General features: G+C 41.0%; 3 protein-coding genes and 1 non-coding gene across 4 annotated transcripts; all 4 read left to right on the top strand.

Moving 5' to 3' along the window:
• Window positions 1-825: 825 nt before the first annotated feature.
• Window positions 826-25,323, top strand: pinx1 (PIN2 (TERF1) interacting telomerase inhibitor 1). Its single transcript, XM_073493165.1, has 7 exons — window positions 826-899; window positions 1,460-1,569; window positions 1,687-1,779; window positions 2,500-2,587; window positions 3,306-3,395; window positions 9,261-9,343; window positions 23,368-25,323. The coding sequence occupies exons 1-7, from the start codon at window positions 881-883 to the stop codon at window positions 24,184-24,186; spliced, it is 1,302 nt and encodes a 433-aa protein (XP_073349266.1). The 5' UTR covers window positions 826-880; the 3' UTR covers window positions 24,187-25,323.
• Window positions 25,324-27,695: 2,372 nt separating this feature from the next.
• Window positions 27,696-30,935, top strand: sox7 (SRY-box transcription factor 7). Its single transcript, XM_073492767.1, has 2 exons — window positions 27,696-28,132; window positions 29,203-30,935. The coding sequence occupies exons 1-2, from the start codon at window positions 27,901-27,903 to the stop codon at window positions 30,189-30,191; spliced, it is 1,221 nt and encodes a 406-aa protein (XP_073348868.1). The 5' UTR covers window positions 27,696-27,900; the 3' UTR covers window positions 30,192-30,935.
• An 8,571-nt stretch (window positions 30,936-39,506) lies between these two features.
• On the top strand, window positions 39,507-39,589 carry trnal-cag (transfer RNA leucine (anticodon CAG)). Its single transcript has one exon. It is a non-coding gene; the product is annotated as a tRNA-Leu (tRNA).
• Window positions 39,590-46,729: 7,140 nt separating this feature from the next.
• On the top strand, window positions 46,730-51,467 carry LOC141017736 (uncharacterized). The gene is made up of 4 exons (XM_073492467.1): window positions 46,730-47,233; window positions 49,940-50,105; window positions 50,301-51,281; window positions 51,445-51,467. Exons 1-4 carry the CDS (start codon window positions 46,730-46,732, stop codon window positions 51,465-51,467), a joined length of 1,674 nt encoding a protein of 557 aa, XP_073348568.1.
• The last annotated feature ends 9,481 nt before the right edge of the window (window positions 51,468-60,948 follow it).

The raw sequence follows: 60,948 nt of genomic DNA, 5'->3' as shown, positions 1-60,948 counted from the left end.
ACTATGACACTGTGGTACTGGCCGCAGGTTATGTAGCCAGAACATGTTGTGCAATGCTCTGTTTGAGTTGGGCACAACATAGTTTGGTTTTGGGTGGAGCTTGACTAATATATTAGTGGGCTGATATCAGCAGATACAAGCAGATTCCAGACACACAGCCTATAGGCTATTGGTTTTGGCATACGGATGTCACGGTATGCAAAATAAATGGCAGAAATTACATGAATCAGTCTCCATCTTTTAAATATGGATTCTTGTTATATGGATAATATAAATTTGTGGTATGTATATTTTTAGTTATTATCTTGTCTTATTAATTGTCATGGTTGAATTTTAGTTGAATACAAAAAATATGTATTTTTTTTAAATATATGATATACAATTATTCATAGGTCATGTTATTGTTCACCTATGGAAAATCCTTCCTCAGTACATCTTAGTCACGACTCTAATACATGGTTTAAGAGTCTATGTATTAATACAATAATTAATATTGCTGACATTTTTGGTACCAGCCCTTTTTTCTTTAGTTGTATATCAGTATTAGACACAGAAACCCAATTACAGTCGGGCAGTTGCTAAGTAGTTTTAGGTTCACTGGAGCTGGCTAACACAGCAGCACACGTTGCATGTTTTTATGCTGTGAATGTGTGGCTGTGGCGCCCTCTGTTGGCGAAGAGAGTCCCTTGCAGTGATAAGAATAAAAATAACGATAATATTCATGGTTAAAAGTAGTTTTTTATCCGTGTGTAAATTCTACACACAATGAATTTCTTATAGTGATATGTTCACGCAAATAACCAACGTGGCAACGCATTGTCTTCAGGCATTTTTTTAGGAACCCTACTCGACTGTCGTCAAGCTGTTTAAGGACCCCAGGATGTCCATGCTTGCCGAGCGTATGTACAAGCCTTCTAAAGTTTTTTATGAATATTTCTATTTTTCTTTCAATGTAACAATGTGTGTTTCTATGTGTTGTGTTCGCGAAAAACACCCCTACCACCTCTCAAGAGGCTTTCCTCCGAAAATATTCAGTAGTTTGTGTTTTTTTCAAGTATTCGGGTAGCTAGCATTAGCATTAGCAACAGCAGTCTGTGTAAACACGTGTTGTCTCTTCTAACTTTGTACCTCCACTGCAGTCACTTGTTATTAGCTCATTACAGCTAACTTTATTGTCATTAATGGTTGGATATTGCTTTATTTACATGCATTGAATCTGCGGAAACTGTGACATGGTTGTCTTAACGAATGGTTGTAGTGTATTGCTCCTTTTCCCGTAATGTTGACAGCTGTCAGTCAATGTGTTTGCACGTACAAGACATCATTTTAGAGGGAATTATTACAGCGCATGTAAACGCAGTATCTATCTTATCTTGACTGGCGTGGCTTGACCTAATAGTTTACGTAATGTCTTTTGTCCGATGGCTGTTATGTAATGATGTTGATGCTCTGTGTCCAGCCCGGAGGAAACAGAAGTGGTCTGTCGACCCCAGGAACAGCGCCTGGAGTAAAGATGACTCCAAATTTGGCCAGAAGATGCTGGAGCGAATGGGCTGGTCCAAGGGCAAGGTGAGTGTTGAGACGGATCTCTACTGTTTCAGGTTTCTGTAGACATTGGCAGTGTACTGTATGGGTGGGTTGTTGAATATCAGTCTCACGTGATCTCTTTTCTGTTTTCATGTAAAGGGCCTGGGCAGAACTGAGCAAGGCTCCACTGATCACATCAAAGTGAAGGTTAAGAACGACAACTTTGGTCTGGGAACCACTGCCAGCCATGAGGTACACACATGTAACACTTGACTGAAATCATTTCTTGCCCTGCTCATTGATCAGTATTTCTTTTCTTATTTTATTACACCCTAAAACCAAATACGTCTGCTTTTGAGTGTGAAGTTGAAGAGAATATATAATCAGCACATTATTCTCAAGTTTATTTGTAGGTTTAAATGCATGGGCACAGTGCATGCTTATGTTATGGGAGGGGGTGTTTTTAATCAACATATCATTTCTCATGAGCAATATTGCAGCCTCTTGAAGTACATTTATTTCAGTACAGATTGTAATGACAGTTTTGCTGCAGAAATACTAAGACATGTACATTAATACCTGATTTCAGAGCACCATAGTAATATTATGCTAATATTGCAGTCATTTTCCCCAAAACGTATGTCATGTTTCAAATTAATCACTATCAAAAATAATTACAGGTCACTTAATTCCCCTGCAGATATTTGCAGTTCTGCTTGTGTTAGCTACTGTTGCTCTCTGTTAGCGGAGAGGAGAGAGGCACTTAGATGCAGCACCCAAGAACATGCACAAAGTCCAGTCCAGCAGCATTAAACACATTAAACAAATCGTCTACAGGCAACCGAGAGAGACAGGGAAGGTCTAATTTTTCGTCATGTTACAGTCCACTCACATATGGCTATTTATGTTTCATAAATGTAAAATGCTACAAATTGTTACATAGAGCCTCTTCAAGATCTGCTGTGTTCACAGGACAACTGGATCGCACACCAAGATGATTTCAATGAGCTTCTTGCTCAACTGAACAACCACCATGGCCAAAACAACAACAAAAACACTGGTATGTAAAAACAGCATAATACTGTACTGCATAATACTGTATAGTGTACTGCTCAAAACTGTGTGTTTTTCTTAACAAATCAATTATTCCTTTGTCTTAATTATTTCAGTAGAAAACCAAAAACAGTCCTTCCCACCACAGCTGACAGTGTTTTCAAGCACTTAATCATCCTTGGTTGTGTAAAAAGAAAAGTAACTGTTACTATTCAGTATTTATTTGTCTTTAATTTGATGTGTTGTAATAAAGAAATAGTCAATTACATTTTTTTTTTTTTAGTAAAGAAAACCAAGTGACAGTATACATTTATTGCTTTTGGTAGAAAGCAATTCTGTAAACTTTAATTGTTGCAGTTGTGTAATTTTATTAGACAATCTATCAATCAATCTATCTAGACTTGGCACATCCTATTCACTTACTTTTGCGAGGAAACTGTGATTCTGTATCAAAAGACACATGACTTCAAAAATTAGTGTGGTTTGTTATGATTGTTGTTGTATTACTTGGACACTGGAGGGCGCTGCACTGCAACATTTAGGAGAGAAAAACCTTTGGATACTGTCACTGTCATACAATGAACATCTTCATTATCACTGTTCTTGGACACAAAGCAAGCATAGAATACTGTTATTTCCAGGTTGTCAAAGAGGTGTAATGCTGCATAACTTATTAAAATTGTATCTACATGTGACATTTATGTTTATTTCTTACATTTCCTTAGAACCTCCACCAGAGGAGAAGAAAGGATTCAGCTTGGAAGAGAAATCCAAGAGTTCCAGAAAGAGGGTCCATTACATGAAGTTCACTAAAGGTGGGTTTTACAGACAGACCGCAGAGGGATAAACAGGAAGATGTTCTCTGTGTGCACAGTTGTTTCCTTTCTCATTCTCATCAGTCATTACATTGACTACCTGTAAAACTGTCTCTGTAGTATCAGCCAGACTGCATCAACTGTTCATCACGTTGTAAGCATTTTCTCCACTGAAAATGGATCTGCATTTTTCTGTTTCAGGACAACCATATACTGATTTAAGCTCAGCTCAGTTTTTTTTCCAGCAGCAACTCAAGTGTGCAGACAGACAGACGGCCTCCTTTAGTCTGGGTTGAGCCTTGATCATTTGGCTCAGACCACAGATGCTGATCACAGATCTGTGGGCCTGTGCCGGGTCAGTTGGCCCGGTCAGTGCTAGGGGAGGTTATTAATAACTCTTCCTTCTACTTTCATTACTCCTTTACACGTCAGGAAGTCAAGATTTGCTGGTCAAGGCCGGTACACTGATAGGCACGAGGAGGAATTTTAGTGTTCAGGACCACTGGAGACCAAAATGAATAACCACTAGCCCATATTTTACTGCTGAGTTGCTTTACTTGGAGCATAGTTCAGTGATTACAGGCTCAGTTTCTTAATAAGATTGTCACAGTTTGCAGGAAGTCTCTTTGTAAGAAAGTAGTGCACGCTAATCAAATATTAACATATGGTAAAGTGCTTGTCCTATAATCGTTTTTGGTATAGAGTTCAATTGTACCTCATCAGGTCAGCATACATGGGAAAACAAAATATCTCAACTCTTGCCTCACCTGGAAGAGCCTTTTCTATTTTACGTCATTCAATAGCAACTTCCTGTTTCCTGTTTGGGGCATCTGGCATGTCCATTTACTGCACCCCCCCACCCCCACCCCAAGCAACAACACCTCCCAGGGGCTGTGTGGCCCATCAGATGACCCTGCCAGATAAACGTGGCCTTAGTCTCTCCCCCAGACCCTTTCACCCTGTTTTCGTGATCTTAATTTGGCAGGAGCCAGAAAAAGACCTCGTCCCTGATGGATGAGATGCACCAGACAAGATTGCACATACGTATTCCTTCCTGCCCTCACTCTTTATACTCACTTCACTGAAGTCCTGCAACTTAATTTTAACTTTGCACCGGATCCAGGGATTTTTTTCTCACTTTTTTTCACATTGGAGGCGTATAACGTTAATATCTCAGGGGAAAAATCGGTTGTAATTAGGTAGCTGGTATCAATGACTGACTACAAAAGGGGGACTTCCTTGGTGAAGGTATGGGCTCCACTAGTGCCATTCTACTTCCAACTGGGTTCATAGTTGTTTTGTTTTTTTAAATTCCTCTAAATGACAGCATATGACCTTACCTTGAGGAGAATGCAAGCGTCAGAGTATATGTCTGTTATTACTGAATTTCGGCCATACAGAACAAGTACTGGTCGTTTGTTTCAATCAGCCAAATATAGCCAACTCTTGAACAGCATTAAAAGAAAAAAACAACACAAACGCTACGATCTGCTTTGATGTGTCCTACATGCTCTCTCACAAATAGTGCAGAACATCTTGTCGATTCCTTCCCCCTTTTTATGGCCCACTGGTGTGCACGGTGCACCTGTGGAGCGGGGCTGTGTGCACAAGATGACTGGGTCAAGTGTTAGATTTGAGATCAGTGAAAAGTTGAGTATTATTTGAACCTTAATGCACATCTAAAAACTTGTAGAAAAATACAGCTCAAGAGAGTACTGCATGCCCAGTGCGCTGTGTGATTGGCTGCCTACTTCAACTTCTTCCGCTTTTCTTGTTTGAAACATCTTTATTGTGTATTTTGGCCGTTGTCGCATCTCTAATTTCTCGAGAATCTGGAGCCTGATGCTTGGTTGTTGGGTCTTGCTGGCCTCAGCTGTAGTACTTGTTCAACACTTGTTTGTTTTTTTTTGTTTTTTTTTATAAAACTAGCCCAGGGATGTCTGCTTAGCCTTCGACATTTCGGAGTTGTGTTAACTGCTGCTGAGCCAAAGCGTGGGGCTGTTGCTGGAGTATACGGCTTGTGAATAATGCATTGTGAGTTACAGCTAGCGGCAAGTCAGAGGAGGGACTATCTTTCCTGCAGTTTTGTCTTTTTAATGGTGCAAATGGAGAAATTCATCGGCTATTTCCAGTTTGGCTGGAGACTACAGCACATGTGAAAATTAATTAGGATTAGGATTTGAATGTTAATAATTGTTTTATATATAAACATATTTTTTGGCCAGATCTGCCACCCCTACACTAAACTGTGAGCTCATTGAATTGGTACACTTCAATTTAGGCCTCTCCATCCTTACTGGTATGTTTCCCTCTTCCCCAAAACAACCTCAATGACCTCATGAAAAGCACCACAAACAATACCCTGCTCACGAGTAATTCAAGCGGCCACATTTGTCTGTCGTTCGTCATTGGACATTTGTGTTGACGGTGAACTTGGGCCTCTTTTATTGTCCTTGCATTTGGATGCGCTGTACCCCGACAAGCCGTCATCTGATAAAGTCTGATCCTGCAGGACTTTAAGTTCTAATCCATTTGAGGAGATCCCTTCCATTACCACCACCAGCTGTTTATAAATGTCAGGCGAAACTAAACCGCAGGTAGCGAATGACAGATAAGACGTCCAGTCTCTTTCTGTATCTTTATTTTCTCAGATTGTCAGAAAAGCAGAGAGAGAAGCAGTTAAGAGGATATGTAGGTGGGAATGTTTCCACTGGAATTCAATCTTCAGACATTTTTTGTCTCTGTAGGCGTCAGACCCGTCAACCAAACCGTTTTTGGCAACGTGACACCACGTTTCTTCTTAAAGAGGCTGCAAACTGTTGTCATGCAACAGAAGGGACACTGGCAATACTCGTTTGTCTATTAGCGACTCATAACTTAAGCGGAAACCTGAGAGTTGAGTACTCCGCCTGCCTCGAGTGGTCTGACACGCATAAACTGTCAGTGCACTTTGACTTAGAAACAGTTTTGAGATAGTTTTGGAAATACTGATGGTCCTCAGCAACACCTACAGGAAATTCTTAATTATTTATTTATCTTTTATCGTTTGAATCTTCTTCCCATTGTTGACATAGCTTTAGTGTGACCAGCAGCAGCTTGTGGTCTGGATTGGCATGGGCAACCAAAGAGTTACCTGGCAAACACATAACCAGCCACGCCTGTTTGCATGCTTCCACCGACCGCTCCAGTGTCGGCTGCCCTCCCTGTGAAGCTGTTGCCAAGTTAAGGCTTGGTAATAGATTTAGTGTTGCTAAGCTCGTTACATGAGAGGTTGAAAAAGTCATGTACTACTCTCATAGTTCTGGATGTAAACGGATCATCTGCGAACAAACAGAGGTCAACAGTTTAAATACATTTCATTAAATACCTGATTGCACATCCAGTAAGATAAAAAAAAATACAGTGAGAGACTTTAAAATTATATTGTTGACTCTGTCTTTAAGACTAGTTTGGCTAGTCGTTTATTATTGATTGGTTCGTTGACCTTGAGATTATATCTGTAAAAAACATTTAGGGTTGGACTCACAGAGTAACTCATGATACGATCAAAATAGCAGGGGTCCAGACATATTTTTCACGACAATCATCTGTGATAGATCACAATGTCTTTCAAACTGAATAAGAAAAACACATCTTAAAGGGCAAAAAGCAGGAATTATGTATTTATTTACTGGATTATGGTGTCCGTGTCACCAAATTTGAAGGCATGTAGCTTAATACCTCTTTTACACTCGCACTGACTGCAACTTGTTCATGTCCATGTGTGCCATCATTGGCATGAAATGGCAATAGACTGGAAAGACGCCAAACTGCCAGAGAGCAGAATATTGCTCGAGTTAAATTGTTCAAAGGGAGGATACAACTATGCTTCACTGAAATATTTTCAATCTGTGTAAATGACTCAACAAGAAGTTATGAAGCAGTGACTCCAGTCAAACTGGCAGGTGCATCTGTCTCCAGCCCCTGCATGCTTTAATATAAGTAATGAAATCTGGCGCCAGTGTGTTGATGACGTATCGCACATTGCTTCCAAAATCTTGTGCCCTCAGTAGAATCTTAGGACCTTGGAAACATCTTGCTCTCTGTCTCAGTGCAGGTCGCCTCCTTACTCTCTCCTGCTCTTTATTGATATCCTGTTTTGGCTGCTTCCCTCACTGCCAGCACTGAGGATTGATGGCCTTTGTTTGCGGGGAAAGGCACCAAAATCTCCGCTGCTTAGGTCCGGGGGCCCACAGCATAAACCAGTAACCCAGTTTTAATTGCTGCCTCCATCTATCACCTGTCAGGGCAGCAAGGGTGGTTGATGCAGAATTTAACTACAGCTCTCCATCCGCTGCTCTGTGGGGTTGCCTTTATTGCAGTCTTTGGGCTTTTAACAAAACACATTTTTGCATTTACTGCAAAAAATCATTACCTTTTTATAAATTATAGTATATTATCAAGCTACTAAGTTGTGTTCTTTCATTCCTCTAAAAATATATAGTCTACCTCCAGTCCTGTGTTTAATTTGGTGACATTGATATGACCTGGTGCTAAGTAGGGCTGCAACTGACCATTACTTTCATTGTCGATCAATCCGTCAATTATTTTCTATGAATCGATTTAGTTGTTTGGTCTATAAAATGTTTGGCCACAACCAAAAGAGTTTTTCTGTCAAAGAGGAGTAAAGAAACCAGAAAATATTCAGATTTAAGAAGGTCGAATCAGAAATCTTTTTTCCAAATTGATTAGTTGACAGCTAATTGATTAATCATTGCAGCTCTTCACCATTAATTTAATGTAGCAGGTTTTTTTTTGTAGTAATTTGTCAGTTGATCACATTTGTGTATTTCTCTGTACAACCTCAGTGATTCCTTGGTCTGGTTCGACCAGTTATCAGTGCTGACAGTTGCTGCCGTTTCAGCCGTGTCCTTGGAAACCAGCATGTATTCACTAACAGTTTCCACTGCACATTAGCAGCGCCCATGCCCTCATCCTGCGTAATGGTATTCAGCCACCTTTTGAGAGTTTATGGGAAAAGAAGTGTTAAGCTCCTTTTTTATCAGAACACTGTTATTTGCACTTTCACCTGAAAGCCAGAGAATTTTGACAGGTACTTCCTCATCCAAACAGCAAAAAGGTCAGATTGGGCATAGTTTTACTTTTGACCTGTGTTCACTAGATGACAAACACCACAGTCCCCCCTCCCGTCCTGCTCATTTATTTTAGTTTTCAGCGTACTTTCTTGGTTTTACTTCTTAGACGTGCATGTGCAGCGACTTTCAAAGCCAAGAGAAGGGGGAGATAGAGGTTTAAAAGCAATAAATAACCAAGTGTTATCAGAGCCCCACTGAAGGAAGAGGATGCAGCTGTACGAACAGGACCCGGGCCTGAGACAGACGACTGTATGCTTCAGGAGTCTTTGAGGCCTGGCTTGAAAATGGGAATCCGGAGGCGTGGCGTGGCGGACCTCGCCGTTGGTTTATTTTTCTTTGCTGTTTTATCCCTGAAGCAAGAAGCAAGCCACGCAAACCTCTCTTTTCTTTAGTGAAGAGACCACCTCCTCCTACCTTCGACCCCACCCGACACACACATACAGACACACAAACTAATGTTTTCAACTGCTTTCAGGGTTGTCTTGATAAAACAGTTGCCCTTAAGTTGTTTGTATTAAAAGAAATTGAAATGTATTAATATGTTATGTGATGTGTTTTGTCGGTGGGAGGGTGTGTGTTGCAGGAAAATGGCACTATGAAGTGTTACAGTCAACTTTTGGCACATTTGCAAAAATAAAATTCCACAATTGTTTAAATTAGCCTCATTTCTAAAGTGAATTTGAATTTGGTGTGTGATTTTTAAAAGAAGTGATTTTTTCCCCCCTTTTAGGGAAGGATCTGTCATCTCGTACTGAAACCGACCTTAACTGTATCTTTGGGAAGAGAGCAAGATCTGCCAAAGAGCAAGAGCAGGTAAGAGACGTCACAATTTACATTACCCAGTTTGCTTCAAAGTTTAACTTGGAGAGCAAATTCAATTCAAATTCAATCAAACATATCCTTTTTATTGTTTGATTAACCTGCAAACAAAGGCAAATCCAACATTTTCTAAAATATGCAAGAACTTGTACTGACTTTAACACTTAGTGAATTAAGATTTTACTCGATTTTAACAACATAGATATAAAACACCCATCCAAAAACAAACGTTATTCATATAATTGAAGCCTGACCTGCATGTCAGAAAAAAATTAAACTTATTCATAGTTTGAAAGTGTGTTTAAGTAATCGACAAGGTGCAGAATTATTTGGGATCTTTCACAGTCAGATTTTATGATCAGACACACCTGTCTGTCTCTCCAAACCAGGAAATGTAATCACGACTAATACCTACAAAGTATTGTATTCATATGATCCAGTCAGTCAGTCTTTCCCGTTACAAAATATGTGTAGTCGAGGTGTAGGTTACTCTTTTTGCAGTGAAACAGTAGTTTCCTAAAGAGGTCAGGCCTCTGATCTTTCTTAACCCAGTCAATGTCAACTGTGCACTGGGGGAGGAGGTGGCAGCATACCTCTGTCCAGGTGGCTCCAGCTTATCTGCCTCTGTCTTGGTAATTAAGGATGACCACTGGTGCTGATACCTCCATCAGTCGCTGCAGTATCATGTGATCCTTCTGCTCCTAGCTCCTGAGCAGCCTGTGGCCCTAGATTAGTTGTGTCACAGTGTGCAGCTTTAACACCGCCAACGGGCCACTGATGGCGGCAAGAGCACCTAAATCCAGTTAAAGGATTTGCACTCTTACCCCCTACTCCTCTCTTTGCACTTCCCTCTCTTCTCTGCGTCTGTCTTGGAGCACTCACATCAGGTAGTTATAATGCCAGCGGGCATTATTAAAGGCAAATCCAAATTGGGGTGAGGTGTGCAGAAATCTGAAATGATGACGGTTGCAAAATAAAGTTCTCTTTTAGCTCTTGGCATTGGTGGCCGGTCACTTCAAACGTCACTTTGCCATTTGGCGTTATGCTGGCTCTCATGCTTTTGAAACGTAGCTTACAGGCTGAGACAGGTGCAACTTGCATTTCAGGCTCAGTGAGTTCCTTTGGCCTACTTACCAAAAACATAACCATGACTATTTTTAAATTAAACTGTGTTATGTCTCTTCCATTTGTCATAAGCTTTGAAGTTAGAAATGGCCTGCCTCGGAATTAAATAAACAGTCCTTCAGTTCTTTAACATTAAACATAAAAAATAATTTCAAATATCTGCTAATGAAACTTGTGCATTTGAACATGTTAATAAATTTACAGTTGAAAATGTTGAAAAGTCTTAGACAAAATCACAATAATCCCACCAGTGAGATTTTGTAAGAATATTTTGTAGACACTCAAAAACAGACTTTCGACTTGAATGTTCATGCAAAATCAGAAAAACCTAACTGTAGGATTATCATCAAAGACATGAGAAGTGATGCAGACACTGAACTTCCGTGTACTTTATGAAATAAAATAAATTCACTTCATTTCTCTTCAGTCTTCATTTCTTTAAGTTCTGCCGACCCCATACAGAACCTGAAGGACAATGACAAATGTCGCTTTTGGACTCAGACACACAGAAAAGCCTCTTGTTGGCTTCCTCTGTTTATCTCAAGCATTTAGCTTGAAGAAATTGGCATCTTAAAAATCCATAAATTGCACGAGAAAAAACCTCCTCTATTCCCCTGCAGATACCGAGCCATAACATCACAATGGCTTCTGCTCCCTAGCTGATTAACATTGGAAATGCAAGCAATACACACCATCATTTTCTCCCTAATCGTTTGGTTATGGGTTGTTATTTTTCAGCCAGGAGGGACACCATTGACCATATCGAAAACACTGAACACAATTACAATGGCTTCCCATGAGGCCTTGTGTTAAAGCCCAGCAACATCTGAGGTAGCTGGGAAGAGGTAAAGAGGGTGATGGACCAATCAAGCTCTAGGCATTGTGAAGGATCTCCTGTGAGTGTGTTCGTGACACTGCCAGTGACCCTCGCTGCACCCTGATCTGTGCTTACAGTCCTGTAAATACACGCCTGTTTATACATACATGAATTATCTCAATACCCCAAAGAATTGTGTTCTTAAGCAGTGACTAGATCAACATTAGGAGGTTTTTCTTAGTGGTGGAGTTGATTTGCAGGGGTTTGCACATGCTGCCACCGGTCGCATTATCACATATCTGCATCCCGACAAGGCCAGGAGACTCGACCAAATCTGGATCGGCTTCTCCAAAACTACCCTCCTTCCCGCCTCATGAATCTTCCAGCACTTCACCCACCACCCACTGCTGTCTCTTCAGTCTCCCTTCCACCAGTCCCCCACTGCTGGGGTTTTCCTTCCTCCTGCAGTGATGTGCTTCCTGCTGGCCTCTTATCGCTGCTCACAACGCTCCCTGAAACAGACACACACATACACACACTCAGCTGTCCCACATGCCTCTGTTCATCAAAGGCAGTACTTAATGTGATGAAAAGACCATACGAGCACATGGGACAGATTATTAACTCCTTCATAGTAATTGTTTGTATATAGGTAGCCACTAAGTCTCAACCATTCTAGTGTTTCATCTGAACTACTTTCCTTTAGGCGTTAACCTCATGTCCGAGCCCCAAGGGCCGTATTGTAGGGTAAACTTCCCTTTGTCTCAATTAACCTTTTAAGTTCAAACATTTTCCATTTTAATGTATGATGTATTTTGCATGAAAATGTCTTTTAAATTAAATCTAGAATGAAGGAGGAACGCTTTTAATAATTTCGGAAACCAAAACCGACAATTGCAATCGACCAGAATGCAGTAGCTGTCATTAAAAGAAACATTAAAAGTGCAGGTTTGTCTCCGCAGTCAGCTTTAAATTTTAAATGAAAGACTCGTTTGGCAGGAAAAATGCTTTATTTTCGATCTTTAGATTATAATTAAATAAGTCTAAGTGAGTGTTGATATTAAAAGCACATCAATTCATTCCGTCCTCGCAATGTATGACAGAGCGCTGACTTTAAGCACTGACATTACACCAATCATCTATTTATTTAGAACACACTTAAAGATCATTATATAACATTTCTGTATTGAAATGACCTATGTTGTATCACATAAACCCAAAAGTCATTAACAATGATCAAACCCGGAGTGATATTACATTTTATTCAAGGTAACAGTTTATTTGGTCATTGTAAAACAATACATTACCTCGTCAATGAACATTTCTGCCTAAGTTACGCAGATAGATTTTCATCCACAATAATGGTGGTTTGTGGTATGTACGTGTACATAAATTGACAGGACCAAAGATTGCAAACTCATCTTAACATAATCCAGTCATGTACAGCACCACCACTAACTATGGCCTTTTAAGGATATCGTTTATTTCACACATTTTCAACAAAAACTGAACATTTTAATATTTTTGAAAGGTAGAATTGATGGCTGAGCTGTTGTATTTCAAATTGTATTGAGTGTACAGGTGCACCTCTGTGTGTACCTTTACGCTTGTGCAATTAAACCTGTATTTACCTGTTAAATACAAACCAATATCTACAAGATAAATGGATGACCACTGTTTCATCCCCAACCTCTTTCCACCTTACCTTATAGCCACCTGAAAATGTATGCCTAAAACCATTATTTACACTCCCTGACCAGTGAGGGTTATCAAGCTATGGTGGAGCACCTGTCCATCTACATGGCTCTCTGTTATCCATCACCCATCCCACGCTTGCGAGTCCCCTCCATCTCCTGCCTCCTCTTGTGCCCCTCCACACAATTACTCACGGCATGACAAACGACAGGCTCTCTCTGCCGAGATATCAAAAAGCCCCGGCCACTTCTAAATGAAGCCACTTTGGCAGCCCTGTGCTCCCCGTGCTTATCGGCGGGCGAGCAGTGCCCCTGGCCGTCCTGCGTCCCCCTCTCCTTCCCCCTCCTTCTCCACCACCGTGCCCTCCTCAGGGGGTTTAGTTAGGGGAGCCACATGGAGGGCCAGCCCGGCTTGATTTATCTCCCTTGCCCCTCTGCCCGGCCACTCAGGCAGGCCGAAAGAGCCGACGAGGCTCCAACGGGCCTCAGCTCGAAAGCCCGGCATTAGCTGAAATAAACCATTCTGCCGCCCAGTGAAAAATGTCCTCTGATTGGCTAATTAATCAGTCAAAGGGGAGCGACGCGGCTTGTGACTTGAGGGACCCAAGCGGGCGACCGCAGAGGGCCTGCTGATAAATAGACTCCCCGCCGATTCATACATCAACAAAAGTTAGTCATTTTTTAAAGCCGCCAGCTCAGATGAAAGGTGGAAACAAGCCATGGTTTTATTTTCCACCTACATCTCCCTCTGTATTTCTTTTTTGGGGTGTGTGTTTTTGAAAAAGACAAAATTCTGATATATTTTTGGGGGGGCGATGGTTTTCTTACTTTAAAAGCTTCATATTTTTATTTTAAATGACACATTTCTTAAGTGGAAAATGCCACTTCGTCATTAGGCCACTTACTATTACTCATTGTAATAAATCTAAAAAAAAAAAAAAAGATTTTTGTTAACAATCCTCAGCATAACTTATCATATCATTTTACTTTAGCTTAATGCAGTCACTAAATTACATTTTAAGTTTACTGATTCAGCCTCTCAATCAACATAGTTAAAAAAACAAATTCCGTTTCTATATTGAATCAAGTTTGTCAGTAGATCTTACAGATACGACTGTTTCACTATTAGAAACATCAATATTGTTACATTACCGAGCTGTTCATTAGTTTTGCACTACTTAAGTGTCAGGGAAGAAAAATGGTTGAGCGCAATTTGGCACAAGGCTTGTTTTGACGTCTGAACCTTCCAGTCAGACGGTTGGTATGGCGCACCCTGCTCTCGGGTCAGCATGACCCCTGCGGCCTCTCCCACTCCCACTCCTGCTCAGGCACAAAGGGCTGAGGATCAAGCCTCATCGGGTGGCACCTGTTGCAAGTTTTTTCTGCCCACGCGTCGTCCACATGAAGGATCGCACGTCAGCGGGGCCTCCCCCGATACCACAATCTTAAGGAATATGGGACAGGGGCGGCCTGGGCTGGGGGCTCGAGCGTTTGGCAGATGCGTCGGCGAGGCGCCAGGGAGCCAATGGGCGGAGTCGAACAGTGAAACTTTGCTGACGGCGCAGAAGCAAAATGTCTTTTCGGTACAGAATTTGTCTGCACTCTAGTTCAGGTTTCACAGGTTGCTGCTGAGGCCTGTGAACAGCAAAGGGAAGTAGTGTTGAATTGTTATTCGGAAAGTGTGTCGCACTTTAGTGTAATCATTTAAGAGTAAGACATTTTTTATTTCAGTTTGACTTCAGGTACGTACGCAGACTGACGACTCCTTCACCATTTAATAACTTCCATTACTGTTATTTTAGAGCTCTATTTTTAGAGACGTTAGGTAATGAAGACTTGCTCAGATGACTGGTGCCGTATATATTAAAGCATTTGTTTGTATCAAGCACAGTTTTTTTTTGTGAGGTTTGTGGAAGATTTAGTTGCACAGTTTGGGGCAGGGGGGTTTCGAGGTTCCTTCCTGAAGACATTGACTTTTTTAAAATAAAAAGTAATGGAATATGACATGATTTTGGACCATTGGACCAAGTCCACTGGGGATTAACTACAACCATTAGATCCAGGAAAAGTCGTTTAGTCAATTTGGATGCTCTCCACATTGATTTTTTTTTATTCTTTTGACTTAGACGGTGTGTAAACGGACTTGGGTGTTGCACTTAAAATGCCCTAGAATTGTAGGGAAACCCCTGAAGCAGTTTAATTTTAATTTGATGTATTGTTATTCTTCACAGGGTTAGCGGTCTGTCCTGTCACAACAGGAACGTATCAGGATTATTCTTTACTCGCTACAGAGTTCCACTGTATTGTATAATTGACAGTATAAATAGAAATATGGCACTGGAGCACAGAATAAATTTTTTGGCTCACCTGTCTATCAACTTGCAGCACTAATCTGTTGAAAGGGGACGCCAGTGTAAACGTACGTTGTCGTAGTGCGGTTGGATCACTTTGAATGGGGCCTGTGCACTCATGCCCATGAGTGCCGGGCTCATTGTGAAGCCGAGGAGCTCTAATTCATTCTCAGATAACATCTAATTGCCTCAAGCAAAAGCTCTCCCTTTCTTGAGCATGTTTGTTGACAGGCCCTTTTGCTTCTACCCCCCGAAAATATCAAGACCCGCCAAGTCACACATGCACACACCCCTGCTGCAAAGACACACACACGCAGCACACACACACCACCTACCTCCCTGGCAGTTGTGTGGACGGCTCCCTCCTGGCCATGCCAGCTCGCTGACACTTACAGATTAGCGCAGGACAAAAAAGAAAAAGAGAGCGTCCGTCTCTTAGTTACAGGCCTAAACTAGAATACATGGGGCCGGGGTAATTACCGCCTGGTGAAGCTAACCGCCCAAAGATTTCCAGCCCTCTCGGCTGTTTACAGCCACCGACTACCGTTTAATCACTGACTCTTTAATCTAATAAATCACAGCTGGGGAAAATAATCACTGTATCTTCCCTCTCTGGGGTCGGGGTGGGGGGACCTCTATGCTCTTGAGGGGGGGGCATTGTCGGCAAGCGTTTGCAGTGTTGAACAAGCACAGGGCAGTCACGCTGCATGCATAATGTTGTCTTCATTTGTTACTTATGATAAACGTTCTCGCACCGGGCACAAAGCGCAATTTTTCAAAACCCTTTTTTTTTTTTGGTCCTAACTACACACAGAAAGTATGCCTTTAGCAAAAGTATTGCTTTGTGGAAGCTTCCATGTGTGGCATTTAATGTTTTTATGCTACATCATTTTACGGTTTCTGACTTTGTTAATTTGTGTAAATATTACTTTGCGGAGGACAAGGATAAATATCAGTATCACTTTCGAGGCAGCGACATTACTTATAAAAATATTGATGGTCAGCGGAATGGTTTGCTTATTTACCAGGGAATAAGGCATCAACCTGTTTTTATGTCCGCCCACATCAGGCTCATGAAGGATGGGCTGCTGCACTTGTGTGCTCATCAGGGAGAGACAGCTGGCTAATCAGGGCCTGATCCATAGACCCTGAGTATCGCCAAATTTATTATTGTGGCAGGACAATGAGGGCACACTCATGCAATTACAGACCCAACCAATATTGGCTTGAAATTATTGAAAGAAAAAAAAACAGCAAGTAATGCAAACAGGCAGTTTTTTAAGAAAATAAATGGGCAACTGCAGCTTTGTCAAATGCTAATTAACATGTGAGCAAGAAGGTGACTTTATACTTTTGAATGAGCTGATTGGTTGAACATAACCTGTAATAATCACCTGTTTTACTAACTTTTTTAACCTCGCAACTTTGTTTTTGAATCTTTTACACCAGTGTATGAGGTTTAGATTTTTTTATGACTAATACAGTAGACGCAGTATAACCAGACACCATTGTTCATTAGATCTCCATTACTTTTAAACCTCATCCCCACACCTTGAATGACTTATAGGTTTAGTATTAATTGGGAGGGCCGACCTTGTTACAGTCTGCTTTAAAGCTACCATTGAATAGCCATTTAATGAATGAATTGTTAGTTGACGTTCTTTTCAACAAGATGGTTAAACAAAAAGTAATTCATTACTTGTCAATTGGGTTATCCATAAAAACCTCTCAGTTAACCCCAGATTACGCCCATTTTGTCAGCAAACACACGGTTTCCTCGTTGCATCGAGGAAACAAGGCTGCTGAATGCTTTGCTGCACATTTTACAGGACCTCTGTGATGATGATAACCAGATGATGGACAATCAGGAATCACTTTATTGTTAATGCTTTGGATTAAGGCCACAACTAACCAGTGTGTTCATAATTAAGTATATCTTTGTATTCAATCAATCAGTCTACAGGTCTATGGCTAGTCAATTAAATGTCAGAAATGTTGAGCTTTCCTGTCACTTCACTTCGAGGAGCAAAGGATTTATCGTCAGATGGTGCCCACAACCTTCAGTATTGCAAGTACAAATATTAGGAAGGTCCTATGCCAGTCGGCAGAAGCTGAATAAGGACTGATCCAGGCATTAAATGGACCTCCTTGGCCATTTACTTACTTTGTTATTATAACCTATCGTGCGCTGACTCCAGTCAGTTGTCAAAAATGGTCCATACACTCTTTTAAACATTGGAACAGTTTGCTGGTACTTCATATAGTAAAGGATTGAGAATTATGAACAAATTAACAGGAACCAGCAGTTTCGGTCAAAGGAATCCACACCGACAGCCAACTGAGTGCCGTTGCGCTGTTATGTTTTGCTATATTTCAGGCACATGACCAGTTTGAATCTGGTCCAAACCAAAGTGTGGCCATATTGGCAATCACCCTCTACAGGTTGTATATAAAACGCTATATTTGTTTTAATGTACAGCCCTTCAGCTATCACAAAAAACTGGATTGTTTGACTGATTTACTTTTTAGGTAGGCTACTGTTGTGTACTCTAGTACTTAATGTACACTGTGAAGCTGATAAGTGAATGGGAAAATTTAAAAGAATAGCAAAGACTCATTTTAAAAGGCTTTGGATTGGGATAAAAAAATTTCAAAAAATTGATAGATTTTGGAATTTTATTCTCAAGAAATAAGTAGACACAAAGTAGGTTTGCTTGCTAAAGGTTTCAGATGTTGTAAAGTAATGTAATGATGTAAAGTTCAATAAATGTTTCTGCTGATCGTTTTGAGTCAAAAAAGTTTGACATGTACTCCAGTGAACCTTTCCCACCGTCCCTCTGCTGGCTTGATCGACTCTCCTCCTGAATGTGTTGGCCTCAGTATCTTGGCACGCTGGCACATGTCTTACCGTTGGCTTTCCATCGGCTACATTAGCAGGGACAGATAGAACTGGAGTGTCTTGAAGGAGGCGGCCTGTTGAATGTCTTCCCACCCTCTCCTTTTCTCTGGGACCCTCTGCGGACCCTCCCTGTGTTCCCTGCCCAGCCCCAGCCCCCGCCAGGGGAGAGAGCGGAGCAGGAAGGGCCCGATAGCCAGCCAGACCGCTCCTCTGCCGAAGGAGCCTTATCTCAGAACTGCACACAGTGCACGGAGCGCATCCTTTTCCTGGGGTTCTGGGTCCTGGAGGAGGAGGAGGGGGAGGAGTAGACATGGCTGGATATAGGTGTGTTCTCCAACCCTCCACTCCTCAACCCCTCTGTGTTTTAGCCTGGGACTGTCCTTTTCAATCGTCCTTCCCTTGTTCCAGCAATTATGTAAACTGATTTTAGAAATTTGAAATGAGATTTTTCCTTTCTTGAGCTGTAGGTTTAAAAGGCAGATCCTTTTTTAAAATGCCCTAAACATTACAGGAAATAAAGTTTGCTCTTCAGCATTTTGTTATGCATTATGTTTCAACAAAAACAATCTAAGCCACTATGGTATTTTTATCTTTTAGCAGGACAAGGTTTTATTATGCACTGTATATTGAAGGGTTTAATTGCCAGGGCTTCACCTCAAACCAGTTCAGTGAGTAAAACTTAAAACTTCTGCAGAAAAATGATCTGCATTTAGCTACCACTGACTACAACTAAAGTCTTTTCCGGTGTTCTCATAGTACTTTGAAAAACCTTTTACAATACAAATGTTGTATTTGAGGAAAAGAACTTAAGGCCTTGAAGGGTTTTGAAAATAGACAAAGGCATGAGTCATTGAAAGGGGTTTAAGTAAAAAAAAAAAATTAATAACTTTTTTTTCTTGCACAAAAATATGAACAGTTAATGTAAGTGAATAGGCCAGGATCTACTGTCTGCGTGCATCTCCTGCAATTTTTCTGCCATCACTGTTGACACATTCAAGCCTCTCTTTCTTTTTAATCGTAGTCGCTGAGCTTCTGTAAGCCCGCTCATACTCATTATAAAAACTCTCAATGTTTTAACCGTAATTAACTGTGATCCATGTCTTAAAATCTGCTGTGTTGGGTCCTTGGATTTGAGTGAAATGGACCTGGACAGTTTCTGAAAATTAATATAATTTGATCTTTAAGAAGAAGACTGCTTACTGCAGTTGTTTTTTTAAAAAAAAGGCTTGAGTAATTCTCTTGGCTGCAAGGGTTTTCACTGTGAGTCAGTGTTGTGACTATCCAATTCAGGAATGTAAACTAGCAACTAGTCTTTTATTTTTTGCTGACATTATGTAATAAATACATGACAACCCTTTCCAAATTTTAAAATGACAAAATGTTGGTGGTCATGAAGAAAAGCAAAGTCACTAACAGAAAATGTAGTGATTGTTCCCATCCTGGAAATTAGGCATGACACAATATTGATGCAGTGCTTCCATTTTGGTATAATATATTCTTTAAATTGCTTTTTGGATGGTTATATTTTGTCCCTTTTTTATTATGACGCTTGTATCTGAATACATCCAGTCTGCAGGTTGAGTCTCATGCCTGCTGTATACTACATCCTGGCACTCAAACAGAAGTGGTGACTGATAATAACAGGCCAGAGAAAATAACACACACCTGAAAATAGGGAAACAAGATCTCAAACATAACTGCCGAGTTGTTTCTTAGTAACACGTTGCCCTCAACAAAAATCTCCAGGGCTGCCAGTAATGCTGACTGGATCTGTAGGTTTACCAATACTGTACGTGCGTGTGTCCAGCACAGCACTTTCCCTCCTGTCGGATCAGGGTCTAATGGAGATCCCCAGGCAGTGAGGAATGAACCACATACCGAGTTCCAGCCACTTCCCCCCTGATGAAGAAGATGTTTCTCCCTCAGTCACTCTCCTTCTCCTTCTCCCCCCTTCGTTCATTCACACTCTCTCCCTCTCTTGAGAGTAATTTCACAGGCAGCTCTAAAGTGGCCCCCAGCCATCTTCCCAAATCCCAGTTACATGTTGTTTGGCGCTGTCAGCTCTAAGCCCCATCTCCACTCTCCCAAGCAGAGAGGATGCCATTGTGCGGTAACAGGGAGTATAGATTTTCTCTGGGAAGTTGGAAAGTTTTGCTTAATGGCACCTCACCTGAAGGGCCTGATCCCCCTTGTTAGAAGTTAGGGGGTTCTTTCTAGTCGAGGTCTGAGGTGGCAGAAAACTTTGTTGTCCTTTTGACACGCCCAATCCCCCTGCTTTTTTGATTTAGCCTCAATCATGTGCTTCCTGACAGCTTCTGAATACATCCTTTTTAGATGTAATACAGTCAACAAATTACTCATGTAATACTCACACAGATCTCAAGACTCACGATGTCCCATCGTCCTGGTGACAATGGAAAGTTGTACGTATGGGTACTCAAAACTATCACTTGGCAATTGACAAACTGAGCCAAGTGCTGACTACAACAGAGCCTATCGTTGCATGCTGTGAGCATTGTTATGCCTCTCCACAGAACTGTGTCATCACTAATTACTAAAGACTTAAAGCAGCGGCAGTTTAAGGAACGGCTCTGTCTGACTTAGTGACTAGTGGGTAGCACATTCCTGCGGTTTGTATGGCTAGTTACATGGCTCTGAAGCTGTTAAAGCTAATATAGCTAACAGCCAAACACACAGCAAGACAGAGTTTTTGTTCAGAGGAACACAAAGCCTCAAACAGTGAATTAATTTACTAAATCTCTTGAACGGACTACAGTTAGGAGGTAAAAGTACTTTAAATGATCATTTTTGGACATTTTACTTTCACTCCAGGACGGTTATGATTGTTTTTCGGGATGGCTCCAGGACGGTGGTGGGGGAAAAGTAATCCCGGAGCCCTGTAAATCTTAGTTTTACATGCATAATTTACAGGCCAAAAAGAAAAATTGATGCGAGGCTTTATTCGCAGAGCAATCACTTCTCCCCATATTTATCAATATATTAGGTTGCAAAAACAATGGTATGGAGATATATTGATTATGAAGAACCTTTAACTGGGTTAAGACTAATAGCTTGGAGGATTTCATTGAAGTCCCTGGTGGCTAGTTTAAAAGAAACAACACTTTTGGTATATATAGATATACTGTGCACTTGAAGCTCCAGAGGAAGCCCAGCACATTAGTAGTAACGTCACTCTGCATTTTAGTCTATTCATGTCCCACAAGACCTGTTCACATCTACATCCACATTGTTTCTCTAGTCCATCCGTTAGCTTGTCTATCTCAATCAGTGTTGAGGGTCAAAGTGGCCTAATCTGAATGTAAAAGCTTAAAGGCCACACCGAGAGGTGAGTCGGCACAACACGGTGTTTTCAATTCATCTCTAATCTGTAAGGGTTTGAAAAATGCCATCCACTTCACCATCTCTGAGGTAATACACGGAGCGGCAGCATTGTTTAGTGCGAATCTCAGGAGGAGCCTCTGTATTCTTCTGGACAAATCATTATGCATTGAGTAGGCCATTAGGAAAATGAAGACAAATGGGTCGCAGGGGTGAGGTGACAAATTGTTCGCGCTGTAGAGTTAAATCTAGACTGTGTTGTACCTCATAGTTGTAAAGTTGGCCCCGTTTGAGAACGTAGCCTGAAGGTTGGAGAGACAGAGATTGCGTCGGTGACCGGACTGACTCGTGTCCCCAGATTGGAGACATGGAGACATGGAGACACTCTTTCCTCCTTTTTTAAACAACTATTCTCAGTGTGTCTTTTAGCAAATCATTTCCCGACAAAATGTGTATCAGATGTTGCCCTTGCTGATTGGCAAGGACATTGCACAATCACGTATATGTTGCAGGGGGAAAAGTCTCTTATCTTTAAAAATATGATAAAATATGCCAAATACCAGAAGCTTGCATTAGCCAAGCAGAACAGTGACCAGATAAACTGTGGTTTCTTGCCACAATAGTCAGAACGAAAAGATATTGGTGAAGTTGAGTGGGTTGTAGGGGTTGTAGGGGTTCCCCAGCAGGAGGAGGATTAGGATTTTAACTCTTATCACATTTTTGTGGAAGTTGAAAGGAAAAGGAAAGAAATAGAATTGGTAGTTTGATGATGGTGATTTATAGAGATCCTGGTGAGCTCACTGATTTACTACAAAGACTTTATCTTGAAACCTTAAGATGAAACATTATTCAAAGGGGATTCCTCGAGACAGCATCCACTAAAATTGGGCATCCATGGTCTAATTGGCATCTATTGTGGGAGTCACTGACATGAAACAGCTTGGTAACCCCTGGCCGAGTGGTTAAGACCGATACGATATGACCAGTGTTCCTTGTTCAGTTCCAGCTGGGGGTCTTTGTTGCATGTCGTACCCTCCTCTGCTCCCTACGTTTCCTGTCTGTATCTACAATGTCTAATTCAAGTAAAATGCCAATTACATCACAATTATTGTATTTTATAAAAAACATTTCATTTTCATTAAATGGTTTTCAGAAAGGCACTGAATGATTAAGGGTATAGCCTGTTGTCATTGTTGTTTTGAATGAATTCCCCATTTATTTTAAGAGTAGTTCACTCAGCCTAGAATAAATACTTAAAGTGGCTCATCCAAAACGCAACTTTAGGTGACTCTGCTGTTGCACACACTCATTTTACGATTGCCAATTATGCAATTATTTAAAAAATGTAATTTATTATGATAAATGAAATATTTCTGTAAACTGTCAACACTTGAGGTTTATATATCAGATAATATATGTGTTTTGTCAGACCAGTGCCTTCACACATGCTATTGTTTCACACTGGGAAGCTTTAATAGTGAGGGGCTGTTGGAGATGGATGGCAGTTAAGGAGCTGACTGTGCAAGGACACACAGCTGGATGTTGTAAGAAGATGATGATGAATGTCAGATGCTTATTTTAAGGTGATCCTTTAACACCTATTGTTACATCAACATCCTATTTTGGGCTCTTTTCACTCACCAAAATCTGCCTGGTTAATCTGCACGATGATTGACGGTCACTTAAGCTCCTCGGTCCACCATTGTCTTCTGTCTATTTCTGTGTAGATTCTCTACATGCTGCCTTAAATCCTAACTCTGTCCTCTTATTTGTGTTTTTTGTTTTTGTTTTAGGAGAGCAACAGCAGTGATTCTCAGGGTGAGACGGAGGAGACTTCTACAGCTACTCTTACTTCTACTAAACTGGATACAGAGTCCATCGCCAATACTGTGACAAGCACACTCAGTATGCAGGAGTATTTTGCACAGCGAATGGCTCAGTTGAAGAGGGCTCGCGGAGGGGCCCAGAGTGCATCACCCTCAGTGGAGGCTGAGGCCGACGAGACAGCGGGTCCATCTGAGGAACCCAGTCCCATCCACACCAGCACCGAGGACTCAGAAGAGCCCAAAAAGAAGAAAAAGAAGAAGAAGAAGAGCAAAGAGTCTGCAGATAAGCTGGAAGTGTCTGAAGAGAACAGTAACGCTCCCATCGTAATAGAGGATGATGAAGATCAACAGCCGGGACCTCCAGAGAAAAAGAAGAAGAAGAAGAAGAAGAAGGGCAAAGAGTCTGCAGATGTGCTGGAAGTGACAGAAGAGAACAGTAACGCTCCCATCATAATAGAGAATGATGAGGATCAACAGCAGGAGCGCCGGAAGAAGAAGAAGAAGAGGAAAATGGACGAAAACGAAGAAGCTACAAATGAGACCTGTAGCTCCACCTCTGAGGAGCTGCCTCCGTCCAAGAAGAAGAAGAAGCATAAAAAACACAATAAGGAAACTGAGCTACTAAATGGACATGAGTCAACAGAGGATCAAACTGTAGAAGCTGAGGTTGTTCAAAAAGAGAAACACAGAGAAGATGTGGACGATGGAGTAAAAGAGGAGGGGGAGGTGGTGGTAGAGAAGAAATCCAAAAAGGACAAGAAAAAGAAAAAGAAACATCAAGAATAACTCAGAAGGGGGACTTGATACTCAAATTCTCCCATTATCCCAAACATGATCATGGGGGCACACATGTCATGGAGTCATTGCCTTTATGAGTAAATGTGTTTTGTATATATACAACCTATTCATAAAGAACATGTTGCTACAGTGAGGAGAACAGGAAGTTTAATGACATTAAAAACCTCAAAGTTGCCCATAAAGCCACTGGGAATCACCATAGTTGCAGAAGTACCTTGATTTAAAGAGTTGAGTCATTGTGGGGAATACATATTCGCTTTCTTTCTAAGAATTACATGATAAGGTCAGAACCACCCTCATGTTTTTACAGTAAATATGAAGTTAGTGTCCCTATAAAATCAACATGCCTTTTTTTCACTTGATTGGTGAGCTTTAGAGGGGCTGATTGGCTGATGTTGGTGTTAGATGGAGCCATGCCAGGTGTTTCTAACGTCTATATGCTAAGATAATCTAACTCTAGCTGCTGGGTGTATAGCTTCATATTCAATTGACAGTGGTATCGTTCTTCTCACCAACTTGTTTGAATAAGTGTATTTCCAAAAATGATTAACTTCTCCTTTAATCAATTAGACTGATCCATCTCTCGACATGTGTCATTCTCTGTAATGTCTTAAATGTATAAATACAGACATCATGAGTTGAAACACTTTTTAATATGACTGCATCAGTGCTGACATGAGGTTATCTTTTCCAGGGGCCAATCATGAATTTCCAAAACACCACCAACATGTTATGTCATGTTTTGCCAACAAGGTTAAAATGCATTTTTTCAATTACCATCAATTGTCTTAGAATCTCATATGCATCAGCATTACTATTTATTGAAGCAATATTTCACAGTGGATTTTGTTTACTTGGCAGTAGTAAGTTGTAACCATCGTTAGACACTGGATATCTCCTTATGAAATGAAACATTCATTCAAGTGACCCCAGAGACTGTTTTTGTCTAAAAACAGAAGAAAACATATTTGCAGTTTCTCTGATGTTTTATGAATTGACGATTGTGAATCGATGTTAATGTCATGATGCGTTGATGGAAATCTTAAAACTCTGTAAGAAAACAGACCGACGTTTGTTCTTGAACAGGATCAGATAATTTTTTTAATAAATCCAAATAGTCATGAATGCATGTTTTATTGATATCTTTTTTTATTCCTTCAGGTTGAGTGAAATGTATGTGAACATATAAATAAAACAGTAGTGAGTAGGAGCAGGTTTCCTTCAACTGATTAGCTGTTGAGGTAATCTTAAAAAATAAAAGCAGTCACCTTTTCCACTTCCAAACGTATTTTACAAGGTTACGAAATCTTTTCTTTGACTTGACAGATGAGTTCTTAACAAGCTATTCTTGTTCAACAAAGAGTGGGTGGTGTGAGTCAAAGGAGGAAAAAGCAGACTGAAGCTGTCCAGTCAAAACAACACAGCATTACTCGTCAAAAGTAGTAGTAGTTTTCTTCATTTGTCATGCTGACTATTAGTGTGAGGTCTTGCTGGTTCAATTCAGCTTATAATAAGATACATTAGTGAATTTATAAGGTAAGATTAAATAAAAAGTTATGGCCACAAAATAGACTAATGCTTTAGAAACTGAACCTTTGTGCTAAATTTTGTTAAAGGTTGAGGCAAAGCTGCAACATTTTATGAAATAAGACAATAAAACACCATGTTTTAAACAAAAAATCTGGCTCTCCAATGATGTATCTATCATTCTCTATAAATAAAACCATTTTATTTCTTGAAAAAGTCCCCATTTTGTAATATTTGCACATAATAATGCTGACTTTTATTTTGAAAATCACATCAAAATTAGCACATTGGAATGCATGCAAAGGAGGTTATGTATGATGGAGAGAAATAATAGAAGAAAAGTGATAAAGGTTTTGGTTTAGCCTGATGATGCTCAACACAGGAGTTCAATGATACAGTTCTGGATGTTGTTTTAAATAAAGTTATGCAACCACGGTGATTTGTGCCTTCTTAGGGCACAAACAGAGACAAACCCCCTCCTCAAGTCTCCAGTAGCCACATGTCTTTTACACTGAAAGGGTGAACAACAGCAGGCTGATACTGCTCCCACCCACACAGTGGTTAACACATACAGAGCTATTAGTCATCTCAGAAAACCCCCAGCTCAGAGCTCTCACATGCACAACTCCAAATATGATGTGAAACTTTTGTCTGACATGTTGCCGCCGCTCTGCTGTCCCACTGTACTGCACTTACTCACTGTGCACCAACACTTGTTCTGTGGGGCGTATGTCAGGACAGCAAGAGTGAGCGTGGCCCTATATATCACTGATATCTGTGGCTTCAGGTGCCGTATCCTGTTCCTGTGTGTGTGTGAGTGGGGGGTGGGTGTACAAGGTTGACAAAAAAGCGTGAGCTGACACTTCAGTTTGATGTGCGTGTGGGCACTGATTACAATTTCACATCCATGCTGCCTGTGGAGGGGGAAAAAGTTGGAAATTCTTTCATTTCGAGATCAAAAACCGCAGTTTCTCGTCAGGTTACTCCCTCCTCTATTAATACTACGAACCAAAATACTGTCTGACCTGTGATCGGTAGCTGTGTTTGAGCTGTGTTTGTGTGTGCCCCTTGTGTGTGTGAGAGTGCGAGCTACTCCGTGGCTGCAGCCCAAGAGTATCCTGTCAACAGGAACTCCTGGATTTGATATGCACCCGGCCTCTGGCCACAGAAGGAAACTGATTTGTTTGTAGTGTGTGTTCAGTGGGTTTTATCTGTGCTCTCACACACAGATGTGATCAGAGGATCCTAAAAATTGATCTGCAACCAAAGCTGAGTCAAAAGAGAGCTTTTGCACTTACATGTCATAGAATCATGTGGGGGGGAAAAATTGAAAAATTAGAAAGCAATAGTTCCTGTTTGGGGTTTTTTTTATTTTTTTTTTAAAAATTGTTCAAGAAAATAAAAGCCTTTCTCTGAAGATGGGAGTGTTTTGTTTTCATTTGCATGCCAAGACTGTGCCAAAAAACCCTGGTGGAGTTCACTGGAAATGCCACTTAACCAGTGTAGTTAGATAAGTAGTGTTGTTAAGGATGCAGAACAGGTTAGATAAGTTTGCCAGGTGATGATTTCCTTGTTGACCAAAACAGGGTGAAGCTGCAAAACGTCTCTTAGTCATCACAGCAGCCCTAATGTTGAATAAGAGATGTGTTTCTCAAATATCTGCAAATAAAATCTTTGTCCCGTGTGAGTTTAGAAAAATAACTGAGAAGCTCACAAAAATAATCACGTCCATTGACTTTATGTGTCAGTGGAAAGTGTTGTTTTGTTGTGAGGCCAGTTTAAGTAGTTAGTAGTGTTGAAATGCTGCCTTCTCTCTCTCTCTCTCTTCCTTTTCACGGGGCTCAACTTGCAATCAAGGAGGAGCCGAGAGTCCTCCGGGGCTTCTCCTGGAACCTGCTCCTCAAATATAAAGCGCTCCCCCCATCCACCAGGAAAGACTGAATCATAACTCACAAGGAGGAGCGCGCCGCTGCCTGAGCACATCTGTGGCTTCTCCCTTCAAACCTCTACTGACATCTGACTGCTGTAGCTCTGCTCATCCAGTCAGTGTGTGTGGATTCCTGTAGTTTTTTTCCCCCTTTTCTTCTTCCAGCCTGCAGTTTACTTTCCTCTGAGAACTTTGTCAGAGTCAAGGTGAGAAGCGCCCGTGAAGTTTGGAGAGGTGAGAGCGCGCAGATGGCAGCCCTCATCAGCGCGTACTCGTCGTGGCCGGAGTCCTTCGAGTGTCCTCCAGGAGACGGGGACGTGGCCGACGGACACGGCCCGCACAGGACGGCCGTGGACAAGGCGCCGGAGCCGCGGATCCGACGGCCCATGAATGCGTTCATGGTATGGGCCAAAGACGAGCGCAAACGGCTGGCGGTCCAGAACCCAGACCTGCACAACGCCGAGCTCAGCAAGATGCTGGGTAAGATCAACTTTGGGATCAACTTGCTTTATTATTATTATTATTAATTATTATTATTATCATTATTATTATTATGATTTACTATTATTAATTATTATTATTATTATTATTACTATTATTAAACAGTTCACACCCTTGCGTTTCCAGGCCTCGGCTGTTTTACAAAAGTTTTCAGGTTGTTTCAAACGCCAAAAGGATGAAATAATTCAAATCTAGCTTAAGAAAACTTTTTTAAAAAAGAAAATGTGTTTTAGAAAAAAAAAAACGACGTCTTTACGCGCAGTTCGTTAGACAAGCTCAATTAATTACGTAACTTCCCTGAAGCGCGTCGCCAAAATCACCTGAATTTAAAAGTTCACGTCGCCAATAACCGTAAAATTCGTTCAGACTGTGGACACAGAAAAGAGTGAAATGTTTCATTCTGCGTTGCATTTGGATTGATGTTAAATTAAGCTCAAAATCTGGCACTCACGCAGCTCGGGAATCATTTTAAAGCCAATTTGGGAACAGCAGCACATGTCAAATATGCTTCATAAATAAAGGTAATACTGGCACTTGTGTTTAATTTGAATTAGTGCGTTCATCACTTGAAGATAAGTCCATTAAATGTAATTAGGAACCAGAGAGGAAGCTGAACACTGAGGCTGAGGTGAAAGTTTTAATAGAGATGTTCTTTTTTTCAATGTCGTACCATTTTTATAAAGTAAAGGAAGACTAACCTTAATATTTTTTTTTATGTGAGGCTATGTCTGTTTATATGCTATTTAACTTTTGTTTAATTTTGAAAAACACGTTGTAATCACACCATTATTCATATAAATTAATATCTTATTTATCCAATAAAGCTACATGAGCCTACATCTGTAAAAATGATTTAGAACATTTTATTTATATTTCACAAGTTGTAGAAATTGTTTCAGTGTGAGTCACTTTATTATTGTGTATGTATAATAGATTTTAAATATCAAATAAAAAAAAAAGCAGAAGTAAATTGCAAACTAATCTCTTGAACCAACTTGAGGATTTTTACCTAAAATTAAAAAAAAATCTCCTGTCTCCTCTTCCTGCAGGTAAGTCCTGGAAGGCCCTGACTCCCCCTCAGAAGAGGCCCTTCGTGGAGGAAGCGGAGAGGCTTCGGGTGCAGCACATGCAGGACTACCCCAACTACAAGTATCGGCCTCGCCGGAAGAAGCAGCTGAAACGCATCTGCAAGCGAGTGGACCCCGGCTTCCTCCTGAGCGGCCTGGCCCCTGACCAGAATGCCCTGCCCGACCAGCGCGCCCTCTGTCACCCCCTCGACAAAGACGAGGGCAGCCCCAATGGTGTCGGCAGCAGGTTTTCCAGCCCCAGTCCTGCACTGCCCAGCGTCAGAACCTTCAGAGACCCGGCCGGTTCCAACAGCAGCTTTGACACCTACCCCTACGGCCTGCCCACCCCCCCTGAGATGTCCCCCTTAGACGCCATGGACCACGAGCATGTGCCTCCCTCTTATTATTCAACGTCTGGAAGCTCCTCCGTCTCCTGCTCCTCCTCGGTTTCCTGTCCCGACGAGCACCACCAGAACCAGACACACATGGGCAGCCCGCCTCCTTACCACACTGACTACGCTCAGACCCAAATCCACTGTGGGGGTGCACACATAGGTCACATCCCTCACATGTCCCAAAGTGGTCCTGGTGGGCTGATCCCTGGCCCTCAGCTGTCTTACTACAGTACCTCATCTTTCCCCCAGATGCACCACGGGCTCCATCAGGGCCACCTGGGTCAGCTGTCCCCCCCACCAGAGACGCATGGTCACCTGGAGACACTAGACCAGCTAAGCCAGGCTGAGCTTCTAGGCGAGGTGGACCGCAATGAGTTCGACCAGTACCTGAACTCCACTGGGGCTGGCTTCCATCCCGAGCAGGGTGGCAGCATGACTGTTACTGGACACATCCAGGTGGCGTCTGCCACCACCGCTTCTGCCACCACATGTCCCAGCAGCACCACAGAAACCAGCCTCATTTCGGTGCTCGCAGACGCAACGGCGGCCTACTACAACAACTACGGCATCTCATAAGCACCCACTGCACCTGTGACTGATCAGAGACACTTCAGGGTTTAAAATGGGTGAAGAATATTGGGACGATGTTGCATTTGGGTGCTAGTAACGAAAGCTTTCTTTGCTCTCGTTTGTTTATTCAGATCTCGTATTAGCATCTATGAGCAACTTCCTCCCGCCATGATTGAAACCTGAACTGATTACTGAGCAATATGATTGTCCGGAGCCGAGGAAAAAACAAAGAGCAAATCGGAGGAATTTGAAGAAAGGGGAGATGGACAACTCAGGGATGCAGACACAAAATACTATAGTATGCCACCTCCAGTTGTCAGAGAACAATCGTAAAAGACTTGTCGTCCACTTGTAAATGTCACCAGTAACTGTCGCCGCCGTGGCGTGTACAGATGCTCTTTAGAAGCTAATTTAAATCCTTTGATGTTTCGCATAAATGCTAACTGTAATGCTATTATCAACGCTTTCCCATTCGAATGTTTGTATCATACATGTTCTCGCTCTCATTAGTTTGGGAGTCTTACCTCAGTAGTTGTAATTGAATGAGGTTTCCGTTGGACATTTCTTATGCAATTTAACAAAACGGTGTATCATGAAGAAAAAAGGCGTTTATACTTCCTCTCAAGTACTTAATAATATATAATCATAACCTCTACGATGGAAAATAATAATGGTAACTATAACTGTATGCTGATTTAGGTTTGTGAAAGACAATAATTTAAAATAAAGTTCATTTTTTATATAAATGCAGAGGAATTACTTTGTATTATTTCATTCTTTCAACTAAATAGGAGATATTGGGAATAACTGATACACTTAAAGGCATCACGCAGGAGCACCATTATCATTTCCATACACAGCACCAAATTAATACAATCATATTCATGAATAAAAACAATTTTGGAGTTATTTCACACTATAAGTTTTCACACACAAATTGGATGAAAATGGTGTGTGTTACTTGTCCATTCTTCTACTTTGGGCTCTGTCTAGTTGCTGTACTGCAAGTGGCCCATTCTGACACCCACTCCCCTGCTTGCTGCTTTTTCCACCCTCCATCACATCATCCTTCTCCAACCGTCTCCTCTTGCTTTCATTTCATCCCGGTTCAGAGGATTAGTGTAAAACAGGCACAGCCGTCGCCGCCCGCCTCCATCTCCACCGTCCTTTTGTTTTCCCGGAGTCTTATTCTGGGTGCCATTCTTAGGCACTCCGGACCCCCACCCCCCTCACCCCCTGTTCTATCTTGCTGATGCAGACCTTTCGTAATCTGTGCAAAAATAAATAAAAAAATAAATCCCAGGGCCTCGTTGACTGTTTTACACCCTCCTCGTTTTTCTCTCTCTCTTTCTCCCCCTCCTCTTCCCCTCTCACCCGCTCTGTTCTCTTGAATTTTTCTTTTTCGATAAAAGGAATTCAGGGGGCTTTTGACAAATCCTGGAGTCTGGCTGGTCTTCCTGCATTTTTTGGGAACGGTTGAGTCGTGCTTCTTGTAAAGAGGATGTGGCGGAGGAGCGGTGTTTCCTGACTGATAAGGGAAAAGCCTCTCTCCGTCAGGATGTTTGGGCCTGGCTGGGCCCTGCATTAAAGAGCCAGAGAGAGGGAAGGGAACCCGCTGTTCAGCGAGCGGGAGGAAACACTGCCGTGCTGATTAGCATCTTACTTGCCCGTCTTTACTCACCCGCCATTTTTCAAGAGAAGCTTTGTCAACCTGGCCTGTCGTACCTTGACCACAGACGCACCACAAACATGCACACAGCCCTTTTTTTCTTCTGAAACCACAAAACAATAACACGAGGCACCAAACATAACATCTCAGTACAAATATTCAACCATGATCCTTTGCTTTTGACACAACTTGCTGCGAATGTGATTAAACTGACCTGAACGACAACATTCATCAAGTACCAGTGTCTGCAGCTGGCGGACGTTGTGCTCATTTCTTCGGGGTTAGATCATTACCCTCTGTGCCTGCAGGGGTTCAAAACTCTGCAGAGGGTCCATTTGAGTGCGACCATATTTTGGGAGGGTGGTGCCCCAGGCATGCAGGTTGAGAACATAGTCTTTGGGGCCGCATCAACCCCGGAGTCATCAGGGTCAGGTCAGGGTGCTGTAGACTCCCTTGGTAAAAACGCCCTGTAATGTGTCAACAATCACCTCAGGGTAGGACACTGGAGCACGGACAAGGACAAAGACTCAAAGCGTCAACAAAGCATCATCATGTTAGACTTATACACACAGGCACCTGAGCATTGCAGACGACTCATATCATTTCCATTTCTTTTGATATCCTACTAGTATTTCACATCCAGATGTCTCAGAAACTCATTATGGCCACTTGGGCTGAAGCTACCAATTATTTTCATTATTGATTAATCTGCTGATTATTTCACGATCAGTCTTCACATTGTCAAGAAATTGTTAAAAATGCTCAAAATCTCCAAAATGTCAACTCTTAAAAAGCTAAGAAAAACTCTGTTTTTCTTTCTTTTATTTTTTTTTACATAATCCAAAATTTGTTAAATGGTTTATTTTAAAAAACCACGAAGAAACACAAAGTCCTTAGAGGGACACTGTGTAGTTTTGGAAAAGAAATTAAAACTCAGAAGTTAACATTTACAATATTAATAAGGTAATTATATAAACGTCAAAATATTTTATTATTATGTTATCATTAGTATTTATTCCATAACTAAATAAACAAGCTGTCCTCAGAGACTGCTGTTTAAAGCTACAAATGTTACTACTTAGAAGGGTCCTGCAAATATAAACAAAGTAAAACAGTATGAAATTGTGCTGTCTTTTGGGGACAGTTTGTTTACTCAATTTATTCAGTCATGAAAATCAATCATGACGGATTCCTTCTCTTCTCTCCTTCTCTCTCTTTCTCCTCTAAATTTCCCTCTCGAAGCTTCACAGTGCACCTTTCAGATGATCTGCAAAATTCAAAATCAACAAAGTTCAGAGATGGATGATGGATCAAATATGTGGAACATATTTACACATTAACTTCTCACAGTCAGGGTATAATATAATTCATTTCCTACTGAGATTACTTTAATGGTTCCGCTGTGATCAACTTTTACCTATCAACATTTGACATCTAAACTGTTTCCAATGAAAAACTACCAATCACTGACCGGCTCACCAAACTTCCAGAGGAGCTCTACAGGGGTATTTAAAGAGAATCGCGGATCCTGTGACGTTTTCGTGAATCAGCCTCAATCTTTTCCTCTCTAGAAGTTGACTCATTGTCATGGTAACCTTTAGTCAGAGCCTTCTGCTGAAAAGCTGAGACAGCCATCGCTGCTGTTTCAGCGGCAATTAATCAGCAAGAGAGGAAACAAACACTGGTGTGACGTTGTTGTCAACGTTACACTTTATACACACATGGACTTGGAGGAATTGTCTGTAACGCCCGTCTTCTGTGAAAAGGGAGGGCATCATCTCTTTAATTTGACTAATTGAATCTTTCACACATTTGCAGGATCACAAGATTTACAATATTTAGTGAATATAAGGATAAAGGCTGAACAAACAAAAGAGCCTCCTCTTGTTATTTCTCTCTGATTGCTGACTGGCTCAGTTCCAGTCTCAGGTCAAGCCCGTGGAATGAGTCTGTCAGGTAGTCTGTTATGTTTCCTATTTCCTCCTCTGCCGTCATGTCACTTCCCTGAGCAAACAAACAACTCGGCGGTCGAACTCAACACCGACTGTCAAGGTAACAGCGTACGACTCTGTGTGTTTGTGTGTGTGGATGGGGCGCGGAGATCTCACAGCTGTGTAAAGTATTATCCATCTGCCGGGACCGAGGTGAGCAGTGATCACTTTAAATATCGTGTCCTCCGGGGGCTCGGAGGAGGCTGACTGTCTGGTTGGTCCAGCGTCCATTGTGTAGCCGGAGAGGGAGCGTCCAATCACGTCACATGTGGAGGTCGACCGTTCGGGCTATATGAAGGTCTATACGTATTAACTGTAGGTCAGGAGGAAGTGGCTGATTTGAACTACGTGACTAAGGCATATCATTGTCTGAGCGTGAGATGCCCTTTAAACCTACATACTATAGATACTGTACGTCACGGTGTGTTCAAGGGTTAGCTTTTGTCTTGTGGATGGTAGATCGCTTAATTACCATTTATATGCAGCCGAATGAAGTAAAGTTATCGTTCATAGTGATTTTAGGGGAACAATCATATCTTTACTGTTAAGCTCTGCAAAAAGAAAACAACAAAACCAATTACAATGTCCTCATCACAGTAAATGCAGTGAACTTTACACCAAATTAAACGACTCTGAGCGACGGATAAAGACACACTTACATCAGTAAACACTAAATGTTGTCGGAGTGCATTTCCAGTTGGAGTGTGTTACAGCAGCATAATAACCTGTTTACAATTTGTACTTGGCCCTAAATCTGGCCAAAGGAAGGAAAAGAAGGAAGAAAAAAACACACACACACATCTCACAGCAAGGGATTATGGGTGCAGCTATTCTTCATCTCATTGTGGCTCAACAACAGGCAGAGTGTGGGGTGGCAGGCAGGCGTGTACGTCGCCGGACGAAGAATGGACCAGACTCGTCGAGGGACAGGTGCCATGTGGCAGAGGATGTGCGGGGACACAGATGGGGACCCCTGGAAAACTTGGGGGACCGCACGCGCGGCCAAGGGCCTCCCACCCGTACCTGTGCTGTGAATGCTGCAGCTGAACGGGATCCGGCACCTGTTCTAAGCAGATACAGGCGACCGGCAAAAGCACAGAGGGAGGCCAGCACATGGCTGCCAACCCAGGGAAGGAGAAGGCTAGATTTCCATTTACCCATAAGCGCGGCCTGATTACCAAATCGGCACAGGCTTTGCTGCAGAATGTACAAAAAAGGATTGAGAAATGTGCTCGCTTCCAGAACTATGCATTTCAGTAAACTCCTCGCTTTAATAAGAGCTTTCTAGTTGTGTATTGAAATGTTTCACTCAAAGCAGAAACAGCTGGAAAAAGTCAAAACGAACGGCACAGATTTATTATTTTTCAAACAAGTGATGCAAAATTGCAGTGCATGTCCTATTTTTACAGCCTGGCCTGCATTGGTATCCCGCTCTCTCTCCTTCTCTCTCTAATAGCATGGCTTGCACTGGTCTATGAATGCTGCAGTGCTATCGGGCTTGTTTTTGACTGCTGCAGATTCTCCCCTGGGTGGTGTAACTCTTCACCTCAATGTGGAGGAGGATGTTCCTATTGTGCTTCCTAATTGCAATGTGGTTGTTCCATTTAAGAGATAGAACATCCTTATCTGTTTACGTGTGTGATGTACTGTGGGAATAACTGGAAGAGGTATTTTGAGTCATGTTTTCATTGAGATAATTGGGATATTTCATGCAATGTTTTCATTTTCTGACAGCTTTCAAGGCCAGGGCAAGATGTGGATGTGGCTAATTCCTGCAAAGTTTGGAACCATTAAAATTGGTCGTCTTTTTGCGAAGCTGCTGTCTTTTCGTTTTCTTTCTGCCATTTGGGCATCACAACACGTCTTTGATCTCAGGTCACTCCCCATCTTTTCCATTTTAGTGGGCCCACACACTGCCATCGTTCCCCTGGCCCCGTCATCCTGCACCAACACAGTTTAGTCAGCGCGCATCCTGAAAAGCAGACGCACTAATGATTCAGATGAGTGATGTTATAAGTTCAGCGGTGTGAGAGAGTCCCTTTTAACAGCTACTGTGGAGGATAGACAAAGCAAAGCAGCAGGCTGCCTGATGACAGCTCGTGAGCCACACTGAGAGACATTAAGTTTGAAATATTTCAGCATATATCATTCAGAAAATGAGCGTGGATATAATGTAACAGTTATATCAGATTGTAAAGCTGATGTAATCAGTCCCGTAAGAGTTGAATTGAGTTGAATAGCTCTATTATTCAGTGAAGTAGATTTGCATTGATGATTAATGGCTGATCAAATCAGTAACAATAAAAATGACTCCTTGATAAGCGTGATCAAGTTTACTGGAATAAATCAAACAAATCATTTTATGACTTAAAATCACCCCACTGTTAAATTTGATCACTGTGGGCACCTTGAAGGTTAAGGCCAGTGATGGAATGTAACTATGTACATTAACATATTACAAGTAATACTTGAGTATTTCCCTTTTCTGCTCCTTTATACTTCCACTTCACTGCATAGAGTGGTGTTGCGATGGCGTATTTTTGTAGGCTAACCCGGACGTGAGCATCGCCCTGGTTCCCTCGACAAAAAGCCTTCAAATATTACTTTTCAAATTCAAATAACATCATTGAAATGAATGTATGAGAATTCAAATCAAATCAAATCAAATCACAGAAAATAAGATATTTTATGTGGCACTGAACCGGACCTCTTTTTCTCTCAATCCCGCCCTTCTATTAGTCCGAACCCCTGTTAAAAATCACAGACCTCAGAGTCCTGCCTATTTTGACACAGTTAGAGCAGGAGACAAAAAAAAATCTAACGCAGGAGATTTTTCCAACCACCTGTAGAAACAAATGCCACCAAGAATCTACTCGATTATGTGTACATGTGACGTTCTGTTGCCTATACAGTCACATCCATAAATCTGCAGTGTGTCAGTATGCCACACACAAAAATGTCTGCCTCAGACACTTAAAGTTGCCCTCCCCCTGCCAATCTTTGACTGGGTTGGTTAAGAGCCATTTTAAAAGCAGAAATGCCTCATAAAGAATTTCTATACTGGCATGCAGTTTGTTTTGAATTTTGGTCATTTCTAATATTAGAGCTGAAATTAAAAGCTGATCATCTTTGATAATAAATTAATCATTTTAGTAATGAGAGCAGTGCTCATTCAAAATGTGCTGATTGCTGATTTTACAGACAAAATGATTCTCACTTAACCTAAAAATTCATCTGCAGATTGATGGATAGTGCAAATAAATGTTATCTGCAGCCCTAATTAATATATTTTTTAATAATCATCACTATTCATCAATGTTTACAACTCAAGCTGAAAATATAATTAAGTCTCCGTCACCCAGGGGCCTGAAAACAGTCAAGCTATGATGACTGATCAGTGATGCAAGTTCCTACATGCAGGAACAACAAGCCTCATTTACCAGCGCTTATGCAGAAATAAAGTACGTCAGTCATGACACACAGCATTTCCGTCGCCTTGATGTACACTGTTTACACTCAGAATTTCTGGGTAAGCTCCTGACTGACCTTGGCACCGGGCCACTCTGGCATCATTTCCACGCTCACTCCCATTCCTCCAACCTTACGTTATGGGTGTAATATTCGGGATGTTGTTGATGTCTGAGCTTGAAGGAATCCCTTCCTGCTGGATGCTCAGCCCCGTTTCCTTAAAGACTCAACATCAAAAATGAGACACATGGAAATGACTCACACAGTTGTCCCCAGAGTTCAGACACTTCAACCAAAGTACCATGTTGACAGGTTCAAAACAGGATATGAGCTGGATAGGTCTATGTTTATTGCAGATGGCGGAATACTTAAGAGCAGTGATAGCTGAAAGCTCTGATAAGCAACTCGGGCAGCTGCAGTCACGTACCCACTGTGTCGTGTAAGTAGGCACTCAAAGACTGAACTCACGCACCATCAGCAGTAACAAAAAGTCTCAACTTAAGACCAATAAGAGATTTCTGTCACTTCAACCCTCCACTGTAAAAAAAGGCCAAACATCAGTGGAGGCTTGAAGTTGTACGAAGCCATTTTCAAGAATTACAACTCTGTCAAGCACACACTGTACTCAGACTTGACCCTGTAGTTGGGTAAATTCTGCTTCTGCAAAATATTTCACAGTTAGCACTTTCGCAGGGCACTTTTCCCAAGGTGTTTTAAAAACTAAGAATCTATAAAAACTCATTAATTACAATAGCCCATGACCTTATGGGCTAACTTAAGCCATTTATAAACTGACCGATTTCTGCTTAGGTGTGGGATTCTACAAGTGAGAGTGCCTCTAAAACATATAAATTAAACATTAATATGAGATATGTAGGCTGCACTACCATGTAACCACCATCATCAGCACGTGTTAAACTATGGGAAATCAATCATGACTTTTTTTGGACCAGTTATTCTCTAGATAGATAGACAACCATATAATCATTACAAATCGTATAATCTATCAAAGTCTTCTCTTATGACATCTCTGATTTCATACCCCCGTTTCTTTCATCTCTCTGCTATTCTGTCAAAACAAAGGCTCAGAGCTAAAAGAAAAAAATCTCATCAGTCTATTTGTCTTGTTTTTCTGCAGAATATGTCCAACTACGCTCTGACTTTGCTCATATTCATACACGGGCTACAGCTGCTATATGCTTACAGCTGCAAATAGATTTGCCCGAGTTTTGGACGTTTTAAAACTTACAGTAATTTCTAAAACAGGCAGTCGGTTTGCTTATGAGAGAGGAAGACATAATCTTTAGATAAAGAGTCAAAATTATGAGATTGACAATCAGTACTACGAGTTAAAAGGAATAATTATGAGATTATAAGTCATAATTCTTAGATAAAAAAGTCATTTTATGAGATGAAAAGTCAATTCTTAGATTTAAAAAGTCATTACTACATACAAAGACTTAATAATGGGATAGAAGGTCAAAATTATGACATAAAAAGCAATAATTAAGAGGGGGGAAAAAATCTCATCATTTTGATTTTTTATCTCATAATTATACATTTTTATGTCATTATCTTGACTTTCCATGGGAATATGTTTTTAATCAAGCTTAGTTGTCATCTTAGTGTTTTTGTCTTTAACTCGCAGCTTTGCCTCCTGTCTTTCACAATAAAAGTGCTGCAGGGATGACCATGTTGTTACAATTTAAAACTGCCTCCCTGGCTGTGGACTGTGGAGAAACTGGAGCAGTCTTCCATTGACTTGATGCAGTTCTTCAGAGGTTAGCATCTAGTGGGCCTCAGAGGAACTGCAGCAGCAGCAGCAGCCTCAACATGCTCATGAAGCTCGGCACAGGTGGCTACACGACATGTGCTCCCTCTGACTCCGGTTTATTCCTCAGCGAAGCGGAACAAATGCCTGAGATGCAGAGCTCCAGGACTTTCGACCTACGTGCACAAAAATATCCGACAATGATTTGAAATGAATTTTAGACGTGGTCACATTCATGAGACAAGTAGCTACATCAGAGCTTGTTGTGCTATTAGCCACCTAAGCTAAAGTGACACGTCAATTACATGTATACTCAGTCGTGTGGTAGACACACTGTTCACTATGCTGCGACTTTATTAGCGTTGTAATCGCCTTTGACATGAAGTGTTTTTTTACATTTTAGGAAGAACTCGAACATCGTCGTCAGGATGGCCGAGCGGTCTAAGGCGCTGCGTTCAGGTCGCAGTCTCCCCTGGAGGCGTGGGTTCGAATCCCACTTCTGACAGACATCTCTTTTTCGCATGTTTTGATCGGATCTGGTCTCATAGTTACATTCATGCTGTTGTTATATCACTGATGTGCATGAGTAGAAGCACCGTATAGGCTCTATATTATTATTTCACAACATAGTAGCAGTGTTATGTTGAAAGAGGACAAGTGGATGATCATTTAAACAGAGCTTATTTTCACAGTAATGTGGTGTGCACGGCTACAAACACTGATTACTATTATTTTGATAATTCAGTTAATATTTTGTTTGAGTAGCTCATTAGACACATAAAGATGGAGTATGTTGCCTGTACAAATGTTTGTACTTCAGCAAACAGAATTTTCCAAAAAATACATACATACATAAATAATTACATACATGAAAAAAATAATAAACAATAAAATGAATAATTAAAAAAAGCTTGAAACCGCTACTTACTACCATTTTCTTGAGCAGCTCCTTTTTTGGAGACTTGGTTAAATGACAGAGCAATAATGAGAAAGCTCATTGACAGTGATTATGCAGCCAGAGACACTGTCTGAAATCATTCATTTCAATCAATGATAGTAAACATATAAAAATGATTACACTTCTTGCTATTTGAGATATGTAGTCAGATAAGGTCACTGTCAATGTTAGTGGTTTGACTATGCAGTAGGAGAGGCTGTTTGGGTTGTTTTAGATCACACTAATAGGATTGTCATGGGATCATGTCTTGTGTTGACAGGTAGTAAAAATAGTGACTTTTGTTCTAAAAATATAAATGGCAATGGCCATATATAAATTGCATGTGCGCACAGATGCACAATAATCCCATGCACAGGTGCGCATTAGCACTCACACTTACGCAAGCATTACAATAGACTCTGAGCCTATATGCAATACGGTGAGAATTCATTCTGACTCAATCTTTTCATACAGCAAACGTAACACAAAGTGCTTCACACAATGAAAACAACACCCTCTATACCTGCTATAATTAAGAAAATAAAAAAGTCAAAAGGTCTGAGACCACCATCTCCTTGCACCCGCCTCAAACGTAACACCACCCTACCCACTACAAACAACAACACCAGCTCAACAATCTTAGTGAAAAGCTGAAACCCCAAAAGATGCACATGAATCCAAGAATATCCCAGGACCCGGCATGTCCCCCTGAAGGACAGCACGCAGCCGAGCCAGCATGGACCATACAACTTCATGCAAAACCCAATGACACATGCCAACCCAGCACGACCTGACAGCAACAGAGCCCCAAAGAGATTTTCATAATGCCACAAAAAAAAGGGGTGAAGTTAAACAAATGGTGCAAAACTGTGTGTTAAACTGTGATGTAGCCTCTTCATTACATCACATATATGACACTAAATTAGTGAGGCGCAGCCAAATCTGTTACCTCTGCTTGGCTAAGGCCCAAACTTACAGATTTGCTTAGAAAGAAAGAAATCAAACAAAGCTGCAATTGAACAAATATAACAGGACATTTAAAATAGCATTCTCACAGGTGTCCTTGAAGTACAGCAGGATTTGTCCAGAGCGTGGCCTGCTAATGTAGGAGGCTCCTTCTCTTAGTTATATTTATACTCCCTCCCTGTGATCCTCAGTGTGCCCTCAGTGTGACAGGTAAAGGTTAAAGTGTGTGAAGCAGAGGTGAAGCCTGTCTGGACAGTCATTATCACGAGGTTGGCACAGGCTCTTTAACGTATAGATTAAACTCTGGTGACAAAGTTTTATATCTCCTTCTATCTTCATCATCTCTTATTTATCATGCAGGGACAAGTCATCTATTCAGGGAGGTTTCCTTGTTTTTCTAGTGGCATGGTTTTTTTTTCTAAATAGTATTTTAAATTAAGTGTAAAGCAACAAAATGTACCTTCCTGGAGAAAGATAGTCTCTTTGGGTTGGCAGCTTGGGGCAATTATCTTTCTCCAGGAAGTTACTTTTTGATGCTTTAAAATACTTGCACCTGCATTCGACTTACAGAAACAATACACAACACTGATATCAGAAAAAAATGTTTTGTATTTTTTGTGTTTAATTGCAATTTCTGTCTTTTTGCTGTGCCATAATCTTAATAATTATTTAATATTTCATGGTGGAAGATTAACTGTATTTCTCTTGTTACATTTTATGTGAAAAGTTCAATGCCGTCTAAATTAATGCATCAATGCATCAAATCACACAGCAATGTTAGTATTTGTTTGTTACCATCAGTGAACCATTTAAGTAAGAGCATTTATCACATCTTGTATTCAGTCTTCAACTTTGGTTTAAACCTCCAAGATTCGCCCTTTAACTGGGACCATTTATCAAGGTTTCAGTTTCCTGGGTGTTAAGATTTCTGAGGACTGTGATTTAACATTGCAGGAGTCCTGCTGCACAGCAGGTTGCACGCTAATTAGCCCTGATATTTTAACTGCAGCCAAGAAGGAGGGGGGGTGCTAAGCCTGAGCAGCAGTGCACACGTGTGAGCTTGACGGATGGTGAGCTTCGAGGCGTCCCGCTGCGACTGTGTTCCAAACTGCTTTCACATGGTAGAGGCTAGACAGCTGACAGCAGACTGGAATGCCTTTTAATCATATTTAATTCAATTTAATGTAGACTACAGGTTCTGGGAATTGATTGCTTTGTGGCACTTTGAGCTCTGAGAGGCTGGCAGTGGATTCCCTTAAATGGGAAAAATAATAGTTTCAGAATTAATTTAATTAAAATATAAATCTTCTCTTCCTGATGAGTCAGACTGACTCTGAGGAGTGAGGAGAGGCGCCTTCCTCGCACAGGAAAGCTCACAGCGAAGAGGACAAAACCTCGTTCTCAGCAGTTCTTCTGAGTCACTCTCACTCACCGTCGTGACTCAGCAGGGGGTCTTTCTGCTGTTTTCTCCCATGAGTCAGGACACAATGAATCTGCCCACCTCGAGTCAACCCCACCCCACTGTGACCCATCAAGCTCCTTAAGACTCAAGACAGATGGCAGTGTGAGGGCTTGCCCCACTGTGTGTGTGTAGGCTTTGTGGGAGTGGGCTATCTTGTGATGAAGCATTTCTTGAAACTCCTGGTATCACAGGGCGGGATCGGCATGCCGGCTGTGAGCCTCTGATAAGGGAAACCGCTCACGTATTCTGTGGCCTTTGTCAATGAACAGAGCAGGCCAACCCCAGGTGACATTTAGATGAGGAAAGTCTCTAAAATACTTACACACACTGTACCTTTTCCATGTAAGAGCAGGTCAAACATGTACGATTTGATGTTTTGGGCCTTGGGAGCATTTCTCTGTCACCACAAGCTGTGAGACTTCGCCAACCAGGCAGCTGGGCTGAAGTAGGCTAATTAGCTTCTGATTAAAATGCCCTGGACAATAAACAGATAAATTAAACGATGACATCTTCGCCCATTTATCTTGAAATGACCCTTGAGAGAACTCTTCTGTTGGGTGTTTGTTAAAATGTACATAAATGTGTGTCTGCTTTGTTTTGGTGCTGATGGTTAGAAGGCGTGACGCAGCAAATAGGAGAGCTGGCGTGAAATGGGCTCAACTCACTGACATTTTTGACAAGTGATAAGTGACAAACCCACCACTCAGGTCACAGCATGTGTCCTGACAGTGACGAGTTAAATGAGCTTTTTCTTGACGGTAACCTGTTGCTATCTTGTTACTGCTGTCACTATGAAAAAAACTATGGTTATATCTCTCTTCAGCAGCAGTAAATCTAACATCCAACTAATGCAGGTGAGGTTTGTGGATGCTGTGCAAGTCTGGGAATTCTGGGAAATGAAGAAAGCAAAACTAAAATGTGATTTGTTGTATCGTCCAAAATCACAAATTTGCTTTGAAGGCCATGTCACAAGAACATTTATTTTTAACAAGAATCATTTCACATGTTAGCAAGCAAGCTGGCATAAAATAAGGATTTCTTTCAGCAATAACTGCAGCCACATTGAGATGACTGCAGGGACAAAAAGTGGCAGATAAAGAAAGGAACAATTATGCCTAGTCATAGATTGCCACTGAGCCTTCAAGTGCTTTCTAAAAGCGTGTTTAACTCCCTTTATGCAATGGTGAAGTCCGAGTCATGTGTCCAAAGCCTCAGCAGATTTCAGTCCAATCTCAGAGTGATTAGCGAGGCTTTTCATTCTATCCTTAGCTTCCCATGTATCTGATTAGCAGGTAGGCCCGCTTCTGGAGGGAGGCTTTTGAACTGGTTTCTTGTTACTCTGCTTGCAACAGCTCGGGTGCTTCTGTGGGAGTTTACATCTTACATGCTGTGGCTTTGGAACTATTTATTTTCACTTTGGCTCTTATTTGATTTTAGATCATGTGAGTATTCATACTTTGTCTGCATATTGTGGCTGGACTGCTTTATCTCAAATGCATTAAGTATTATTTGCATAGCAGCAGAGGCATGCACTTCTAACAGACATAATGACACTGCAAACTGCACCTGCAAAAGATCAAATTGTGTTTGAATTTAAGTAATTTTTGTAGTCGTTTGTGTTATTTGGACAAAGAAAGGGTGCAATAATCCATGTTGAACTTGATGAACTCCGGCTGGCCTGTCTGCAGGATGTGATTTTTATTTTCCTTGTTTTAACTTTTTTTAGGAGCCTCCGTTGGCAAACATGACACCTTAGGGATAAATAGCATTATTCTAGGGATCCAAGGCCACATATGTTTCCTGGTCATGGTGAGTAAAGAAAATAGTTTTTGCAATTGTAATCCACTGAGTAGAAAGAGGCAATTCATTTGCTTAGCAGCAGCTAGTTTGCAGAATAATTGTCCCTGCCATGTTTTTGAAATAACTACATTGTGCAACCTTACAGTACGCTGACTTACCTTTACATACAAATATACCTTTGTTTTTGTTATTTTATATTTGATGTTAAGGTTTAGCTTGTTCCTGAAGTAATGAAAGATATGATGGATTATGTCAGCATCCAGTGTGGCTATACATACATATGCTTACAGATGATGATTGATATTGTAACATCATTGACAGAAGAATGTTTTAAATCTCTGAATTCAGTTTGCTGAAATAGAATTTACCTTTATAATCCTGGATTACAGAAGACAGACCTTTTCTACTCGAGTTACAGTGAATCAAAATGCTCTTGTCGGCTATAAATGGGTATACATTAGGTTCAACCTTGAGACTTAAAGGCCGAGGCTGGCAACAAGACATATAAGAGTATTTACAGGAATCCATTACTTTCCTTTTTTCTGACAAGATGCTCAGCTAGAGCAAACATTTGCTGCTTTACCGTCTATAATATTGCTAATACAGCAACAAGGACAACAGCCAAACCTGTTCTTTATATGTGTCAGTCAAGCTTGGCCTATTTTTGAGTCACAGAATTTGACTCATTTTTATTTGCATATCATAATGGGCTCGTGTCCCTTTCCATCAGGCGACAATGAATTATCTTTACCTCCTAGTATTGTCATAAGAATGCATTGTGCTTATTGCAGAAATTGCTGCTTTTTATAGGTAATCCTTGCATTATTGATTGCAGGAAAAGCTGGTTAACATTGTCTTTTCTTCAGTGACAATCACCGAGGCAGTGTCCACTTTCACTGCTAGCAGAGACTTAAGCTCGTTATTTAAAGTCACTTGGAGGATTTATTTGTGGCTGTATCCTCATTATCCCCGTCTTCATGTACTCTTTGATCTTCTCAGCAGTCTGAACACACAGTATGGAACAACCATGTCGTGTGTATCCTGTTTTAAAATGTAGCAGATATTTGCAACAGCTGCTTAACAGTGAGTAAATCTATTCTTCGTGTGGATACATCTGTCTGTTTTGTGTCAACCTAAATATGACAGTAGTGTAAACTATAAAAATCTATGATAGATATACAGGCTTTAAGATGTGTAGAAGTACTGAAGAAGAAGATTCTGAGATCAGTGTTTACTGTCTTCAAGAATAAAACAGCAAATCCAGTTGCCTTTGACTGAGTACTTAAAGATACATGTATAACAGTATTACACATACAGCCTTAAAGGTAATCTCTATAAACAGATATCTGCATATGAGTGAAGAGTAATATTATATTATTATTTCAGATTTTATTGGGCTTTGGTTACATGCAGGTAAAAACTGTGCAAATTAGCCTCAATGCATCTCGGAATCCATCGGCTGTTGCCTGAAGACAATTTGGCTTTTAATAAGCTTATAAAAATGTATCTGCATTCAAAAGCAGGTAACCGTTTATCGAGATTGGCCAAAAAGCCGCCTTTCGCCCCTTTTTGAGTTTCAAGTTGCTATCCAACCAAGTATCACGTAAATTTGTAAAGTTGTGTGTGCACGCATTATCCTTTTTTTGCGACACTTAGCATGAGTATAACATGGAAAATATCTCTCCATGTACACAAGTCCTAAAGATTACATTTCGTCATTATTTCACAAACCTGTATGTAACCTAAATAATGATCTTTCCTTCACCTTGACCAAAGCCAATCCAATAGATGAAATGACGTAACTGTTTCATGAACTGAAAATATCTAACCTTCATTGAAGTTGCTGTGATACTATGTTGGCAAATCACATTATAAACAATGACTGGTGCAGGGAAGAGGAAGTCCTAGCCTGGATATCCATTATCCAGATATCAACAGGCTACCCTGTAAGCCCCGAAACACCCGTAGTACCCCCAGAAGGTAAATCATCATGAGACAATAGCCTATGGGTTCCGACATTGCCATTATGGTGTCTCTTTTTAAGTATTTTCTTTTTCAGACGAGCTTTATGTCAGCCCTCATCAAACATGTTCAGGTACTACTTTAGACTTAAGTCGTTTAGAGAAGATGCCAAGAAGCCATGCCGGGTTACCAGGAATAGCTAAAAAGGGCGTAAAAGTGGAAGGGCAAGTCTCTGTCTGCACGCAGGTTAGCTGAGTTGCATGTCAAGGAAACAGGGATTTCAGTCATGTTTTTATTTCTTTTGAAATTTCTTTTGAACATTTAACTAATCACTCTTTTTTATTTTTTTCAGCCTGGGATGAATGGGAGCCATGCAGACGTGTGGTGCCACACCTTCCCCAAGGCAGCGTAGGAGAAACATGACAGCCCCCTGTACCTGTTTGCCAGTGCTGACCTGCCCTCTTCTTCTGCTCAGCTGAAACCATCTTTCATCCAGAGCAGGGAGACTACCCACCAACATGTCTTCCCACAAACGAAACTTCCAGTGCTTCAATGCCGTAGGGGGTGATGGCTCCCACAAGTCTCCTCTCTCCTACAAGCATCACAGCGTCCGGCTCCCCAGGATCCCCCAACATGGCATGGTGGCTAATCACGAACCTCCGGAGGAATGCTACCTTTGCTCGGAATATAGACACGCTCAGGCACTGGAAGCGTTGGAGACTCAGGCCACGCCTTTGTATCACTCTCATGCACCATATCACCACCATCATCCACACCAGTATGTTCTCGGGAGACCCACCAGGCCTGAAGAACACCCTGTGGCACATTCAGGCTACAATCGCCACCTTCATCATCACAGGCACAATAAGAGGGTGGTGCTAGTGAAGAATAGCGACCCCTCTTTCAGGAAGACCATCGTCTTGTACCGCAGGAGTCTACGCAGTTTTGGGCTTTTCTTAGAGGAAGTTTCGGAGCTCATGCAGTACCACATCAGGAAGTTGTACACTCTGGAGGGCCGCAAGGTGAGCTCATAAACACCTGGAACTAGAAGTTTATTTGAAGTGTTTTTTTCCCCCCCTGTATTGTCTTACATAAGTAAGTACATGGGTTGTATGAGACTTTATTTTATGTGTTCAGGAAACTTTATTCTCCAAGAGGAAGTTTCTGTCCTTGACCCATAGTACATTCCTTTCCTTGTGTTTTAATAGATTGAAAAGGATGGTCAAAACTGAAATTAACAGTTTTACTACGAGTATCGTTTGTAATTAATTTGGCTTTTAAAGAGGTACTCTAAAATGTATTTTGGTGTGAACTGCCCTTCCACAGTGTTTTTAATCATGCCTGAGATTAAAAAGCAGAGTGAAAGAGAGGCCTCTAGTGACAGGACTGATTCCCTGCTGAATCCCAGTGTCAGCCCTACTGCAAACACACATTTCAAAAAGTTATTTTGTGACAAATTACAGCAGATTTTTTAGCCTTAGAATATGTTGTTGAAGCTTATTGAACATGAACAAATGGCAATATGGAGTGCAGAATTTCAATCACAATTTAACTCATAAGCCTTATCATTTTTTAACAGTTGACATCACTGGATTACAATTGGATTATGTTTTAGGGTTAGGGTTAATACACACATACCTTATCTGTATTGTATTATTGGGCGTATTTTGAAAAAAATACACAAAATATATTTTAAAAAATGATATAAATAATGACATTTGATTGTTAAAACCCTCTTAAAAAGGTGCACCCTCTTCATTTTTACAATACTTACTTTGAAATTCCAAAGCATTTCTGAAGCAGGACAGTCTCTTCTGTGCTCTAAAATTGCACTAAAATCCAAATGAGACACCCAATACCTGATATTGTTAGCATTTAAATCAAATATTCTGTTTTATGCATGTTTGACTGTTTCTTTTTAGCTTCTTTTAGCAGTATGGTAATTCTATTTAGGAAGAAAAACTGTAACTAGATATGTGCAATTCTTCAACATTTACACAACAACTTAACACTACATTATCTGTTTAATTCAGTTGGCGCTTACTAGTTTGTTACAATCAAAGTCTAGTGGGATAAGTATTTAGAGTGTGTGCATGAGGGAATGAAACAGGGATATTCCCTCACACACACACACACACACACTGAGATTGTATGTTTCTCCCCGAACCCCATTAATCTTGGTCAAATCAGAGCTATTTTTGAGAGAGGAAAAACAGGTCAACGTTGAAACTCCACTCCCTCTACTTTGATACCAGGGGTGTCTCAGAAATGTGTCTTCCACAGTGGCAATTAATTATCTTCACCTGGGCTTTGTGTGACCACGGATGAAGCCATTCATCTGTCTTTACCAACAGTGGATTTAAGATTCAAAACTGCACTTTCATCAAAACTGACTGCTCATGAGCAAAATAAAATCAAAACAACTCTCAATATTTCAGTCTACATGTCTTCTCTGAGTTTCAAAGCTGTCAGAAGTGAATAGAAGCAGCAGTATTCAATATCAAGTGTCTTGAAAATGTAAAAGCACACTTACATAAATTAAATAAATAGGAGTAGCAGTATTTGATTTACAACTTCACCGCATAAAGAATAAAAACATCCAATAGAAATTATACATAGGTGTCGATTTGATACAGTATTATAGTGACAGTACATTTTTTTAACAACTCAGTGCCATTTTAAAGTGTTTTATGAGTAGTAATTAGCAAAAAAAAAAGTGTAATCCTAAAGGCTTATCAGTATGGAAACAAAATTCAGAAGCTACATTTACTAGGCCCATGTCAGGAGATGCTAGGGAAAACAGGTCAGTACACACTCACCCCCTAGATTAGCATTCAGGCTAATCACCTGTGAGAGAGATGACTGTGGTAATGATGATGATGATGATGATAATTCGCCTGCATCATGTTAGTCATCCACTTTTTTTAAGCACCTTATTACCAAGTATAAAGGGAGATTTCTTGTTTCTGTCGCATAATAAGTCTTAGGTGTAGGTTGTAGCAAAATAAATCAGAGTAACGCTGTTAATGGATTACAATGCTTAGACCACTGTATTTTCTTATCTAAACCATTTGGTTTACTACTGTAACACACTCGGCAGGCTTGAGCAATACCCATAGCTCTTACAAGTGAAAATGACAGCTCACCATTGCAGGCATGCACCGTCATCTCGTGTTTCCCTGAGATCATCCTGGATTACTCTTGACTCACGGCTTTCTTTTGAAGGGATTAAGGGCACCCACCTGCACCAAAGAGGGGACAATGCCAAGACCCAGTTAAATATCTTCACCATAACACTTATTTTCTAAATGTTTCTCTATTAGTATTTTCTATTTGGCATAGTTCTATAGGTTTAGTAAAAGAACAGACATTTACTAACCTCATGACAAAAAAACAGACATCTGACCAACACATTTAAGTTTTAAAACTGGTTACTGTCTGGATACTTTCAATATTAATCATATAATAATATATATAACAATATTAAAAAATATAAAGGTTAGACTTCTTGCTATTTGAGTAATAAGTAAGTATAAGTAAATAGCCTGAAATCTGCCTAGTTAAATTCCCCATCTACTTCAAATTACTGCATTTAAATGAGATTTAATCCAAACTGCTTCAAATCAAACATGCTTGCAATCCCTTCACCTATTACCTATATTGTGCAATAAACTTTTTTCAGTAAGCTGACTCACACTTAACTAATATTTCCTGTTCTTCTGTTTCAGATTGACAATGTTCAGAGTCTTATGCAGTGCCCCAGTTTCCTTGTTTGTGTAGGACGTGAGCCCTCTCACCCCTCCTTTGTGGAGAATTTTCGCAAAACATCTGATGACAAACTTCCCAAGCTGAGTGTGAGGTCAAGCTCCAGCGGGTGTAATGAAGGAGTTGGGGGTATGACAAACATTTTATTGAAACAGACTTAATTTCTGATTATTGTTTTTAATAATAATTATATTATTTTAATTATATTAATCACATGCTAAGCACAGTTTATTTGGATAATACAATATAACTGTATTGTACATAATGAGCAAGAGACCAATGACATCTATTGTTTTTATTTTTTGTGTCTCAATGGTAAAGGAGTACCAACAAAGAAGAGTGGCATTAGTCCAAAACTGGAATCTGACCCCAGAGATACCAGGCAGTCATTGTCATCTGACAAGTCAGTACCAGATGGAACAGACTCCCTGGATAATATGGATTCCTGCCCTCGCACCAGTGATGGATTGAGAGATGATGATATAGAGAAACGGGTTCGGGTTAATAAAGATGGCAGTTTATCGATGGAAATGAAAGTGCGCTTCCGGCTTCAAAATGACGAAACATTACATTGGTCGACAAAAGTAAGAAAGACTGGCAATACCACCGAGTACCTCCAAGGAAACAGTAACCCCTATTTTGCACAAGTTAGTGATAAAAGTTTTTCTGAATCTGAAAACATCTCTGCTGGTGAGCAAGACGAGGCTTACATCACACAGCGCAATCAAAGACATACAGAGGAGCCTCACTGTCCTCATTGCTGCAGTCAATGCCAGGGTTATGACATCTGGAAAAATGTCCCAGAGGCCCATGGAGCAAAGCGCTGCATTCAAACTTCCAGCTCAAGTGCATCCTCACATAAAATGCTCTCTAGAAAAACAGTGGTTGAAAGGAAAACTATGTCTAGATCAAGCGAAGACCATACAGAACAAGTGCTTGAGAGTTGTGTGGAGCAGACTGTTGAGGCAGCTGAAACTGTAGAGTACTGCATCATCAGGAGTGAGGCGTGCTCACCAAAGTGCAATATGCAATCCTCCACACTGTACAACTGCGAGGTGTGTGTTGACAGTTCCCCAAATGATCAGGTCGACGTCAAAACTGCTCAAACACCAGAGCAAGAAGAATGCACAGGATCTGATCCTGGTGCTTCCTCTGTGGTATTAACAAACCAAGAGGAGGATGAAAATGATGAGGAGGCTGATGTCCCACCGAGTGCTGCAAGTGCAGTGTCAGATGCGGCATCACCTGTGCAAAATTTATCCCTGAGCCCTATGGACAGAGCGTCCAATGCTTCAGGGAGCTCAAGCAAGTCAAGAAAATCCAAAAAATCATACACTTGTAATTGTGGTGTGTCTAATGATCCTGAGGATGATACAAAAGGACAAATCAAGGCCCAAGCTGAAGAAGAAGGTGATATACAAAGAGATCAATCAAGTGCCATGTCTGTAAAATCAAATGCCTCTGGCAGATCAAATAAGTCTGAAGATGTAGAGGAGAAAAGATCCCGAAGTGCCATGTCAGTTCATTCAAATGCCTCGACAAAATCGAAATCCGATGTTGCAGATGTTACAGCAGAAGAAATACAAACACAGGATGACAACGAACCACAAGAAAGACCATTAAGTGGCATCTCTGTGAAATCCTCTAAATCTGAAAAATCAGTGAAGTCAGAAATGGCAGCTGAACAACAAAAATCAGAGGAGGATGTTGATGAAGAACGAGCATTAAGTTCCATGTCATCAAAATCCAAAGCCTCTGTTAAATCAAAGGGATCAAGAGTCTCTGTTCACATAGATAAAGAACAAGCTGAGGAGGAAACTGAACAAAGGACACCCAGTGCCATGTCAGCTACATCAAATGCCTCGGCAGAATCTAAATCAGGAGCATCTGAAGCACTTGCAGCGGAGAGCATTCAAAACCCAGCTGAAGAAAATGAGGATGAAACTGGACAGAGAGCACAAAGTGCAATGTCAGTGAAGTCAAATGTTTCTGCAAAATCTGCAAAGTCAAGAACTTCTGAAGCTCCACCCAAAGAAAATTCAGAGGACAGATCTGAGGAAGCTGAAGAGGCAGGAGAAGATCAAGAGAGAGTGCCAAGTGTCATGTCATCCAAATCAAATACCTCTGCTGTATCCACACATTCAAAAGCATCTCAGCTTCAAGATGAAGAAAATGCTGTGGTAGATACTCAAGAGAGGGCATCAAGCACCATGTCAACAAGATCAGCAAAGTCTAAAACCTCTAATGTTGAGGTTCAACAGACTTCTGAGGAAGTGCAGGATACAGATGCGAGGACACCGAGTGCTTTGTCAGATGTGTCATCAAATAAAGCTGACAGTGAGGAGGAGGAGGCAGTGGAAACTGTGGAGAGAGCTCCAAGTATCATGTCAGTAAAATCAACAAAGTCAAATGCATCTGCAAGGTCCAGAAAATCTGAACAATTAAACTCTGGAAATAAAGAAAGTGAAAGAGCATCCAGTGCACTGTCAGCTAGGTCTGTCAAGTCAGATACATCTGCAACATCTGCAAAATCTAGAAAATCTAAATCATCTGAAGTTGCAAATAAAGAAAGTGAAGACAATCATGAGGATGTTAATGACGGAGAGCAAACTGAAAACAGAGCACCAAGCTGCAGTGATGAGGCTGAGCAACATTCAGTCACACATGATGAAGCTGGAGTGAGAGCATCTAGTGCCATGTCGGTAACATCAGTAAAGTCAAAATCATCTGCAATATCCAGTAAGTCAAAAGCCTCTAAAGGCGGCTTCGAGGAAAACAATGATGAAGGGGAGATTGCAGAAAGAGCACCGAGTGCAATGTCAGCAAAGTCTGCAAAGTCAAATGTGTCTGCACTATCTACAAAATCATCTCAAGTTCTTCCCAAACATGATGATGATATTTGTGATGAAGAAGATGCTGAACAGGAGACCAGTGAGAGACCCCTGAGCTGCATGTCAGATAAATCCTGCAAGTCAAATATTTCAGCAAGATCAAGCAAGTCCAAATGCTGTGATGGTTCAGACAGAGAAAGTATTACTGAATACGAGGCAGAGAGGGGACCTAGTGCGCTGTCAGTAAAATCAGCACATTCAAACGTGTCAGCCAAATCAGTCAAATCAACACATTCAAATATTTCTGCCAAATCTAATATGTCAAAGCACAGTGATGTTCATGCTGAAGAAAATATTGCAGCTCATACAGATGACAGAGAAAGAGCTCCGAGTAATATGTCAACTACATCTGTTAAATCTGCAAAGTCAAATGCTTCAGCAATATCTAAGAAATCCAGGGGTTCTGCAATTCTTTCTGAAAATTGCAGTGATGCTCCTGAAGACATTGATATTGAAGGGGAGACTGAAGGGAGATCAGTGAGCTCTATGTCAGCACAGTCAGTTGAGTCAAAGAAGTCAAAATGTTCTGCTCATGTTCCAGCTGAAGAAAGCTTTGAGAGCCCTGATGAAGAAAATGACAAAGAACAAACCGAAGAAAGAGCACCAAGCTGCATGTCAGCCAAATCAGTCCAGTCACATGTCTCTGAAATATCTATTAAGTCTGCAGAGAGAGCTCCGAGTGCTTTGTCTAAATCTAAATCAGCAAAGTCCCATGTGTCTACAAAATCTATCAAATCAAATGTGTCTGAGGTTTGTTCTGGGAAAGGTGATGGCGCTCCTGATGAAGGAGATGGTGAAGATGAATCTCAAGATAGAGCACAGAGTGCCATGTCAGCTAAAACTGCAAAGTCATCAATTTCTGCCAAATCTACAAAGTCAAAAGGACTCAATGGTCAAGCTGAAGAAAATATATCTGATCATGAGGAACATGTAGAGAGAGCTCCAAGCAATTTGTCAGTAAAATCAGCAAAATCAGCAAAGTCAAATGTTTCCAAAACATCTAGAAGATCAAAAGTTTCTGAAGTTCCCTTGGACGATGCTGGTGACAATCCTGAGGAAAGAATTGTTGAAGGGGAGAGTGAAGGTAGAGCATTAAGCTCAATGTCAGCCCAGTCAGAGAAGTCAAATATTTCTACAAGATCAAATAGGTCCAAATGTTCTGCTCATGTTCCACCTGAAGAGAGCTTTGAGAGCCCTGATGAAGAAAATGACAAAGAACAAACTGAAGAAAGAGCACCAAGCTGCATGTCAGCCAAATCAGTCCAGTCACATGTTTCTGAAATATCTATTAAGTCTACAGAGAGAGCACAGAGTGCTTTGTCAGCTAAATCAGCAAAGTCCCATGTGTCTACAAAATCTATCAAATCAAATGTGTCTGAGGTTTGTTCACGCAAAACCACTTGCGCTCCTGATGAAGGGGACGGTGAAGATGAATCTCAAGACAGAGCACAGAGTGCCATGTCAGCTAAATCTGCAAAGTCGACTATTTCTGCCAAATCTACAAAGTCAAAAGGACTTGGTGGTCAAGCTGAAGAAAATATATCTGATCATGAGAAACATTTAGAGAGAGCTCCAAGCAATGTGTCAGCCAGATCGGGAAAATCAGCAAAATCAAATGTTTCTAAAACATCGAGAAGATCAAAAATTTCTGAAGTTCCCTTGGACGATGCTGCTGACAATCCTGAGGAAAGAACTGTTGAAGGGGAGAGTGAAGGTAGAGCATTAAGTTCAATGTCAGATCAGTCCGATGAGTCAAATATGTCTACAAGATCAAATAAATCGAAATGTTCTGCTCATGTTCCAGCTGAAGAAAGCTTTGAGAGCCCTGATGAAGAAAATGACAACGAGCAAACCGAAGAAAGAGCACCAAGCTGCATGTCAGCCAAATCAGTCCAGTCACATGTTTCTGAAATATCTATTAAGTCTGCAGAGAGAGCTCCGAGTGCTTTGTCAGCTAAATCAGCAAAGTCCCATGTTTCTGCAAAATCTATCAAATCAAATGTGTCTGAGGTTTGTTCTGGGAAAGGTGATGGCGCTCCTGATGAAGGAGATGGTGAAGATGAATCTCAAGACAGAGCACAGAGTGCCATGTCAGCTAAAACTGCAAAGTCATCAATTTCTGCCAAGTCTACACAGACAAAAGGACTCAATGGTCAAGCTGAAGAAAATATATCTGATCACGAGGAACATTTAGAGAGAGCTCCAAGCAATTTGTCAGTAAAATCAGCAAAATCAGCAAAGTCAAATGTTTCTAAAACATCTAGAAGATCAAAAATTTCTGAAGTTCCCTTGGAAGATGCTGGTGAAAGAATTGTTGAAGGGGAGAGTGAAGGTAGAGCATTAAGCTCAATGTCAGCCCAGTCAGAGAAGTCAAATATTTCTACAAGATCAAATAAGTCCAAATGTTCTGCTCATGTTCCAGCTGAAGAGAGCTTTGAGAGCCCTGATGAAGAAAATGACAAAGAACAAACTGAAGAAAGAGCACCAAGCTGCATGTCAGCCAAATCAGTCCAGTCACATGTTTCTGAAATATCTATTAAGTCTGCAGAGAGAGCTCCGAGTGCTTTGTCAGCTAAATCAGCAAAGTCTTCTGTGTCTACAAAATCTATCAAATCAAATGTGTCTGAGGTTTGTTCTGGGAAAGGTGATGGCGCTCCTGATGAAGGAGATGGTGAAGATGAATCTCAAGACAGAGCACAGAGTGCCATGTCAGCTAAAACTGCAAAGTCATCAATTTCTGCCAAATCTACAAAGTCAAAAGGACTCAATGGTCAAGCTGAAGAAAATATATCTGATCATGAGGAACATTTAGAGAGAGCTCCAAGCAATGTGTCAGTCAGATCAGGAAAATCAGCAAAGTCAAATGTTTCCAAAACATCGAGAAGATCAAAAATTTCTGAAGTTCCCTTGGATGATGCTGGTGACAATCCTGAGGACAGAACTGTTGAAGGGGAGAGTGAAGGTAGAGCATTAAGTTCAATGTCAGATCAGTCCGATGAGTCAAATATGTCTACAAGATCAAATAAATCGAAATGTTCTGCTCATGTTCCAGCTGAAGAAAGCTTTGAGAGCCCTGATGAAGAAAATGACAACGAGCAAACCGAAGAAAGAGCACCAAGCTGCATGTCAGCTAAATCAGTCCAGTCACATGTTTCTGAAATATCTATTAAGTCTGCAGAGAGAGCTCCGAGTGCTTTGTCAGCTAAATCAGCAAAGTCCCATGTTTCTGCAAAATCTATCAAATCAAATGTGTCTGAGGTTTGTTCTGGGAAAGGTGATGGCGCTCCTGATGAAGGAGATGGTGAAGATGAATCTCAAGATAGAGCACAGAGTGCCATGTCAGCTAAAACTGCAAAGTCATCAATTTCTGCCAAGTCTACACAGACAAAAGGACTCAATGGTCAAGCTGAAGAAAATATATCTGATCACGAGGAACATTTAGAGAGAGCTCCAAGCAATTTGTCAGTAAAATCAGCAAAATCAGCAAAGTCAAATGTTTCTAAAACATCTAGAAGATCAAAAATTTCTGAAGTTCCCTTGGAAGATGCTGGTGACAATCCTGAGGAAAGAATTGTTGAAGGGGAGAGTGAAGGTAGAGCATTAAGCTCAATGTCAGCCCAGTCAGAGAAGTCAAATATTTCTACAAGATCAAATAAGTCAAAATGTTCTGCTCATGTTCCAGCTGAAGAAAGCTTTGAGAGCCCTGATGAAGAAAATGACAACGAGCAAACCGAAGAAAGAGCACCAAGTTGCATGTCAGCCAAATCAGTCCAGTCACATGTTTCTGAAATATCTATTAAGTCTGCAGAGAGAGCTCCAAGTGCTTTGTCAGTTAAATCAGCAAAGTCCCGTGTGTCTACAAAATCTATTAAATCAAATGTGTCTGAGGTTTGTTCTGGGAAAGGTGATGGCGCTCCTGATGAAGGAGATGGTGAAGATGAATCTCAAGACAGAGCACAGAGTGCAATGTCAGCTAAAACTGCAAAGTCGTCAATTTCTGCCAAATCTACAAAGTCAAAAGGACTCAATGGTCAAGCTGAAGAAAATATATCTGATCATGAGGAACATTTAGAGAGCGCTCCAAGCAATGTGTCAGTCAGATCAGGAAAATCAGCAAAGTCTAATGTTTCCAAAACATCGAGAAGATCAAAAATTTCTCAAGTTCCTTTGGATGATGCTGCTGACAATCCTGAGGAAAGAACTGTTGAAGGGGAGAGTGAAGGTAGAGCATTAAACTCAATGTCAGATCAGTCCGATGAGTCAAATATGTCTACAAGATCAAATAAATCGAAATGTTCTGCTCATGTTCCAGCTGAAGAAAGCTTTGAAAGCCCTGATGAAGAAAATGACAAAGACCAATCTGAAGAAAGAGCACCAAGCTGCATGTCAGCCAAATCAGTCCAGTCACGTGTCTCTGAAATATCTATTAAGTCTGCAGAGAGAGCTCCGAGTGCTTTGTCAGCTAAATCAGCAAAGTCCCATGTTTCTGCAAAATCTATTAAATCAAATGTGTCTGAGGTTTGTTCTGGGAAAGGTGATGGCGCTCCTTATGAAGGAGATGGTGAAGATGAATCTCAAGACAGAGCACAGAGTGCCATGTCGGCTAAAACTGCAAAGTCGACTATTTCTGCCAAGTCTACAAAGTCAAAAGGACTCAATGGGCAAGCTGAAGAAAATATATCTGATCATGAGGAATATGTAGAGAGAGCTCCAAGCAATTTGTCAGTAAAATCAGCAAAATCAGCAAAGTCAAATGTTTCCAAAACATCTAGAAGATCAAAAGTTTCTGAAGTTCCCTTGGACGATGCTGTTGACAATCCTGAGGAAAGAATTGTTGAAGGGGAGAGTGAAGGTAGAGCATTAAGCTCAATGTCAGCCCAGTCAGAGAAGTCCAATATTTCTACAAGATCAAAGAAGTCAAAATGTTCTGTTCATGTTCCAGCTGAAGAGAGCTTTGAGAGCCCTGATGAAGAAAATGACAAAGAACAAACTGAAGAAAGAGCACCAAGCTGTATGTCAGCCAAATCAGTTCAGTCACATGTTTCTAAAATATCTATTAAGTCTGCAGAGAGAGCTCCGAGTGCTTTGTCAGCTAAATCAGCAAAGTCCCGTGTGTCTACAAAATCTATCAAATCAAATGTGTCTGAGGTTTGTTCACGCAAAACTACTGGCGCTCTGGATGAAGGGGACGGTGAAGATGAATCTCAAGACAGAGCACAGAGTGCCATGTCAGCTAAAACTGCAAAGTCGACTATTTCTGCCAAGTCTACCAAATCTACCAAGTCAAAAGGACTTGATGGTCAAGCTGAAGAAAATATATCTGATCATGAGGAACATTTAGAGAGAGCTCCAAGCAATGTGTCAGTCAGATCGGGAAAATCAGCAAAGTCAAATGTTTCAGCAGTATCTAAGAAATCAAAGGCTTCTGACATTCCTATTGATCACATTGCTGATTCCCCTGAAGAGACAAATGAAGAGGAGGACAGTGAAAGCAGATCAGTAAGTTCAATGTCAGTCCATTCAGCCAAGTCAAATGTTTCTGCAAGATCGAGTGGGTCAAAATGTTCAGCTGATGTTCCAGTTGAAGAAAGCAATACCCGACCAAAGTCACATGCTTCTGCAGTATCTATGAAATCAAATGCTTCTAATATTCATCCCGATACTAATACTTCAGAAGCTGGAAATGATGAGGAAGAAACTGAAGACAGAGCAGAGAGTGCAATGTCTGAAAAGTCATCTATTTCAGCAAAATCATATAAATCAGAAGTCTCTGCTGCACCAGGTGAAGAAAATGTTGATCGTGTGGAAAGAGCTTCAAGCAATATGTCAGTCAAATCAGCAAAGTCAAATGTTTCTCAAAGATCTGTTAAATCAAAAGCTTCTGCCATCCCCTCTGAACACAGTACTGAAACTGCTGAGGCAGAGAATGAAGGGAGGGTGAGCTCAATGTCAGCTCATTCAGTCAAGTCAAATATTTCTGCTCGATCAAAAAAGTCTAAATGTTCTGAAGTTCCAGCTGAACAAGGCTTTGAGAGCCCCGATCAAGAAAATGACAGAGATCAAACTGAAGAAAGAGCAGCAAGCTGCATGTCAGTCAAATCTGCTCAGTCTCATGTTTCTGAAAGATCTAGTAAGTCAAAAGCCTCTGGTGTTACCACTGATGATGTGGCTGAACATGAAAAAACAGAGAGAGCACCAAGCGTCTTATCAACTAAATCAGCAAAGTCACATGCTTCAGCAAAGTCTACAAAATCGAACACTTCTGAAGTTTGTTCTGGCAAAACTACTGCCATTTCTGATGACGAGAATGGCGAAGAAGAATCTCAAGAGAGAGCACAGAGTGCAATGTCAGCCAAATCCACACGGTCAGCCGTGTCTGTTAAATCAAGTAAGTCAAACATCTCAGATGCTCCAGCTGAAGGATGTAATACAGAACATGACAAAACTGAAGAGAGAGCACCAAGTACCATGTCCACTAAATCAGCTAGATCTGCTAAATCTGCTGGCAATTCTGGTGAAGAAAATGCTGAAGCAGAGGCTGAAGAGAGATCACCCAGCAACATGTCAGCCAAATCAACCAAATCAAATATTTCTGTTTCATCAAGGAGTACGACAACATGTGAAGTTCCTTCAGAAGAACAGACTGAAAATGATGGGGAAACTGTAAACAGACCACCAAGCACCCTGTCAGCTAAATCAGCCAGATCTGCCAAATCAACACAGTCAAAAATTTCAGCTAAGTCAAAAGCCTCTAATGCTCCAGGGGAAGAAAATGATGAGGAGACTGTAGAGCGAGCACCAAGCAGTACCTCCATCAAATCAGCAAAGTCAAGAAAGTCACATGTTTCAGCAGTATCAAAGAAATCAAAAGCCTCTGAGGTTCCTGCTGAAGAAGACATTACTGACAAAAACACTGAAGAAGACACTGAGAAGAGAGCAATGAGCTCTATGTCTGCCAAATCAGTGAGGTCAAATGTAACATCAATTTCTACAAAATCAAAGGCTTCTCGTGGTCCTCAAAATGAAGAGGCTGGCGGAAATCAAACAGAAGAGAGACCACCAAGTACCATGTCAACTAAATCATTTAAGTCAGATCTGTCTCTGAGGTCAAGGAAATCAAAAGTCTCTGATAAGACAGCTGAAACTGAAGAGGTAGATCAAACAGAGAGGACTCCAAGTGTTTTGTCATTGAAAACAAATGTTTCCTCGAGAACCATGAAGTCCAACATATCTGGAATTGCTCCAAGTGAAAGGACTGGGTATAATGAAGAAAATGTTGAAGAGATATCTGAGAGAGCTCCAAGTGCCATGTCAGCCAAGTCAAAAATGTCAGTGAGCTCAAAGAAGTCAAAAATATCTGCTGTTCCTGCTGATGAAAATACTAATGAAGAGGAGGAGAGAACACATAGCCCTGTGTCAGCAAAATCCAAACGATCCGAAATATCAGGCAGGTCGCAAGTCCCTGCAGTGACAGTCGAGGAAAGTGAAGACAGAGCACCTACCAGCATGTCATCGAAGTCTAAAGTTTCAGCACGTTCAAAGAAGTCAAAAACATCTGAGGGTAAAGAAAAGAAAAGTGAAGCACGGCCACGAAGTTCTTTATCTGTCAAGTCAAATCTGTCTGTGAAATCTCGGAAATCCAAAGCACTTGATATTTTAACAGATGTGGAAAATAAAGAGGAGTTGTCCACAACCCTTGATGGTCCTACTGAGGAGAAGGCCAGTAACTCTCCAATAAATGCAGAGGAAGTTGAGAATCCTGAAGACAAGAGTAATCCCACATCTAGCTTGCAAGAGGAAGAGAAACAACAAGATGCAGTTGATAAGAGGAGTTTTCACTCCAAGACAACCAAGTCAAGCAGGCCAAGCACAAAAAATGCAAATTCAGAAGTTATTCCCAAACCAAAGTCTGTTGCCAATTCTGCTGTATCAGAATCCTGTCAGAATGCACAACAGCCAAAAGAAAATAACCATCGAGGGATTTGTCACACAGAGTCCACCGAGAGTGATATGTCACAAACTTTGTCCAGTTCAGATTTTGTTAAAGAGCCGTGTGAGACTCCAGCCAATGGAGAATCAAA

The sequence above is a fragment of the Pagrus major genome, chromosome 22 (genome assembly GCF_040436345.1).
Source record: "Pagrus major chromosome 22, Pma_NU_1.0".
In the NCBI taxonomy this organism is placed as follows: Eukaryota; Metazoa; Chordata; class Actinopteri; order Spariformes; family Sparidae; genus Pagrus; species Pagrus major.
The sequence above is the reverse complement of the archived record's forward strand: the minus strand, read 5'-3'. Positions and strand labels throughout refer to the sequence as shown.

What these genes read in the sequence shown, in the direction of transcription:
- pinx1 (XM_073493165.1), top strand. An exon ending in GAACCACTGCCAGCCATGAG is followed by an intron (nt 1,780 to 2,499) that starts GTACACACATGT and finishes CTGTGTTCACAG; the next exon opens with GACAACTGGATCGCACACCA. An exon ending in AAACAACAACAAAAACACTG is followed by an intron (nt 2,588 to 3,305) that starts GTATGTAAAAAC and finishes ACATTTCCTTAG; the next exon opens with AACCTCCACCAGAGGAGAAG.
- sox7 (XM_073492767.1), top strand. Translation starts at nt 27,901, where the DNA reads ATGGCAGCCCTCATCAGCGCGTACTCGTCGTGGCCGGAGTCCTTCGAG. An exon ending in CGAGCTCAGCAAGATGCTGG is followed by an intron (nt 28,133 to 29,202) that starts GTAAGATCAACT and finishes CTCTTCCTGCAG; the next exon opens with GTAAGTCCTGGAAGGCCCTG.
- LOC141017736 (XM_073492467.1), top strand. Translation starts at nt 46,730, where the DNA reads ATGTCTTCCCACAAACGAAACTTCCAGTGCTTCAATGCCGTAGGGGGT. An exon ending in ACACTCTGGAGGGCCGCAAG is followed by an intron (nt 47,234 to 49,939) that starts GTGAGCTCATAA and finishes CTTCTGTTTCAG; the next exon opens with ATTGACAATGTTCAGAGTCT. An exon ending in CAATGCTTCAGGGAGCTCAA is followed by an intron (nt 51,282 to 51,444) that starts GCAAGTCAAGAA and finishes TGCCTCTGGCAG; the next exon opens with ATCAAATAAGTCTGAAGATG.